The sequence below is a fragment of the Cibotium barometz genome, chromosome 45 (genome assembly GCF_041138505.1).
Source record: "Cibotium barometz isolate CiBa-2024 chromosome 45, ASM4113850v1, whole genome shotgun sequence".
NCBI classification, from domain to species: domain Eukaryota; kingdom Viridiplantae; phylum Streptophyta; class Polypodiopsida; order Cyatheales; family Cibotiaceae; genus Cibotium; species Cibotium barometz.
In genome coordinates this window covers 9698988-9771076 of record NC_141090.1, presented here as the reverse complement: position 1 = coordinate 9771076, position 72089 = coordinate 9698988, and the positions used below count along the sequence as shown (strand labels likewise).

The following is a 72089-nucleotide window of genomic DNA, read 5'->3' as shown; positions in this document are numbered from 1 at the left end:
CCATGTATATAAGTGAATATCTCTCATAAAAGGAGACTCTCCCATTTTGCAATCGAGTCTTTCTCTTGCTAATCTCTCTCTCTCTCTCTCTAATGCATGCTAGTTAGTGTGCATGAGTGATGTGAGGTGAGAGGAGGGACGAGTACACGTAATGCAATGCGGCGGTGTAACAATGCTCGGAGGCGCAGTGGAATTGTTTTCCAAGGAGTTGTAGAGCTTGGAGACCTTGAGGGTTACAAGCTTGGCCATTGGAAAGATCCTCGCGACAGTTGCGGTTCACTAGGTAATCTCTTGTTGGATGTGTTTCAAGGGGGGTTAGGGTGAGCCATAACATTTTTGGCGCCATTACCAGGGAGGCATCCGTTGGCTTTTTTTGGCGCCGTTTCCAGGGAGCCATCTGTTGGCTTTTTCCATCATTTTTCTCTAATCTACGCATTGCCCATTGCCCACTATCTTTATTAACACTAGTTTGGTACCAAAACAGGACACTTGAGTGTCCTTTTTTGGAGGTTGCGAAAAAAAATCAAACTCCTAATGTAGGCTTTAAAAACCAAAATGCTTCATTGGGCATGTAGAACATAACCCTATGCTTATGTAAAAAATGCTAAACATATAAAATGCCTTTTTATTCGGAAGTACATAAGCAACAAAGTAGCATATGTCTTGAAAATAAACATTTTTCAGGATTTTTTCAAATATGCAAGCATCATTCTCTCAAAAAAAAATCCAATGATATCAATAGCATTTTTCCCAAGATATTTTGATAGCATACATCAGTCCAAGGAGGTAGAAGTTCACCAAAAAAATCATTTTCCTTTCCTAGAATTTTTTCTAAAAAAGTTGCATAAAATCAACAAAAGTAACGCGTATTATCAAAACTCAATCACGTCACTAAAAAATAATGTAGCCCTATCAATGAGAATGTTGATTATTGGTTTTCATGCTTGAGATGAGATAAATAAGCCATAATTTGATGTGTATGACACTAACTTAGCCTCCACTTAAGTAGGTTCTTATCGCCTAGTTCTAAAAAAACTGTAAAAAATAAAAATACAAAATTTGATCATCTTTTATCAAAAACTAATCATAACTATGCTTGCACAAGTAGTCTACACCTATAGTTACAACAAATAATGCACTTACACAGCTTTCCCCTTTGATGAAAATCAAAATTAGGCTCATAATTAGACATTTTATGTATTAAAAACAGGTTGCGCAAAAGGCCATGTATGAGAAGAGGCCCAAAAAGTGGCTCTAAAGTTTTGAAAAATTCAAAACAAAGTAGTATTTACCCTAATTAACATGGATGCACCTCAAATTTTACATTATTAGCTTGCATATGGAAGGAGAAAAATTCATGCTCCACCTGTATAAAAAACATCATTTCAATATTAGTGAGTCAAAAATTTATCCAATAATTGTCGTTTGATGATTCTAGGATTTAGTTTACATCATGGGCTTTCCATCAAGCCAAGTTTCATGATCAAACTATGTCCCTTCTAAAAGTTATGTCCAAATTACTACTATTTTGAAAACAGCAAAAATCATGCGTTTTATCAGCATGTGTCTAAGAAAATTAAAATATTGCCTTGCAAAAGCTAAGAAAAGTGCAATTTAAAAAATCTCAAGGATTTTTTGGGTCTTGAGGAACATCTATGGATGTTAAGCATTTCAAAACTCGATTGCCCACAAAAATTCAAGAAAAATACTAACTTTTCAGGACACTTTAGTGTCCAATTTTTACAGAACTAGTGTTAATGGTTTTCCATTAAAAAGATGTGGATTTAATGGAGATTTGTGTGTGATTTTGTGAGAAATAGCTCTCTTTTTTATTTTGTAAAGAATGCTTTTTTACTTAATTTTTAGCTTAATTTGTTGTTTTATTAATGTGATTTTTAATGCTCTTAGGGCTCGCACATAGAGTGTAGTAGGCTTAGTTTGCATCCATTGCATCAAAAAATGCAATAGAATGTAATTTTTAGTGAATGTTAGCTCTCTTTAGAGTTAAACATAAAACTAGAATCATTAATTTTAGCTTAAATTGTGTGTTTTTTAATGGAATTGTATGCATTAGAGTGTTAGCAGCATTAGGAGTAGCTTAATCATTGAAAATTTTTCTCAGAACCATCAAAAAACTCTTGAAATCGACTAATTTCTCTTAATTGACTGGTTTTTATCATTAAGAGTAATTAATCCACTTCAAGGAGCAAAAAGATTAGAAAATGTGTGTTTTGGGGTCTAATTTGGTTATGTAAGTAGTCAAAATTAGTGTTTCTCAGTGTTTTAAGAGCATCTAGATGTAAGTAGTCGAAATTAGTGTTTCCCAGTGTTTTAAGAGCATCTAGATGTAAGTAGTCGAAATTAGTGTTTCTCAGTGTTTTAAGAGCATCTAGATGTAAGTAGTTGAAATTAGTGTTTCTCAGTGTTTTAAGAGCATCTAGATGTAAGTAGTTGAAATTAGTGTTTCTCAGTGTTTTGATGCATCTAGATACATCAAAACACCTAATTACATCAATTAGAGAAATTTGACTCTCTTTTGCTTAATTTTACCTTAAAAGAAGAGACCAAAATTAAGAGTCTAATTAATCTCTAATTATACATTAATTTACACATTAGTTGATGCACATAGCTTAGCAATTCCTTGCTCTATCCAATGATGTGCTTAATTGTGTAAATTAATTAGTGATTATGGGTTAATTAAAGCCTTGATTAGTCAAAAAGAGTGAAATATTAGTGAAAGAATTAATCCTTGATTAATTTTTAATCACTTTTTTTACATAACTCATTAAGGCTAATGATGAGTAAATACCCATGAGTTGTCAAATTATCCATTTTGGGGGTCATTTATGAAGGGTATAAGGAGGTGTCATAAAAAGGTTGACTTTTTTTAATTCCCTCTTGCCTTTTTGGAAAGATTCCAATATCTCCTTAATTTAAAATCCAAAAAATATTTTCCCCACACAAGTAAATTCGAATTTCCCTCAATCAAGACCAAAAGAAAATGGCTCACGCCTTAAGCGTCTCATGTGCGAAAAAAAAATGGATCACGCCTTAAGGTCTCATGCACGTTTTTTTTTGAAAATCGGTTCACGTCTTAAGCGTTTCACACCGTGAACCCCTACTGTTCCACGTCATGAAACAGTCCTCGCACAAGAAATAATAATAATCAAATTTGATAAAATCCGTGAAGTTCGTTTCACGCCATGAACTGCACCCTGCTAGTTCATCGTCGGCCCAAAACAAAAACTCTAGAAAACAATCATGTTTGGAGGCTCGTATCTCCTAAACCATGAATTTGATGAAGGTGCTCTAGTGTTCATCGGAAAGCCGACATTGAGCTCTCTTCGAAATTGGCATTCCGAGGTTAAAATCGATCGTTTTAGCCTCCGACCAATAGTTTCAAAAATTTGACTCGAAAATCAAGACAAAAAATGATCCTTAAAGCACTAAAAATCACCAAAAACAACGCAAAAATGATTGCGAATCATATTCAGGCTACTTTTTTAGGGTAAAAACAACAAAATCATGAAAGACTCAGAGATACAAAGTTGTAGTACTCCAAAAATACTACAACTCTCTCGTACACCTTCAAAAGCGGGCAGCGACAGGAAAAAATTCCTATAAATTTTTTTCATCTTGATGGAAAATAGGTTTTAAGACCTCCTCTTCGATCTGGGAAACTATTAGCATGCACCTTTTCCGAAAAATATCCCTAAGGGTTGTTCATGCGCGTGTAGCGCCTAGCTAATTAGGGCAAATAGACACTTGTTTGACCCAACGAAGAGTATGCTAGGCCTCTTGAGGCTGTAGTATAGCGGCTGTGAGAAAATCCCAACAAAAAAAAACATGTGTGCTTGCTCATTAAGGAGCAATTGACAGTGTCGGACATTGCAACGATAGAGGGACTACGTGGGCCGACACTCTCACTGAACCCACTGGCTGACATCTTCAAGCCATTGAGATCCATGCTGCAAATGCACCTCCCAATACCATTCGCCATGCCAACAACAAGAGTGTCATCGGGTTTTGCATCCTCTGTCACTTCAATCCCATTGGGCTTTTGTTCTTTACCTAACATTTCCACAAATTTTATAGGTACCAACCCTTTCCAACCCCTGGATGCCCACACCTTGGACATATTGACTAGTCTAGGAAGGGGGGTTGCCCAAGGACTAAGTGAGTCCCTACCCACAAGAGTACTCATACGGCCTTGGTGACTCATACAAAAATACGGCCATACAGATATCCACAATCATGGGCAAATACGATGGAATAACTAATCTTGTTCAATTCATTCAAATGTTTGAACAAAGATGTAAAGCCTTTGGAAATCCAAACTGACCCACAAAGATATATGCGTTTAACCTATGCTTAGTGGGAAAGGCTAGATGGTTCATCACATTGATGCCGACAGTCAAAACAAACTTCAAAACCTTGAAGTCAGCCTTTATCCATGGCTTTTCAAGACAAGGTGATCGATGGAGTGCAACAAGCGAACTATATTTGATTAAGCGTAAACCAAACGAAACCATTAAAGACTTTATCCTTCAGATAAAACTCTTGGACTCACGATGTGAGTCATGCAAAAAAATTAAACGATTCTCAATTGAAGACATGTTTCATGATGGACTTAAAGAATAACCATTTACACAACTTGATCATTGTATCCAATCCGGAAACATTCGATCAATGTTGTAAAGAAGTAATACGTTTAGATGACAACATAATGGAAGATGATCATGATACGAGATATTCCTCATCTAAACAAGTGAAGCAATGGCTAAAGAATAATTGATCTCAGAATTGTCATTCCCAAATTCTATGCAGCCTTGCTTAAAAGCTTTCAATTGACATCTCTAAGAGAGAATGAGATCCTTCAAAACCAAACATCCTTAATGACTCTCCAAGTGACGAGCGAAATGCCTTGTGTTAAGTGTAATCACTATGACCATCCCAATCCCCATTGTGCGTACAAGGCACTTGTTTTTCTGTACTACATATATTGCAAAACCTTTGGTCATGATACTACCTAGTGTCCCAATTCATCAACAATTGACTCAAAACCTCCATCTCCCATGCACCAAACAGAAACAATCCAAAGGGTAGAAACTGCTCAAGAAGCAGTTGAGCAAACACTTCAATGTTTGTATTGTCATGGATCGCACAAAGTGGTAGACTGCACAGTTTGGAATACTTCCATGTCCATAGTCACTCATATGTAAACGATGTGGCATCGATCACGTATTCCAACATTGCCCAAGGCGAGTTGCTTCACTGCAACCTATCTCACAGAATACAACTCTAAACATCTTAAGTGTACAAAATGGGTAATTGTCCACGGTACCCTTGAATGTGCTTAGTACACAATTGCAAGCCAAGGCACAAGAAATGATAAAAAATAATGCAAAAGTAAACACTTCGAAATGGGTAGAAGAGCATGCCTTAAAGCAAAAACCAAAAGAGCAAGAAAAACCTTCTGAACCCAAGAAAAACAAGGGGCAACAAACTGTCGAAACCAAAGCTGAAATAAGAGACAAGGAAAAAGAGCCTGTGGAGGACCTAACCCCAAAAGAGCTAAAAACTACACATGATGCAGAAACATCCACCTCAAAGGATACCACACAAACCATAACACCCATATGTGCGACACAGAATACAAAAGCCCGAAGGAAAATTCGTTCTTGTCGCATGGGCAAACATAATGAAAACCTAACGATCCAACGAAAGTCAGAAGATGAAACAAGTTTTAGTACATCGATAAGTGAGGATGAAACAAGTTCTGATTCAGCACTAGGTGCACCTCACAGACCAATCAAGAAACTAGAACCAACCACCCCAAATTGGAAATCATGATCATATGACATATGCGGAACGCAAAAGGCAAGCTCAAAAGAGCATGATTAGCATTGTTGAGTGTTATACAAGATCACCGGGTATGATTGAACCTCATAGTGCCAATCCTAAAAAAGTAACCAAAATACAAGAACGACAGGAGTATCACTTCCCCTTTCAAGAGAAAGACATGCTCTCTATAGAAGAGTCATTAAAGGCAGATTACACGAATTATGCAATTGAAAAAGCAGGTGAGGAATTCAATGAATCCCTTACAAAATTAAAGAAGTCTCTTAAAACCTCATTTGGAGGAGTGCTCTTCTCTTATGGTGAAGCCAACATAGTATCAACACTTTCACCTTTAAAGACTAAACATGAGTTATACCAAAACATAAAGAGCTACATAGGGCAAGACTGTGAGAATCCACAAGTTTCCAAACATACCTCAATCATAATTGTTAGAGGATCTAGTGTACCATTGTACACATTGGGGACTCTTGAAAAAGCTGAGAGACAAAAAGAGGATGAGAGCAAATGTGAATATGAAACCAAACTGGGATCTGAAGCTAAACTACAAACTAAAACATCGATGGTTCCTCTTGAAGATTCTATCATGGTATGGTTAGATTTCCCTATAAGCAATGATGTTAAGCGCAAACGTGCATTGATTAGCCCTCAAGCTAGTCATAACATCATGACAATAGACACTTGGGTGTCGTTAGGACAACCTAAACTCATCCCTGAAGACAATGGTCTTGCAAGAGGAGCCAATGGACAAAACGTTGAAGTTTCAGGTTACTTTAGCTATACTACTCAAACAATCGGTGGAGATATGGAACTTGGATACGTGACTTGTTGTATTCACTTGATGAATCCATGCAAATACTCACATTGAACACTCCTGCAGGCGTTGTGCAATTGCTCTTTATGGGAGGACGAGACCTTAGAAGAGTTGGAACTTCCAACATATCTTACTGAGAATATCCCAAGAATTGTGGTTGGATTGGATATTTCCAATAAAATCACCACAATTCAAGCATAACTTTATCCAACACAAGAGCAGAATCTAATTACCCTCGAGTTATGGGATTTGTTAGGTCAACCAACATTCATGGCTCATCCTGAAATAATTCCATTTACACAAGACTTACACATGCCATGTCTGGGGTACTTTGGACATACAATGTATATTGAAACTAACCCCTTACTTGCAAGTTTTTTTTATGTTGAGTATGTGTTGGAAGTAGATTTGATCTTGGGGCATAAAAGGACTACTGCTGCCCAAGCACCACTGTGCTTTGCCTAGCAATAGGGTCATCTCATGATGGTCAACGACACATAGTTGAGAATACCATACTGCATGGAAGATGATCCAACCCTAATGGATTTCTATGATGCTGAACGTAAAAAGTTGCAAACCTCTTCCATGGAAACCCCTCCACACAATGACCTACCATCTGTCTCAACAACGAGTGACTCCGATAAAGCATCTACTCCTTCAACTCCATCCTTACCAACAAAGTCCAATGCCACAACCTCGCAATCCACTTCTAGTCCTGAGGAAGTTCCCCACGTGCAACCATCTAACAAGGAACTCAAGGGAAAAGCCCCACAGTGAATGCCTCTCATTAACCAATCTCGCCACCCAAAAGAGGGGGTGCATGCTCAAAAGCCTCCACATCAATAACCACCACTCTGCAAGAGACTCGAACCTCATCGTCAACAATGCCCATGAGTCTCAAACTTAAAGCCTCAGCGCCAACCAATGTGAAGGAGGGCCCAAAACCTTCCACTTCCACCAAAAAGAAAAATCCACCAAGACAACACAAATCAAGGTATCTTAATGATATCAAAAGGTGGGTGGAGAAGAAACTACTTGTAGCCCAAGGCTACTATGAAGGAACCAATCCAATTTGGGTGCCTCGATCATCAAAGCCTCTTCTTCAATGCAACACTCAGAGGCGAAGGAAAAATAAAAGTACTCCACAACACCGTCTACAAAAGCCTATGCGAGTTCCTTAAAGAACTCCACCAAGTCAACAAGTGTGGGTACCAAAAAAATTACTGCAAGCACAAGGGTACTACCAAAGTAATACCAAAGCTTGGATTCCCATGTACATTAAAAAGTCACCTAGTCCTGCACAAATAAAGAAACCTCAGCACCAAAAGCATCAACCACCACATTATAATGTTTATCAAAGATGGGTGTCTTTGAACGTACTTCAACAACAAGGATACTATGATGGTAATCCCAAAGCTTGTCAATTCTCCTCACACAAAGGTCTTCAACGCAATCACGAGGACATGATCGGCATCAGGAAAGGGAGAATGTTAACCCAGTACTAGGGTTAACAAGAGCTACTACTGTTATCTTACATTAAGGAGGCAAGGTAGATACACCAAAAGGTCATACACTTAAGATATGAAGCAATGGTGTCCAAAGCTACAACTTGGATAGGCACCTGTAATGGTGTGACGAAATACTTATGGCGATTCTTGCTTTAAGAGCATGTGATAGTAAGTTAGGATGAAGTCCTAAGTGATGTACTTCATGGATATATTATGAGAGTAGTCATTGTAATAGCATTAGGCCTCCTATGAGCCTAAAGTGCCCGGTTGGCCATAGTTTAAGTGAGTGTGAACACTTATGGCCATAATACAAGGAGACTCTCCCATTGTGCAATAGAGTCTTGCTCTTGCTAATCTCTCTCTCTCTAATGCATGCTAGTGAGTGTGTGAGTGATGTGAGGTGAAAGGAGAGATGAGTACACGTAGTGCAATGCGACAGTGTGAGTGATGTGAGGTGAAAGGAGAGATGAGTACACGTAGTGCAATGCGACAATGTGACAACGCTCACAAGAGGTGCGGTGGAATTGCTTCTAAGGAGTTGTAGAGCTTGTAGACCTCGAGGGTTACGAGCTTGGCCATTGAAAGATCCTAAATGATAGTTCAGATCACCATGTAATCTCTTGTTGGATGTGTTTCAAGGGGGGTTAGGGTGAGCCATAACAAACACACACCTATGGCTCCCAATGCCACAATCAAAGCTTGTCCTCAACATCGACAACCTACATGTAGCTCAAAGCCTTGTTGACAAAAAACCAAGAAGCCTCGTCAACCACAGGCGCTCATCACTCGGCAATGATGGGTGCCCAAAAAAGCCCAAGGCATCAATGATGGCAACTCCATCATTTAGATCCCATGGAATAACAATCACAAGTTGGCCCAAACCACACAAACCAAGCCAGTATCTGTCCAATCGACATAGATGATTTGGTGACCAAAAAGCAAGCAAGTCCCTTCTTCATCAACTAAATCCTACGGACTTGCCCACACACCAAACCCGGGGACTCAAAAGCTTAATTTGCCTAGTCCTTTCAACCAAAAGAACCTTTTCCATGAAGATACCCCCCGCCTCTCGACTTGGTTACCAAACTAATGGGCGGTACCACAAATGTCAGAGCTTATCCAACCACTCAAAGATACCTCAAGGGTAAGTTCACAAATCTACCCAAATGGGCTAATTATTACAAAACCCTCTTTTGTGTTGCTAACCAATAAACACATGTAAGTCCTCACCCACACGAGGACCCAAAAAAAGAGAGAGTCTCTACATGATTAGGAATATCTAGGTGAGACCACAGGCACATGGCATATGCAATTCTCACTAAGCTATGTCATGTGTGCACACACCGCACAAAGCTTTATCCATCAATGGGGGGACCCACAAGCCTGGTCAATGGTATGACCCATCACCTAGATCTTCTTAATCACCCCCGCTTCGCCCGAATAACTATGCTTCATACTTAATCAATCCTACCCACCATAACTTCTTTATCTGCTACCTTAGCTTGAGATGCCAAATAATCCAAAGTAGCTTCTACTTCCATACTCAAAAGCTACTACTCCTATGGATCCTTGACGTCAACTACCACTCTCATCAACATAGGATCCCAATCACATGAGCTACAATGACAGAAGAAGACAAACCACTAAAAGAAAAAGAGAGATAACGGAACCCCAATAAATCAACACCCCCACGGGAGCCAAGATACCCATTAAGGTGTCTTGATGAAGATGCTATAGCTACATGTATATCGCCATCGAAATACAGCACCTCGGAGCACAAGTAGTATCCATTCGAGTTACCTCCTTGTCCCTCCAGAATTCCCCCCTCGCCACTTGCTTTTACTAACACCATATTTTTATTAACCCCATTAACACCACCACCAACCACTTGGATACTAGTCATTGAGTACTACGCGCTTGTCTACTAATTCAAGTACTTCAACTCCTCTCAAGAGGATGTCCAGCCGCGCAAAGGTGACAAAAAAAGAAAAAAACACCAAAAACAAAATAAAGAGTACTACTGGGCACATACAAGAAAGCAAATTCATAAGAGCCCATACTACTAGATGGATACTTAATTGTCAATACTCCACTAACTTCTTTTCATTTTACTAACCCCCCCACCCCTCTCATTTCCGAAGAGACAAGAGAACTTATCACGTGCGACATTTCCTAGCATGCCTCGACAACCTCTTACCGATCGAGGACATGATCGAGTTTAGGAAGGGGAGTATGCTAACCACATACGGATAACACATTCTTATAACAATTACGTCCACACACGCATGTAATGGGCACCCACACTATATTGTAAATCTTGTCATTTGATGAGGGAAACGCCCTAAAGACGCTCCCAAGTCTTGAGCTTCGAAGGACAGACAAGAGGATCTCGATCAGTTGGCCAAACCATAGAGAAAAGCCTTGTAACTAGGTTTTGGGCACTCGAGTCACTTACTCCCGGGCGGTCTAATGAGAAAAGGCTTGGAACTATAAAAGCCAATTTCTCTTATTTGTAACTCATCCTCCCATTTGTGTAATAGAAATGTTCTCTCTCTCTCTCTCTCTCTCTCTCTCTCTCTCTCTCTCTCTCTCTCTCTCTCTCAACTCTAAATCTAGCATCTGTGGTGTGCTTAGGGTTAGGATTTGGGAATGATTAGTGCTAATTGTTTGTTCTCTCTTGCTTGCCTCTTACTTCTTCTCTCCCTCTTACTTGAGTGATTAGGCTATCACCATGATCGTCTTCCATATAGAGATCCCAAATAGGTTGCACCGCCCGTTGGATTAGCAACCGCCTTGGTGTGACAACGAATGCGGGTGGATAGCGAGCGGGTGGATAGCGAGCGGCTATAGTGGAGCTCTTAAGCATAGCTCGAGCTTGACGGATCGGTACCTTCTCATCAACGACATGTTAGAGTGAGCTTAACACACATGAGCTCAGAGAGAAACAGAGACGATATGAAAGTTGGAAGTACTCAATAGGATTATGAGCGAGTGAAGCACAACTTACTAGTATCCCTAACACTAGGGATGATGTGGCTAACACACTAAGGGTGTGTTTTCACGGGGAAAAATCCTGTGCCAGCAGAGGGTAAAAAGTGCCCGTGATCAGTGCTATTCACACCTAAACTTCCTGGAGGCAAAAGGCTAACAATGAGGACACCATCAATCGGGTGTGATATCTGTACTTTGTGAAATTTATTGATGACTATTCTAAGCACACGTGGGTGTACCAATGTCTACATGTAAAGTTAGCACCCTTCATACAGATTGAGAGGGGGAGTATATGTCAAAGGAGTTTCATGTTTATATGGTTGAAAGAGGCATAAAATAACAATGCACAATATCTTATACACCTCAACAAAATGGTGTGGATGAGAGCAAAAATAGATCTCTCATGGAGATGGCACATTGCATGGTTAAAGGCCAGGATTTGTGTCATGTTTTTTGGTTAGAGTGTATGCCACTTATGTGCTAAACAAATGCCCCACCAAGGCCTTGTAGACAATTCCCCTTATGAAGCTTGGAATGCACGAAGTCCTCTATGGTTCATTTGTATGTTTTAGGTTGTCTTCCTTATGCTCTTGTTCCTGACCAACAATGTAATAAGGTAGATGATAAGCCCTCTATGGCTTATTTGTGTGTTTTAAGTTGTCTTCCTTGTGCTCTTGTGCCTAAGCAACAATGTAATAAGCTAGATGATAAGGCAGTAAAATGTATTTTTATTGGATAAAACTCATAAAGCAAAGGGTACATACTCTACCATCCGGCCCCACAAAGCAAGTTTTGGTGAGTAGAGATGTTTTCTTTATATTTGCGAATTCAATTCATTACATGATTTTTTGCAAAAAACAACAAAATGTATGCTCATAGGATATCTTTGATACACTCCTATCTTTGTACGATGCTGGGAAACCATATGTGGAGCAAATGAATTCTCAAAAAGATCTTGCAAATCTTGAGTGTTGTCCTTAAATCTCTCTCTCCTTACTTGCTTTATCTATGTGTGTCTTGCTACATTGATCTCCACTCCAACACAAATCAATAAGCTTAGGTCATGTTTGCTTCTTTTCTTTTCATTCCTGTGTTACTTGTTTGCTTCTTTGTGTTATTTATGTTCTCTTGAAAGTAGTAGCCACAAACTTGCCCATGTCTTTTATGTGAAGATGCACATTCATCGATATAACAAATAACTTGTGTATGCCCTTGCATGAAGATGCACGATCGTGATGTTGCATGGTTGTGTCATACGTGCTTTATCTCATGTCTTGCACCCATCCCCTACATACTTGACAAGTGGCCAAGTGGCAATATACTAATCGAGCAAGGTTTCATGTTTTTTTTTAAAAAAAACTCTCTGAAACCTTTGCATTTGTAAATATGTAAATATGATAGGCTCAATTATACTTTCTTCAAGACCCAAGTAATTAACGATGCTCTTTCAAATTAAACCATTTCAACCTTAACACATTTGTTGAGATGCTCTTTCAAACTAAACCATTTTCAACCTTAACATGTAGGTTGAGACACCAAACTATAAGAGTTGACACCAAAACTTGCATGCATAATTTTAGATGTATGTACAAGGTGTACATGGTATTTGGAATAAGCACTCTACATAAGCATCTTCAATGATAAATAATTTCCTCAATGACAAGTAGTCGACCGAAGGTTTTTTTGATATGCCGACTTTTCCTTGGAAGGCTTGATTTTATAAATATTTTTCTTGAGCATCCATACCCATGGCCTCCTTTACTTCAGTTACCAACTCTCCCTATGATTTCTCTAAAAGAAAACCATCCTTACTCTCTCTCTCTCTCTCTCTCTCTCTCTCTCTCTCTCTCTCAGCCTTGGGGTTGACATCGAGCAGGATGGTTATTCTGCATGAATGAGAGGCTCCATCCCCTTTAGCATTGGGGGTGACATTGAGCGTGATGATTCTTTTACATGAGAGAGAGAGAGAGAGAGAGAGAGAGAGAGAGAGAGAGAGAGAGAGAGAGAGAGATGTTGAGAATCATGGATCAAGCTCTCCTCCTCACAAAATATCTACCTAATTATGCACTAATCCTACACTAATCATAACACTGATCTAAGGTGCTAGAAATGAAAGAAACTCATAATGATTGTGTCCTGCAAGTGATATGATTTCATTGCTTGAAATGCCTCCTTTTATATGAGGAGGTACACCCTTGGGCTTGTACATCAATGTGGGATAAGTCCCTTTGCTCATGTGGCTGCATGCATGCTTTGCACTTTCTTGGCTACTCAACTCACTCCCTACCTCTCTAGGCTATAATTGTGATGGCTCCCTATATTGCTAAGCATTTTTGTACTATGTAAGATACTTTAAGAAATAAGTTGACTTATCTTTCTTGTGCTTTTTGGCACCAAATTTCTCAACGAGAGAGAGAGAGAGAGAGAGAGAGAGAGAGAGAGAGAGAGAGAGAGAGAGGTGGAAGGGACATATAGAGTCAACCATCTTGTTCAACATCACCCATGGTAAAGGAGGGGACATACATAGTTAAGCAACCTGTGCCACGGGCAAAGGAGTGAGGAACTCGGTGCATAGTTCTTATAGAAAGATTTTCACTGGCTTGAGTTAAGGACACATGTACCTCTCAGCCTGATGAGGAACTCGGTGCATTTGGTGTAGCAACAAGGGCTATAGAGTTAATTGTGATCTCTTAATACAACCTAACAACATGAATAACCTAAGTTATATAGTTCTTATAGATAGATTTTCACTGGCTTGAGTTAAGGACACATGTACCTCTCAGCTTGATGAACTTCTCGTTGTGTATTACTGTGTAGGCACATTTGAGTCATCATGTGCCCCTTGTCATAAAAAGGGAGGTTGCGAAGAAATCAAGCATGGGTAAAGAAGGTTGTGAGGCATTCTCCTCTCCTCTTGCATTTCTAGTGAAAATTACCAAGGTGTTAGAAGTTTTAATAACTATAGGGGTTGTAGGTAATTGAAATTAAAATGGTTTTTTGGAAACCCCTTTCTAATTTTGTGATAATAAAAGCCTTTACACTAGAGAAGGGTGAGACACTACACCACCTTCATTTCTAGATGGCTAAATTATTGTCCACATCTTTCAATGCCATGGGGAATCTTCTCGAGTAGCATCTTGCTTGGCAAATGTGCATATCTTTTGGGGCATTGTCATTGTGCGCTTTGTTAAGTAAAGATGCACATGTTTGAAGGATGCTAGGTTACTCTATGAAGGAATTGCACAAGTGCACTTTAAGTTTTATGCACATAATGTTTCTTTGGAGGAGATATTGAGGAAGAGGACTCTCTATGCCAAACATAATGCACATAATGTTTCTTTGGAGATATTGAGGAAGAGGACTCTCTATGCCAAACATGGGCATGGAGATCTCAAGAACAAAATATGCTTAACTTTGGTTTAAGAGTTTGAGAGGGCATACATATACATGGATAGCTACATCTAAAATAGACTCACCATCACACTTGGTGCAACTTTGTTAAAGATGATGAAGATCGACAACAAATTTATCCAAGTCTAGCTTGGATAATTTTGAAACATATGTAACTTTGGGAGAAGGGGTCCTATCGAAGGATTGGGAAAGGGGCATGCACTAAATACACAGGACTTTGCTAAGTGGTAACACAATGTATAGAGTCTGTGGTGCTGGAATGGGATGGACTTAGCTAGAAGCAGAGCCGTGTATGAAGTAGCTTGACTATGCCAAAATCTGAACATTCATAAGATCTTCTTTCTGGGAGACCACTACATAGAAGATGAATTTGGAAGGTACTTTTGTAGCAATATGTGGAAAGCATGTGGAACATGAAGCACACATCCATTGAGGTCAACAAGGACAACGCAAAACGAAGGCGATGTATGGCTTAGCCAAATATATATCAAGCAAGGAGAAAATGATTGAGTTCTATAGAGCAGTCATAGATGAAAACATGTTCATACCATTTCCTCCTCATATAAAAACCTCAAATCTTGCTATTATATAGTGTGTTTGTTTGTACGCACTGGGGCTCTTGAAAGTTTTATAAGGCATATACTACTATGTGTTTGTAACACCTTTGATGGCACTCATATGATCACTTGTGGACATTTTACATGTTCAATTCTCCGTTTAGGGAGGCGATGTATGGCTTAGCCAAATATATATCAAGCAAGGAGAAAGTGATTGAGTTCTATAGAGCAGTCATAGATGGAGACATGTTCATAACATTTCCTCCTCATATAAAAACCTCAAATCTTGCTATTATATAGTGTGTTTGTTTGTACGCACTGGGGCTCTTAAAAGTTTTATAAGGCATATGCTACTATGTGTTTGTAACACCTTTGATGGCACTCGTATGATCACTTGTGGACATTTTACATGTTCAATTCTCCGTTTTATTCAACAGTTACAAGCTTTTTATATATTCAACGAACAATTTGTCATGTTATTAAAATTTGTTTTATATGTTGTGCTTTCAAGTGGTCTTTTGATTCCTTTTGTAAATGTGTTGTTGACCACACATTTATTTAATTTTGGCATGTCATACCATTTCCTCCTCATATGAAAACCTCAAATGTTGCTATTATAGTGTGTTGGTTTGTACACACTAGATCTTATGAAAGTTTTATAAGGCATATGCTACTTTGTAATGTATATGCCCATCACACTTTGATGGTACTCATATGAACACTTGTGGACATTTTACAGGTTCGGCTGTCGCTTGTTATCAAAAGTTGCAAGTTTTTTGTATATTCAACTAATAATTTCTTGTGTAATTTAAAGTTATCTTATACTTTGTGTTTTTAGGTGGTCTTTTGATTTATTTTGTAAATGTATTGTTGATCATACATTATTTTGATTTTGGCTCGTTTTCATGCATATGTTGATACATGTTCTCTGCTATTCTGTCTACGCTTCCATAATTTTTTATGTCTCTTAGTCTGTGTATGGTTGTATGTGATTTTATAAGCTTCTTAGGACATTTTTGAAAACAAGGGACAACTACTATGAGTCGTTCCTATCCAATGGTCACACAAAAACTGGGGTTCGAATTGCCCACTAGCCAGAACTGAAGGTGTAACCGTCTACACTTCTGCTGCCCCATGTGCCATCTCGGCTACTATGAGTAGTTCCTACACGAAAACACACAATAGGGAATATGCTCATCTCACAACAATAGGAAAATATGCTCCATGGAATATGCTCATCTCACAACAATAGGAAAATATGCTCCATGGAATATCACTCGAATATTGTTCCATCAAAATTAATTAAAATCGACCTGAAAAGGTCGTGGGTTCTATAGTCTATAGATAGACAGATAACAAGCAAAAAGAAGTCCAGGGCGAAGCTTCGTGCTGCCTGCATGCGTCCAAGCTTGGGTTATGCGAAACTCAATACAATTAAAAACAGTGATTAATTTCATATGCATTCGTCTCGCACAGAATGCTCGCCTTCTATGGAGATGGAGACCTATTAAAAGGCTTACAATATAGAGCTCCTAGTTTATATCTCCAAGGACTATACATTAAAAAATTGTGGGTTGACCTCGATGGCTCAATCACTCTGCAACAAGACAATCAGGAGTCGGAACGCATGCATTAACATCTCATCTTCAGGTAATCCTGAAAACCCCAATCTCATCTTAGCTGTTAATTACTTCTCTTAAACTAAGAAATCCTCCCCCTATTCTTCCCTACCCCCTTGTCATGATCTAAGTCCTTTTTAATCTTGGCATAACTGTTCTCTTAATCTCTGTTCGTAATCTTACAGACATCAAAAGAAAGCCCATAATCTGATACAATCCAACAGGCTAGTGGGTTTTTCCTTCAAAACCCATATTTACTATTTTGATACCCATGACAATAAGATCAAAGAGCTCTCTAGGTTAAAACAAAGCACAAGCCATCCCTAGTACAAAGCCCTTCGGCAGGTGTTTCGGCCGCGGACAGGGATTTGTGGAATATCGGCATTGTGCCCATTAATATAAAACCAAGCTGTTGGAGCTTTACCAGGACTGGTTGGCTCCTAAACGTCAGGTAACATGGGCTCTAAAGACCATGAAAAGGAGAGGAAGAGGAGGAAGATCAGGCTTAGTAAGCTCTATTCGTACTCTTGTGTCCGGCCTACAGTAGATGAGGGTAACATTCTGGTTCCTTTGGGAGGACCCGGGTTCTCTCGTGTTGTCTTCTGCAATCAATCAGAGAGACATAGAGAGAAGCCTTTCAAGTATCGCTCCAACTATGTCTCTACAACAAAGTATAATATCATCACATTTATACCCAAAGCCCTCTTTGAACAGTTCCGCAGAGTGGCAAATTTGTATTTCCTGTTTGCAGCCGGGCTGTCTCTTACACCCCTGACACCCTTTACACCTGGCTCTTTGATTGCACCATTGGTGTTTGTGGTGGGAGTTAGTACGTTGAAGGAGGCAATTGAAGATTGGCGCCGCTTCTTGCAGGTGCACATTTAAAACTCACGCCGGAATCATTTCTTATTTCATGTAGAAAGAGTGCGTATTTTTTACATCTCTGACAGTTAAGCGCATCCAGGATAGAGAAGTCAACTCGCGCAAGGTGAAAGTGCACGTTGGAAATGGGAAATTTGCTGATACAGAATGGAAAAATTTGCGGGTAGGAGATGTAGTGCGGGTACAGAAGGACGAATTCTTTCCTGCAGACCTCCTCCTCCTTTCGTCTAGCTATCCGGATGGTGTCTGCTATGTAGAGACAATGAACTTGGATGGTGAGACGAACTTGAAGCTTCGAAAAACGGACGAAGCCACCTTGGGATTGGATGGAGATGAAGAATTCAGCGGGTTTTCAGGGCTAGTTCGATGTGAGGATCCAAATGCCAATCTCTACAAATTTGTAGGAAATCTGGAGTATCAGGGTTCAGTGTTTTCTTTGGGGCCTCAACAGATATTGCTCAGGGATTCTAAACTACGGAATACTCAGTATGCCTATGGAGTGGTGATTTTCAGTGGTCATGATACAAAGGTGATGCAGAATGCAACAGACCCTCCTTCAAAACGGAGTCGTATTGAACGAAAAATGGATTCAATCATCTACTTTCTGTTCGGTGTCCTGGTTATTATTTCCATCGTAGGATCAATCGTCTTTGGCATTCGGACCAGTGTCGACATGCAGAGTTGGTGGTACTTGCGCCCTGATGATCCCACGAGCTTTTTTGATCCAGAGAAATCTTTCCTTGCCACCTTTTTGCAGTTTATGACAGCTCTTGTCTTGTATGGTTACCTTATACCCATCTCTCTCTATGTCTCAATAGAGATAGTGAAAGTTTTGCAAGCTATGTTCATCAATCAGGACATTCACATGTACCATGAAGAACTCGACAAACCGGCCCATGCCCGCACTTCAAATCTCAATGAGGAGCTTGGTCAGGTGGATACAATCCTTTCAGACAAGACTGGCACTCTCACTTGTAATCAGATGGATTTTTTGAAGTGCTCTATAGCAGGAGTCACTTATGGGGTTGGGATAACTGAAGTTGAGAAAGCTACTGCTAAGAGGATGCAAAAGAATATTGCAGAGTTTCAGGATATGTCTCCTCATTCTGTTGATATGTATATGCAGGTTGATGAGAATGCAGGCATTGAAATGGTGGAAAAACCCCATGTTAAGGGATTCAGTTTCAAAGATGCACGCCTCATGAATGGAAATTGGGTTTTAGAACCGCAAGCAGATGTGATTCAGATGTTCTTCCGCATTCTAGCAGTTTGTCAGACAGCCATACCCGAGGAAGATGATGTTGGTGGTGTCCAATATGAAGCCGAGTCACCAGATGAGGGAGCTTTTGTTGTTGCTGCTAGAGAATTTGGTTTCGAATTTTTTAAACGGACCCAAACTAGTGTACACCTGAGGGAGGCGGACCCATCTGGCAGGATTATTGAACGGTAAGGATCAGTTTTGGTGATCATAAACAACTTTCCCACATCATGGCACAGCAGATTTACATGTATAATTGGTGTCCCACTTAACTACAGAGAGTACAAGTTTCTCAACTTGCTGGAGTTCAATAGCACCCGGAAACGGATGTCTGTTGTTATCCGAGATGAGGATGACCAAATTTTTGTCTTCTGTAAGGGAGCAGACAGGTAAAAAATGGTATCTCCTTTGGGCTCTAGTGCGCTGAACTCTTGTTTTTGGTCTGTAAATGATCCTTAAATGAAATTTGGATTCTGTGCAGTGTGATCTTTGAACGGTTAAGTAAAAATGGCAGAGAGTTTGAGGAGACCACAAAGATCCATCTAGCTAAGTATGGGGATGCAGGGCTTAGAACACTTGCTTTGGCCTATCGGAAGTTGGATGAAGCAGCTTACGAAGAGTGGAACAGAGTGTTTGTGAATGCTAAAACCACTATTGGTGCAGATAGAGACTCTAGGCTGGATGAGGCATCAGAGATGATTGAAAAAGACTTCTCTCTTGTAGGAGCAACTGCTGTTGAGGACAAACTACAAAAGGGGGTCAGTGCATTAAGCAACAGCTTGGTTGATCAGAAACTTTATTCGGGCATGTGTAACAACACTTCGCATTGCACAATTTTTTCTTGACAGGTCCCAGAGTGTATAGACAAGCTTGCTTTGGCCGGCCTGAAGATCTGGGTTCTAACTGGTGACAAGCTGGAGACTGCCATCAACATTGGGTATGATAGTTTTTAGTCTAAATGAAATGTTGACAGGTGCCAATCTCTTCTTCTACTCAAATTTACCAGATCCTCCTGCATCTACATGTTGCAGATTTGCTTGCAGTTTACTGAGGCAAGACATGAAACAGATCACAATCACCTTGGACACACCAAATGTCAAGGCAGCTGAAGAGTTGAATGACAAGGAAGCAGTGCTTAAGGTGAATTTTTCAAATAAATAAGCAATTCATAAAATTTACCAAACTGTTTTTTTACTACTATAAAAATGCTAGAGCCATAAGCTTACTGTTCCAAATATGTGACTAAGTCATGTGTAAGACAATGGAAAGATGCAATGCTTGTGAAGTTTACAAGGACCTACTGCTCTTCCTTCAGGTTTGCAAGGCGAGCATTTCAAACCAGCTTGCCCTTGGGCAACAGCAAGTAAGTCTGGATACAGGGTTTGACACTGCGTTTGCACTTATAATTGATGGCAAAGCCTTGGAACATGCCTTGGAGAACGACATGAAAGAAAAGTTTCTGCAGCTAGCCGTTAGGTGTGCGGCAGTGATATGCTGTCGTGTTTCACCCAAGCAAAAGGCTTTGGTACAGTCTTATTTACGGTTTTTATGGCCAAGCTTACGTTATCTTTTGTGATTTTAAACCTATCTGTGGTTCCAGTGGGACAAGCGAGGCAGCAGGGGTTAATATAAGTTGGCGAGATGCTTGTGAGCAAAGGAGATTTGTTACAAAACTTATTCATATTTTTTCTGCTCTTGGTTTCTCTCTAGGTTACCAGATTGGTGAAAGAAGGGAAGGGTAAGACTACGTTGGCTGTAGGTGATGGGGCAAACGATGTTGGCATGATCCAGGAGGCAGACATTGGTGTTGGCATCAGTGGAGTTGAAGGTATGCAGGTATGTACGACTAACTATAGATGCTGCTGTGTGAAAATTTTATGACTAACTTTAGATGCTGCTGTGTGAAAATTTAAGTTAATAAGATCATTGTCGAGTTTTGCATGCTTGTGCGTATACGGAGAAAAGAGAGAGGAGGAGGGGGGGGGGTGAGAGAGAGAGAGATATTAACATCTACAAAAGACCGGAAGGGCCTATTATGAGACCATGAATAGTACAATGATACCATGGGTATATAGTACCATGGAAAAACTAAAAAAGAACATGAAAACTGAAAACTGAAACATGACTATATAAGCTTCCTGATGGCAGGTGTGGCTATGGTGAGGGCATGTCATGTTGTGGTATTTGTGTCTGTGTGGTGGAGATCCTCGGTGCTCTGGGTTGGGGCGCCTGGCACGTAAGATGGAGTAGGCCCTAACTCAATACTCCTTTTTGGGATGCGAATATATGTTTCCAGGAGTGTTTAGGGCTGAAAGAAGACTCTCAGAGCTTCCGCATGTTACACTCCACCTCTTCTTCCACTTCCACTCCCTCCTAGACCTGGCCATGTTTCCAACATAACACTCATAGGTAGTGTTCACACTTAGACAAGACCTTGATCCCAACACTGCTGACGTTGATGGCCTATGTCACAAATACGAAAGCGTGTACACAGAAAATCTTATCCCATACATAACATCATGGCATAATACATAGGCATCTGACAATACATAATCATGCTTTGAAACCACTGAAACAACAATATGAGAAACTTGAACAAGACAACATCAGGGGCTGAAGTTGCCCCCCCCCCCCCCCCCCCCCCCCCCCCCCCCGGGCGCCCCGCCCGCGAGTTATCTTTATTACCAACAGAGTGTTCCAGTACAAGAGAACGGACACCATATAGTATACACTCTACATACTGGCACCAGATACATCCAGAATATGATGAAAACAAATAAAATAGTTGCATGAGACCTCAATCTCAGCCTTCCAAGAGTTCCTTGGGCACAGCCATACTTTAATACGTGATCACACCCTCTAGCAGCAGTGTTGTCCCGAATAACCAGCCATGAAAACCCTATCTCTGGCCACCCGAAGGTTCCACCCTTAGAGCCATAGGCTTCATGAAGGTTTAGATAATGTCTGCCTTCGAATTGTCGCGAATAACCTTGCTGAATTTGACTGAACAGCACTGTTTTCAGCCCTCAAACACGCTGTACAGGTCACGCCAAGAGATGAGATGGTTGCCTTGTTGTTTGCCTTGAACCTAGAGTCTTTGGAGCATCAAATATAGCCTTGAAATCTGCTGTACAGCAGTTGACCAGCCCTTTAAGGGAGCCCGAAGTAGTCGCTTGCTGAGAGAGAGAGAGAGAGAGAGAGAGAGAGAGAGAGAAGAATTGCTTCTATTTGTAGCAGCTATGGAGGCAAGCGATCAGCTATATATCAGCCTTGGAAGGAATTGATAAGCCCTGGAGAACTGTTGTGCATGCCAAACTGACACCTGTCCTCAAACCCTAGAGTGTTCCACTCCAAAAAAACAATTGGAAAGGGGGCGCCTAGCTGCTTTTGGCTTCTCCACCTTCCAAAATAGCAACTCGTGGAGCTATTATTGCATGATGGGCTGCCCACTGAGTAACGGCTAAGTTTCATTAAAACTGGTCCACTTGATAATATACTGTCCGCCCAAACTTAAGTGTATGTGAACACTTTATAAGGTGTCCGCCTAAATTTAAGTGTATGTGAACACTTGCACTCATAAACCTTAGTATAATAAAATATAAGCTGTAAATTGAGTTTGGGGTCACTTACCACTCGCAAAACACATGAGACCACCGCCTCAGTCCCAAATAGGTGTGTACACACGTGTCGACGGGGTTTCCAGGCGTCCCCGGAGCCCATGGACAATCACAAGCAGAAATACCAGGCATTGTTCAAGCAGCTAAGACAAGTCATTCATGCATGTCAAAACACACAAATGCTTTATGCATAATATTATGGATTCCATCTCCCAACTTATTCATCTTGTACAGAACCGGTCTCAGGCACCGCCCATACAGGTATAAAGAATGCTCACCAGGGTGTCCACCCTTCCAAGGGACTTCATCAGCATGCGAGGGACTCTCACCAGGGTATATACTCTTCCATGAAGCCCTTCCACATGTACTGAACCATGCTAGGAACTCACACCTTGTCACGTGCACACCCATCAGGTGTACAAGTGGCATGGCATCATCAGGCATATAATCAGGATATTCATTCAGGCATAGCATCATATGGGGGTGTTTTATCACCAACATCAGCACTCTAGTCATCATGAGCATTGTAAGGCATTCATGTGCATCAGCCGACAATATTTATTACCAACCGACTGGCATTTTATGGCATTTATAGCCAGTCGTGAGCATTCAGGGCTGGCCGACTGCAGCAAGGCTGGCCGACCAGCACCAGGCACACATATAAATAGAAGCGCATCATCTTAGTTCTGATCATCAGCGTTTTCAGTCCATCATCGCATCCGAGGATCAACGCATAGATCATCCAGTTCAGTTCAGCAGCATTCAATCCAGTTTAGTCCATCAGATTCAGCCAACGCATCCATCTCCTCAGCGTTTCCTTCCCTGGACTGCTGTGTTGGGACTGCTGAACTGCTGCACTTCAGACTATGGATGACTGAAGCAAAAACGCAGATGCTCAGAGGGTTGGAGAAGCAAAACTCAAGTACTCCAAGGGTTGGATGAGACTAGTCTAGTGCTGAAGGCAAGGGTACTCCTAGGGCTGAGGAGGAAAGCTCTTAGCACACTGAAGACTGAATGGGAAACTAAGCCCTATGCAAGCCTATTTATACTAGATAGGGGTTGGTCAAGTTGGCTGGTCATAATTTAATAAACTTTATGTTTATAAATGACAATAAATGCCAAATAAATACCATAAAATATGGAAAAAATACCAGATAAATCCTAGTAAATTCCCTAAGGCTTCTGGGATGTTCTAAATGATGCACAGGCATAAGAATGCATATTATGCAGGATGCAGAGTGCTTTTTGATGCAAACCCTAAGGCTTCTACTGACTCTATATGCATGAATGATTCTCTCCAAGTGGGTTAAGGGGCTTGACTGACTGACTGACCCGCTAAGGCTGAGGAATGTCCTATGTAGCTCGTGCCTGACTTATCCTGGACTGAGGATGTACAATGAGGTCACGGCGTTTGACAATTATCATCCTACTGGGTTCTAATAATGTACAAATGTTGCACTGCTGATGATGAGCCAGTTTGTCACCATGCACTGAGTGCAGAGTGCATGTGACATTCCCTCCTGCTTAGCTTGGCGGCAGGTTCATGGCTTCCAAGTAGTCCGCCAACAACTGGGGGTACTCTTGGAAGAACTCCTCGTCTAGCCATACGGCTTCGTGGGTACCTCGATCTCGGAATTTCGTATAGAACTGACGTATCCGTTGATCGGAACCATGCTTCCAACGATGAAGAAGGATCTGCTCGGGCTCAATAACTTTTGCTTCGTCTACCACGCCTGGCTGCTGTTCATCTGAAACATCAAACACTTTTGGACCAACATAGGGTTTTAGCCAAGAAAAATGGAAAACATCATGCATTGTCCAACTGGTAGGCAACTTTAACTTCATGGAGACATCACTTAACTTTTTGACTATAGGAAAAGGGCCAAAACTACGGAATGAAAGCTTGGGACAACGTTTGCTTACTTGTTTCAATCTCTGTTTCATGATACGCAAATAGACCCAATCCCCTTTCTTGAAGTGGACATCTCATTAAGACGTATTTGCTGTCTGCTATATGCTTCCTGAGCTTTGGTCAAGCGGTCCTTGACTGACTCAATGATCTTGGAAAATGCTTTCGTGGTTTTATTAGCCTCTAAAGATGGAGACACCATTCTCGTCAAAAGAGAAGAAAAACGGCGACCAAAGGCTGCTTCATATGGAGTCCGTCCGACACTGGGTGAATGAGTGTCGTTCAAGATAGCTTGGACCAATGGAAGATAATGTTCCCATTTGGACTGCTGGTCATGACAGTGTGACTTGAGATCATCAAAGGCCAACTGGTTATAAATTTCTGTTTGGCCATCTATCTGCGGATGGAATGCACTAGACAACTGCAACTTAGTTCCGAAGTTTTTAAATAATGCCCTCCAGAAATGCGAGGTAAACTTGGAATCTCTATCTGATGTTATGGTGCTAGGCAAACCACAAACTGGATACCAATGCTTGAGAAACAGACGGGCTACGTCCTCGGCTGTGGCCGTATGCTTGCATGGGATGAGCATGGAGAATTTACTAAAGCGATCCACAATGGTAAAACACCGAGTGTTACTGGATCCGGTGGATGCTGGTAGAGGCCCTACAAAGTCCATAGATATGTCGATGAAAGGTCCGTCGGGGATAGGCAAAGGTTGAAGTAAACTGCCTTCTTTGTATGGGGAACCTTGACTTTTTGACAAATCTTACAGGCTTGTACATGTGCATAGACATCACGCCTCATCTTTGGCCAATAAAAGGACCGTTCTAATTTCTCAAGGGTACTGTTGATACCCCTATGTCCTCCAACTAAGGAGTCATGGGCATCGTGGAGAAGAGCGGAATGCTTTTTCCCAGTAACACAGAGACGGTTCTTGTAGAACAACCAACCGTTCTGTACTGAATAGTGGCCAGGCTCATAATTGAGGGCCAAACTGTACTGAGTATCAAACTCAGGGGAGTCGACATATTGGTCTTTCATACTATCTAAGTCCTTGATTTCGAGAATGGTAGATTCTTGGACTGCCTGGATGCTAGACTTTCGACTAAGAGCATCTGCTACTGGGTTATGCTTACCAGGGATGTATTCAATCATACCTCCAAACTGTTGGAATATTTGACTCCACCTGGCTTGTCGATCACTCCACTGGGCACTTGGCATAGTCTGAAGCCACTTAAGTGCTTGGTGGTCTGTTTTCACTGTGAAAGCCTGTCCATAAAGAAAAGGCTTCCAATGTTTGAGCGCTGTGATCACACCCAAAAGCTCTTTGTCATATACTGAATAATTCTTTTTGGCGACATCCAACTTTCTACTGTAATATGCCATGGTTCTATTGTCCTGATGGAGGACTACATTGCTGGCATCGGTGATGACCTCGAAAGGTTCATCCCATGATGCTAACTTTAATACAGGTGCTTCTGAGGCAGCTTTCTGGAGTGCACGGAATGCATCAAGCGCCTTGCTTGTAACTGAGACTTTCTGCTTGCGAGTCTTCACCCCCTTGAGCAAGTCGGTAAGAGGTGCTGCAAGGTTGGAAAACTGATGGACATGGGTACTATAGGCCTGACAAAGACCTACGAATGAGCGGATTTCTTGGGCGGTCTTAGGAATGTCCCAATCTAAGATCTCCTGAACCTTTGATGGATCCAGTCTAATCCCATCGGAACCGATGATGTAGCCCAAATACTGAACTTCCTTAACACCAAAGATAGACTTTTTGGCGTTTATGTAGAGCTGATTATCTCACAAAAGTTGCAAGACTTTCTCCACATCTTTCTCATGCTACTCCATAGTGGCTGAGAAGACTAGTATGTAATATGAAAACACACTTCCCAATGGAATGTCAGCTTCAAAAATGCGGACCTGATGGTAACCACTCTTGAGGTCGATCTTAGTGAAAAACTTAGCACTGTCTAAACGCTCCAAAATGTACTGTATTCTTGGCATAGGAAACTTATTCTTGATAGTGAGTTTGTTTAATGCCCTGTAGGCTGTAGTCTACACAAAGATGTGTAGACTTGTCCTTCTTTCGGACAAATAGGATAGGTGCAGCAAATGGGGAGGAAGAAGGCTGAATGAATCCGGCTCAGAGAAGCTCAGATAACTGCTTTTCTAACTCGCCCTCTAAAGTCTTGGAAAGACGATAGGGAAACCTGCTAGGAGGATCTGATCCAGGGACCAAATCAATGTGATGGTCCTCAGGGTGAGAGGGTGGGAGATCATCCTTAAAAATGTCTGAATGAGAAAGGAGATCTGAGGGACTGAAGAAGATGAGATAGCGGTTATCGATGAGATAGAAGCTGTCTAAGCATAAATCAATGCTCCTTCTGCTGCTCCCTTGCACAGCTCGTCGGGCCTGGAGATGAGAAATCATAGGAACGCCAAGAATGCTCCAGGGCACTAAGGTACAGCTCATGTTGGTAGCCAACTGGGGAGAGATGGCGTCCTCAGAACTGCCCATGTCAAAAAGGATTATGAACTGTCGGCCCTTGGCAGAGCCATAAGCTCGGATTAGGCTTTTCTGTGTGGTTGTTGCCTCACCCTCCTGCTTAGCATCAAGTACCACGGATGTCACGTGCATCCCGCACTTGGATGCCACGTAGACATTTCTGTACAGAAGGTGCAGGACCTGGGATGGTGAAGTGGTCCCATGTGAGCCCAGTCCGGGACGAGTCAGCCAGGGATCCATCTCAGTCGTCCGAGGTCAGGTGTGCATTGTCCTGCACATGAGTCCGAGGTCAGGTGTGCATTGTCCTGCACATGAGTCCAAGGTCAGGTGTGCACTGTCCTGCACATGAAGCAGTGCCAGTCCGCGCTGTGAGTCTCCCTCTGGAATGATGTCAGATGTTCTGTGTATCTAGTTTGCAACTGGATGCCAGACCTCTGTGGGCGTATAGGTTTGCATGTAGAGATGGGGCCAGCCCATAGGGCTACCCCAGTGCGAAGAGTTGCACCCTTAGTGTGGGCATGGGGGAGGTGTAGAACCACCCCCAAGGGGCCAGGAGGGCCCAAGCTGTGCCCACCAGCCATGGCATGGGCTGGAAGGGCTGTCGGCCAGCTTTGATGCTGCTGGACAGGCAGCCGACAGGGTTAGAAACCCTACCCAGCAGGTCGGCCAGGTGTAGGGGGCAGTCCCACACCTATGCGCAGAGTGCCCAGCAGCCTGGTGCTGTCCCAGAAGGCATGCGCAGAATGGCCAGCATATAATATAGTGTGAAAACATTCTAATTCTAAAGACCTAGTCGTGGGGCTTTAATAAAGCTGGCCGACTGGATGAAAGGAGGAGTATAAATACTCCAGCCAAGAATCATTGAAGCCATCTCATAATTCACCAAGTGCTCCAAGCAAACAAGGGCCAGGACAGCCAAGAAGTTGCTAACGCAAAGGGGTGAAGGACTGAAGGTCAAGGGCAAGATTTTCCAGCCAAGAAAAGGTCAAGTTTCTGTATTTGTTTTTAGATTTACATCATTCTAATAAAGCAAATACACCATCCGTGGTGGGGGCCCTACAGAGGGTAATTGGGACCCAATACTGTGTCCTCTCCATCTCCCCCTTCTCTCTCTATTTTCTGCACATCTCCCTTCAGTTTGTGCGTTAATTCCGTTGCGAAAAGAGTGCTGATTTCTGAGTTTTGAAGTACCGATCCTTCTCCGAAGCTTCCGCATATTACAGTGGTATCAGAGCTCACTTCAAGGACAAAGATTCAGCAAAGAAAACCAGAAAATTTTTTCGCTCGTGTGGTTGGTTTTTAGACGCCGGTGGAATACCCTTTCGGAGTGACTCCTGTCCCTCGAAGGACGGTTGGTTTTTAGCCTCCGGAAGCCTCCGGAAGTCTCCCACACAGATAGTGGATGGTCAGATTGCGTTCCGGAAAGGAATTGCATTTTCCCGCTATGGCGAGTTTTGGCGACGAGAGAGAACCAGAACCATGGGACCAGAGTGCACCAGGCAGCCCAGCTAGGGCACCCGGCTTGAGTGTCACAGACATGTTCCAGCAGATGATGCGAGCAATCGCAGATCAGACAACCAAGTTGGATGAGCAAAAGGCGCGGATTTTGGCTCTGGAGGAGCGTTCTCGCTCTCCAGCGTCGCGTTTTCCATCTCCTCCTCCCTCTCCTTCCGTATCCCAGATACCAGATCCTCGTCACAGGGACCCTCTCGCGGGGTCACAGCCGCAACCAAGCTCCTTGCTTGAGATGCAGATGCGTGCATTGGAGATTCGACAACGAGAAGACGACGCCATGTGACGAGTGGAACACGAGCGTTACCTCAGAGCTTTGGACGCCAGATTGACACCGGCGGCGCCCTCGAATCATTTTCCCGAGAAAATGAATTTCAGTAAGTATAATGGTAAACTCGATCCCACTACTCTGTATTCATGGTTACATCAATTTGAAGCTTACTTTGCCGCAATTAGGAAAACAGATACTGAAACCGGCCTCTGATAGAAAACCAGAGTGCGGTAAGAGCTAACACCCGTCCACTTGTAGTCTAGATGATAAACAAAACACAGATTGAGGCTAGAGTGCCCAAATCTGAAAACACAGCGACACCTGTTGGCCCCAAAGCTTGGCGCCCCTTGCGGTATTTCTTTATTCAATTAAAATAATATGTATGGCTGAGTACAACACAAAGACCAGCCAAGAGTTTACACTTGTAAGTCCAATCTGACTGCCCACAAATCCTTCTCAGCACAGAGGATCTATGCACACAGATCTGTGTTCTAAAGCAACACACTGTGCCTCCCTCTGATCAGCCAAGTTCACAAAGCAGGCCAGCCATGGGCATACATCTGGCATAACTCAAGAGCCTGATACATCTTCTCAGCTCAAACATACATATGCTGTTCAATCCCTGTCTTAATCCCTTGTCAATCTGCCATACTCCTCCTCTCACAAGGAGCCAGATAGCACATACCTGTAGCAGACATCAAGCAATAGAAAGAGAGATAGATGAACAGAGTCAAGGCTTACCAAGTTCAGCTCGTGAAACAACTCTGGAGGAAGCAACAGCACTAATCTGTGCCTGCAGGCACTTGAATCCACAATCCTGCTTCACACATGTGCTTGCACTTGCCTGTATCTTCCTCCTGATGCTCACTCCTATGCTGTCCTTGTAAATACAGATCTGAAAATCAGCACAGTACCCGTCTGTACCGCCTCGGGATACGTGCCAGGCGTTGTACTTGCATAAACAACCTGCTGTCCACTTCTGTACCTGCCTGAATCAGAGTACACAGGCCTGCACAAGTCTGTCCAGCACCCAGAAAAGCGCCGCCTGCACCTGTACTTGCTGTACCTGACTGCCCGTACACTGTACGGCAGTCGTACAGTAGGGTTTGGGCTGGAAAACAGGCTGTACAGCCTGTACAGAGCTTCTGCGCAGAGTTTCCAGCAGCAGCTCTGTGCGCCGCCAGCAGCAGAGGAGAAAGAGAGAGAGAGAGAGAGTGTCCAGTACTGGCCGTACAGTGCTGTACGGCTGATTCTGCTCAGAAAAACAGCTACAGCACTTCAGCAAATCAGTCGCCTCTTCTCTTCAGCTTCTCCACGCATGAATACAAGCGCATGAGGGCTTTCTCCACTTTTGCTACACGACTCCCCAAAAAGGGAAGAGAGAGAGTGAAGAGAGAGAAAACTCCTTTTCCAATTTAATCCCTAGGGCCCCAACTTAATAAGTTCCTAGGGCCACTAAGGCCTAGGGGCAAACTTCAATAAACATTCAAACTTAATGTTTTAATGTTCCCCCTTCACACCTAGGGATGTCCACACATCTTAAACACTGTCCGGGCACCCCCCATGTGAATCATAAAATATTCTGACTCTGCAACCACCATGCCCACACTTGTCCTGCTCCATTTTCACAGGGCCATGACATACCCCCCTCTTGAAAGATGGCAAGCGTCCTCGATTGCATTCTGGTGATGCATCAAAATATCCAAAGTGAAATATACAATATGGCAAGATCAGCGTCCCAATCTCTCTAAGCCATACACATGTATCATCATTCACTGCAAACCAATGGCATAGTAATAGTCCAAGTTGTATACCACTGTGAACCATACATATCCACAAAAATTTCCATGTGACTAGTACACATATATCATAGAAGTCCCATAAACAGATGTATTGTCAGCCTCAGTACCTTCGGATGAGATAAAATCTGCACCAAGCGACCTCTAGATGTCATCTGAGCCTGTCTGTATCAAGGGAGTGGAGGTGCTACCCCCCTCTTGAGCATCAGGTAATGCTCCAGACCCATGCTCTGCTGAACCTGAATGAGCCACAATAAGAGTCGGCTCTAACTCAAAGGCATCGAGATAAAGCTGCAAAACCTGAGGTGAATCTGTTAAGTCACCTTCCTCCATCCACTTCGCATCCATCGGTGAATAGTTCTTGAACTTCACAAGATAGCGACGGGAAACTTTGCCTCGTACCTTCCTTTCTTTATGTGCCAGTATCTGCTCTGGAATCAGAACCTCATCAAGTTCCTCAACTTCCGGCTGAGCCTCATCTGATACATCCTCAGGCACATCCCCACGGAAAGGTCTAAGAAGACTCACGTGAAAAGCATTGTGAATCCTCCAGTGATCTGGTAACTTCAAACGATAGGTTACCTCACCAATCTTTTCCAAAACCTGAAAAGGCCCATAATATCGCATACTCAACTTAGGGAATAAGCGCTCTTTACCCTTCATCTTCTTGAGTCTAGCCTTTTCAAAGCGCAAAAGAACCCAATCACCCAATGCAAACTGTAAATCACGTCTGTGACGGTCTGCGGCTTTCTTTTGCTTCTGTTGAGTTTTCTGGAGGGCCAACTTAACTCTCCGATAAGCTTCATCCAAGCTCTCCACATACTGATCAGCCTCAAAGATCTTATCCTTTGTATGCAAAATGGGTGGTACCTTCTTCCCTCCTTCTACAATCTCAAAAGGCGCCTTGCCTGTCGAGCTATGTACAGTGTTGTTATATGCAAACTCCACCAAAGGAAGATACTTTTCCCATTGTTGCTTGTGCTCTGACACATAACACTTGAGAAGATCTAACACTGTAGAGTTAGCCTCTTCTGACTGACCATCTGTCTGTGGATGAAACGACGATGAAAACTTGAGAGTTGTACCCATGTTGTCAAACAACCCTCTCCAAAACAAACTCGTCATCCGTGGATCACGGTCACTAATGATAGACGTAGGCAAGCCATGATATTTGAAGATGTTCGCCATGAACAACTTCACCATATGATCCACTTTAATTGTCTTCCTCACGGGAATGAAATGAGCCTGCTTACTAAACCTGCATATGATAGTCCAGATGCCATCATTTCCCGTTTGTGTCCGTGGAAGATCAAATACAAAATCCATGGCAATGCTCTCCCAAGGTCTATCCGGAATAGGTAAAGGCTGTAATAACCCTGGTGTCTTCTGACGGTCAAACTTTACCTTCTGACATACGATGCATTGCCTCACAAAGGCATCAACATCTCTTCTCAAGGTTGGCCAATAAAAGAAAGTCTCCACTGCTTTGACCGTGGCGTCAATACCTCTATGACCTGCATACGGTGGAGCATGACTTTCAATCATAACCTTGAGTCGCAATGGCATGGTAACACACAGTCTGCCATGCATCAATAAAAACCCATCTCTGAGAGTGTAATGCTCATGCCGCTGACCCTCCAACATCTGATCATACAACCTTTCAAAATCCTCATCATGGGCATACTGCTCTTTCATTTCATCAAGCTCATGATGATAAGCAAGTGAAACTGCAGAGACCTGTGGCTTGCGTGACAAAGCATCTGCCACTACATTCTTCTTGCCTTCCACATGCACAATCTGAAAGTGAAACATTGACAAAAAGTTTGCCCAACGCATATGCTTCTCTGAAAGCTTAGTCTGCGTGAGGAAATATCGCAAGGTCTGATGATCTGTCTGCACAGTGAAATCAGCCCCAAGCAAGTAGTGTTTCCATGTAGAAAGAGCGTGAATTACAGCCAACATCTCTTTCTCATACACCTGTAAATGCTTCTCAGCATCTTGCAAAACTCTACTCTCATAGGCTATAACATGTCCCTCTTGCATGAGAACTGCACCAATGCTACTTCCACATGCATCATACTGGACAACAAAAGCCTTTCGGAGGTCCGGTAACACCAATACTGGGTCCGAAGTAAGCTTTTCTTTGAGCTTTTTGAATGCTGTAATTTCCCGATCAGCCCATCTAAACGGAGTTGCTTTCTTCGTCAAAGCATGAAGAGGTGAAGCAATTTCAGCAAAGTGCCGTATGTAACGCCTGTAATAGGAACACAATCCTAAAAAACTGCGTACATCATGCACAGTCCTCAAAGCTGGCCAATTAAGTATTGCTTCCACCTTTGCTGGATCCATACGGACTCCATGACCAGACACAATATGCCCCAAGAAATGTATATCCTGCAAAAAGAACTCACTCTTCTTGCCATTAACCACCAATCTATGGTTTCTGAGTTCTGCAAACACAATGGCCAAATGCCTTCTATGCTCTTCCTCAGTTCGTGAATGCACAATCATATCATCAAAGAATGTGCCCACAAACTCTCTATGAGGCCTGAAAATCCTGTCCATCATTCTGTTAAATGTGGCAGGCGCATTTGTCAAACCAAAGGGCATAACCAAGAACTCATACAACCCAAACGTGGTTCGGAATGCTGTCTTATGCACATCCTCGGGTCTAATGCGTATCTGATGATACCCGCTTTTCAAGTCAATACGACTAAAAACTGTGGAGCCCTGTAAGCGGTCCAATATGTCATCGATCCTCGGTATGGGGAATCGATTCATGTAACGGCCCCATCTCCTCTACGCGAATCCCCAATCGGCCAGCCAAATCTGGTGAAATGAAGTTGGCTCTAGCACCTGTGTCAAAGAAGATCAAAGCATTCTGATCTCTCACTTTGCCCCATGCCCTGCACAACTCTGATGCTTCACCACTTAGCTGCTCCCCCACAAGATCAGGAACTAAGCCTGCAGAAGGCTTTGGTTTCTTTGGCTTGGGCTCTCCTTTATTGTCAGGATCCTTCTTGGACGTTCTCTTGGGACAATTGAATGACATATGCCCCTCTTCAGTACAGTAAAAACACTTTTGAGCATCTCTCAAAGCCTGTCTTTCCTCAGAAGTCCTCTTTGGCATTGGCAACTTCTTATACTTTGTCTCTGAAGACCCTTTAGCATCACGAGAAGCATGCCCAAATTTTTCAGCTTTCTTGCCCAATTTCTTACTGCCCTTAAACCCAGATGAACCACCTGTGAGTAACGCATTAGCTGTCATAGCATTTTCAATCATCTGTGACATGTTCGTTACTCTTGTCTTTATACAGTAATCTCGTACCTCCTTGGGCAGCCCACAACAATACTTCTCTACCTGCTCAGATAATGGCACGGCACGATAAGAAGTCACTGGGAGTAGAGCTTCCCAAAACTTCTTGTTATAATCCTCCAAACTATCACACTTTGAAGCATCCAACTTGTGCCATGCTGTCATAACATCCACCTCAAATGTAGATGTGAGCCATACAGAAGAGAAAACCTGTTTGAATTGGACCCATGTGGTGGGTGCTATGCCCTGCAAAAGAAGAGTAGACCACCACTGCAAAGCATTGCCCTTGAGAAAAGTGGCAGCTTTCCTCACCTTCGAGGACTCTGTGTAATTCCCACCAGAAAAAGCAGCATCAAACTGCTGTAAAAAGGTAAGTGCCTTCAATTTATCCTTGGCCCCACTGAAAGTGTCGAACTTCACTGCAGCTCCCCCTTCCTTGTAATCCTTCGCCTTTCCCATAGGCGTTAGATTATCATATGGAAGTGGTTTTGTAAGATTGCTGCCCCCAACATTCATACCCATCATTGGGTCAACATTTCCCATTCCAACACCAGGCATACCATACATCCCAGCCATGTTTCCATACATTCCACTATGCATACCTGGCTGCATGCCACCAAACATATTGCCTTGCATCCCAGGTTGCATGCTTCCAAACACATTTCCTTGCATACCGGACTGCATACCACCATACATATTCCCTTGCATGCCAGGCTGAAAATTGGCTCCAAAAGGCCCATACATACCCATGCCTCCCTGAGGATAACCCCCAGTCATGGATTGGAACACCGAGCCACCACCAAAGTAACCTGGATGCATGTTCTGCTGAGGAATAGGTGGCTGTCCATAGAAGGAACTCTGTGGGTTAGCACCAAAAGCATGCTGCATGTTCGGAAACTGGGCAGGAGATGGATCCTGTGGAGTGGTACCACTATGACCCTGAGAAAGATTCTTTGAACGAACCTTCTTCTTCTTTTTCTGGGGCTCTGTGCGGGGCTCTGAGCGAGATCTCAAAAATTCAGCAAATCTCTCACTCTGAGTGAGCTGCATAAAAGTATCCATAACACTAGCCAAGCGATCTTTGAACCGAGCATCATCATCCTCTTTACCATGCACATCTTCTGGCTGTGTTACATCCTCATAAGGCTCAACATCTGCAGCCTGTTCTCCTGCAAAAATATCCTCAGATACATCTCTTTCAGGAGAAGTCTCTTGCTCTTCTTCTTCATGATAGAAGTACTCTTCCTCTGTATCAGACATGATTGCTGAATTTTCAGCGATGGCTTTCTTCAAAGCAACCACGAGCTCACCCCCTTCAGAAAGTTGATGATTGGTCCCGGCAACGGAACCTTGAAACCGGCCTCTGATAGAAAACCAGAGTGCGGTAAGAGCTAACACCCGTCCACTTGTAGTCTAGATGATAAACAAAACACAGATTGAGGCTAGAGTGCCCAAATCTGAAAACACAGCGACACCTGTTGGCCCCAAAGCTTGGCGCCCCTTGCGGTATTTCTTTATTCAATTAAAATAATATGTATGGCTGAGTACAACACAAAGACCAGCCAAGAGTTTACACCTGTAAGTCCAATCTGACTGCCCACAAATCCTTCTCAGCACAGAGGATCTATGCACACAGATCTGTGTTCTAAAGCAACACACTGTGCCTCCCTCTGATCAGCCAAGTTCACAAAGCAGGCCAGCCATGGGCATACATCTGGCATAACTCAAGAGCCTGATACATCTTCTCAGCTCAAACATACATATGCTGTTCAATCCCTGTCTTAATCCCTTGTCAATCTGCCATACTCCTCCTCTCACAAGGAGCCAGATAGCACATACCTGTAGCAGACATCAAGCAATAGAAAGAGAGATAGATGAACAGAGTCAAGGCTTACCAAGTTCAGCTCGTGAAACAACTCTGGAGGAAGCAACAGCACTAATCTGTGCCTGCAGGCACTTGAATCCACAATCCTGCTTCACACATGTGCTTGCACTTGCCTGTATCTTCCTCCTGATGCTCACTCCTATGCTGTCCTTGTAAATACAGATCTGAAAATCAGCACAGTACCCGTCTGTACCGCCTCGGGATACGTGCCAGGCGTTGTACTTGCATAAACAACCTGCTGTCCACTTCTGTACCTGCCTGAATCAGAGTACACAGGCCTGCACAAGTCTGTCCAGCACCCAGAAAAGCGCCGCCTGCACCTGTACTTGCTGTACCTGACTGCCCGTACACTGTACGGCAGTCGTACAGTAGGGTTTGGGCTGGAAAACAGGCTGTACAGCCTGTACAGAGCTTCTGCGCAGAGTTTCCAGCAGCAGCTCTGTGCGCCGCCAGCAGCAGAGGAGAAAGAGAGAGAGAGAGAGAGTGTCCAGTACTGGCCGTACAGTGCTGTACGGCTGATTCTGCTCAGAAAAACAGCTACAGCACTTCAGCAAATCAGTCGCCTCTTCTCTTCAGCTTCTCCACGCATGAATACAAGCGCATGAGGGCTTTCTCCACTTTTGCTACACGACTCCCCAAAAAGGGAAGAGAGAGAGTGAAGAGAGAGAAAACTCCTTTTCCAATTTAATCCCTAGGGCCCCAACTTAATAAGTTCCTAGGGCCACTAAGGCCTAGGGGCAAACTTCAATAAACATTCAAACTTAATGTTTTAATGTTCCCCCTTCACACCTAAGGATGTCCACACATCTTGAACACTGTCCGGGCACCCCCCATGTGAATCATAAAATATTCTGACTCTGCAACCACCATGCCCACACTTGTCCTGCTCCATTTTCACAGGGCCATGACAGATACTGACAAAGTGATCTTAGCTAGTTGGTACTTGGAAGGTGAGGCCATTCCTTGGTGGACTCAGTGGGCTCATGCCCACACCAGAGCAGGTATGGCAGCTTATGTGTGGGACGAGTTCGTCCGCGACCTTAAGCAGCGGTTTCTACCGCCCCACTACCTTGAGCGACTTGAAGATGAGTTCAGGGGAGCGCGTCAGAACGCGCAACCAGTCCTTCAGTTTGCCAATAAAATTTCGACCTTGTGTCTGCAATTAGGCTTATCTGATACGGACAAGAAAGGGCAGTTTTTGTATGGCCTGGACACGCAAATCCAATGGGAGGTGCGTATGTTTAGGCCAGCCACCTTTGAGGACGCACTCTCGCTTGCGCAGAGTGTAGAAATGAAACACAATGGTGGCAAGCCCAAGACTTCACAGCCGGCTTCTCCCAAGGCTAACGCCTCGGGGGGCAAAAGCCAGAACCAGACGGGGTCTTCCCCAGGACAGAGCCCGGGAGCCTCTGGCTCTAAGAACTCGAACAATGCGTCTAAGCTTACTCCAGACCAGAAAGCGGAGGCAGGCAAGACAGGAGGCAAGTTGAGTGCTGAGGAGCTTTCTCTGTACAGGAAGGAGGGTAGATGTTTCTTTTGTCACACAAAAGGACATACTTCTCGGGATTGTCCGAAGAAGCCTCCAAAGGCCGCCGCCGTCTCCACAGCTTCCATGGTGAGCACAGCTCCCACACAGACCCCAGCGGCGGCTACCCCTAGTTCTTCAACCCCCGGTGCTTCAGTTGGAGCAATTATTAGCCGGGAGCTCGAAGATAAGGAGAAGGGCGCCCATGACCAGGAGTATGAGCGCAACGAATTGCTCAAGTCCTTTGGCTACATAGGTGGCCAGAGAGTCGTTGTCTTGTTTGACAGCGGCAGCACGGAGGATGTGATCACGGAACAGGCCGCTAGGCGTGCCCGTTTCGAGCTGACTCCGGTGGACAAACAAGTTGAGGGTTTTAGCACAGGTATGACAACGAGCGTCAAGTATGAAGCTCTAGGTGCTAAGTTAGTGATTCAGGGCATAGAGTTTGTGCGTGACTTTATGGTTGCCCCTCTTGTAGGAGCAGACATAATTTTGGGTATCCAGTGGTTTCACAAGTTTCTCCCAGATGTCAAGTGGGACAAGCACACGTTCCAGATCGATCGGAATGTGTCAAACACCCTGGTGACCATTAAGTGTGAGCCAGGTATTCCAAAATTTCTGCTCATAAGCCACTTGCAGGCTAAGCGAGCAGTCAGGAAAGGCGCACAGTGTGTGATGATTTACATCCAGACAGCCCAGACAGTGGCCAGTGCTTCCGAGAAGTACTCGGTTCTCCATGAAAAGTTCCAGAAGATTTTTCTTCGGGACAGTCTCCCTCCCCAGCTCCCCCCGTCCAGACCGGAGGATCACAAGATTGACCTCCTCCCAGGCTCGGAACCCCCGAGCAAGTTTTCGTATCGCCTTTCTAAGGCAATGGAATCGGAGTTGGACCGCCAACTCCAAGAATTGTTGCAAGCTGGCTTCATCCGCCCCAGCGTGTCGCCATTTGCAGCACCGATCTTGTTTCTCAAGAAGAAAGATGGGTCTTCTCGGTTGTGTGTTGATTATCGTGCACTCAACAAGCTGACTATCAAGAGCAGATTCCCGATGCCTCGAATTGATTATATTCTCGAGAGGCTGAATGGAGCTAAGGTGTTCTCCAAACTGGATCTAAAGAGTGGGTACCACCAGGTACGGATTGTAGAGGGGGACATCCCCAAGACAACCTTCCGTACAGAACGGGCCCACTATGAATTTGTGGTTATGCCATTTGGATTGACGAACGCCCCAGCTACATTTAACCGCATGATGATGCGTATTTTTCGGGAGTTGATTGGAGTGTGTGTGTTCATATTTCTGGACGACATACTCATATTTTCAGCTACAGTTGAGCAGCATGACATTGATGTGGAGAAAGTCCTTAAGTTGCTGGAAAGCAACGAGCTCTATGTCAATGAAAAGAAGTCAGAATTTTATCTGTTCCAGGTACATTACTTGGGATATATAATTAGTGCCGAAGGCATTCGACTTGATCCGGCTAAAGTGGCCGAGATTGTTAACTGGGAAGTACCCCAGACCGCTTATGACATTAGATCATTTGTGGGTATATGCCAGGCATATTCCACCCACATTGACAAGTTTTCTGATCTCTCGGCAGACCTCACCGATCTGCTAAAGGGAGTGAAAACAAGGAGGCAAAAGATTCGAATGACTCCACGAGCATTGGAGGCATTCCAGAACCTCAAGGTGGCTTTGTCAGAAGTGCCTTGTTTAGCCCTTGCCTCGTGGGATGAACCATTTCAAGTGATCACCGATGCGAGTAACATCGCAATTGGAGATGTATTACAACAGAATGGTCATCCGGTAGCTTACATGTCTCGTAAGTTACTGCCCGCCGAAAAGAACTACTCAGTCTATGATCGTGAACTCCTAGCAGTTATACAGACGTACTAGCTATCACTAGATACCTATTCATGAAAGGCATGTCGAAAGAACCGCCTTTCGGACTAGGTATGGCCATTACGAGTTTCTCGTATTACCTTTTGGGTTAACCAATGCTCCAGCCACTTTCCAACAAATGATGAACGATTTTTTTCGTGAACATTTGGAAAAATTTGTGGTAGTGTTCCTGGATGATATTTTGATTTACAGTCGTACTCTTGAGGATCATGTTAGACACCTCACGATTGTCTTATCTATTTTAAGACAGAATCGACTATATGCTAAGTTAAGTAAATGTGAGTTCTTTATGACCGACATCATTTACTTGGGACACAAGATCACTAGAGATGGATTGAGCATTGACTATGACCGAGTTCAGAAGGTTCTGGACTGGCCTATACCGCGAATAGTGAAACAACTTCGTTCTTTTCTCGGTTTTGTTGTTTTTCTTCGGAAATCTGTACGGGAGTACTCTCAGCTCACACTACTGATGACCGACTTATTGAAAGGTCGTGGACGTAAGTCAAATCAACCTATCACTTGGAATAACGATTTGGATATGGCCTTCAGACTTTTGAAAGATAAAGTCAAGGAAGCACCTATCTTAGCATTACCTGATCCTAGTCGGCCTTATGTTCTTGAAACTGATGCCAGTGACTATGCTATTGGGGCTGCTTTATTTCAAGATGGTAGACCGGTTGCTTTTGAAAGTAAAAAGCTAGACGACACTCAATCTCGTTGGCCAACCCTTGAGAAGGAGCTTTATGCTGTGATTCATGCTCTCAAGGTTTGGAGACATTATTTATATGTCTCCAAGTTTGTGGTATTGACTGATCATAAGTCAATCAAGTATGTGTGTGATGCGAATGATTTGAGAGGAAGGAAAGCTCATTGGACGGAGTTAATGCAAGATTTTGATTTTGAGATCCGTTATCGGAAAGGGTCCATGAATAGTATAGCAAATGCGCTTAGTCGAATTTGAGAGGTGAATACTTTGTCATTCACCGAGATTTCTATTGACTTATTTCAGTCATTGAGAGGGCTATGCAGGACTGATCGTTATTTTGGTCCATTTTGGCAGAAGATCCAGGACGGGAGCTCATTGATTGACCGAGACTCGATGACTGAGCAGTCTACCATTCATGCTGCAGGAGACCAGTGGATAATTCGGAATGGTTTACTATTCCATAATGACAAAATTTGTGTACCACAGATCCCGGACATTAGGTCCAAGATTCTTAAGGAGTGTCACGACGCCCCTTCTGCTGGATACCCTGGGGTACACAGGACACTATCGTTAGTGAAACACACTTTTTATTGGCCAAAGATGAAAGGGTATGTAGAAGATTATGTTCTCAAGTGTCAAATTTGTCACGCAAATAAAGTTGAACGCTTTAGACAGGCTGGGTTGTTGCATCCTTTGCAAATCCCAGGTAATAAATGGAAAAGTATTTCCATGGATTTTATTACCGGATTGCCAAGAACACATCAAGGCCATGATCCTATTTGGGTTGTGGTAGATCGCTTGACAAAAATGGCTAGATTTTTACCGACCCGGAAGACTATTACAGCTACGCAATTAGCACGGCAGTTTATCGAGCAATTGTTTAGACTGTACGGGTTACCGACCTAGATCACCTGTTACAGTAGGATTCTCAGGACTTCAGCATGATGCAGCACATAATTTTTTGCAAGACATGCAGGAAAATGTTACAAGTTGCGAAGGAATCTATTAGAAGTACTCAAGATCGAGACAGGTTTTATTCTAATAGACATCGTTTACCCAGAGAGTTCTCTGAAGGAACGATGGTGTATTTGCGAGTTCCGAAAGATTCCGAGACTTTACGGACAGGTAGATCTCCGAAATTATCCCCTAGATACTGTGGACCATTTCGTGTTACACGACGGATTGGTTCAGTTGCATATGAATTGGATTTGCCTTCTCATGTGAAAGTTTATCCTGTATTTCATGTCCATAGACTTAAGGAAGTACTGGGTGGAACAAATCAATTAGTTACTCCTCAAGAAATTATAGATGTCGAGGGGATATACTAACGGGCGGGCACCCAAGTATGGACGGGCGGACGCCCAAGTGTGGGCGCCCGATGACCGGCCAAGAGCCTATAAAAGGGTGGCCAAGGTTAGTTATTTAGATATAGAGAGTCTCGCGAGTTTGTGAGAGCTCTATGGTCTTGGAGCCTGGATCTCGTGCAGACGTGCTCTGTTATGCTTTCTGAGATGGATCCAAGAGAGAGAATTATGATTGGACATCCCCCGATGTAGGTCGTGTTGCTATGCACGGGAGGCATTTCTGGGGCATGGGATCCATGCTACATGAGCTCATTATATATTAGGGGATGTCTCGTTGGCCTACATCTAATAGAAGCCACACATGCTTTCCATATGTAGGTGGCTTTGGTACAGTGGATTATTTGATAGGCTCTCCATATCTTATGTCACATATCCAAGATTTCACTATCCCACCGCCACCCATAGGAACCAACCATACTTATCTCGCTTTCACTCTCCTGTCCCCCACTACCACCCATGTAATAATGTGCTTGGATGGTGCCCACAGGGGTTTGACTAAACACTCATGACTATTAATATAATTAAACACTTTAAATATGATGGCCACAACCTTAAAACGCATCCACAATGTTGAAAATATAAACTCTGCACTTGTTTATTGGGGCCAAAATGGGCCGAGCTCCCCCACCCCCCCTCCCCCCAATCTGGATAATTTAATTACCAAGGAGTATTTCATTGGTACAAGCTTAGGAGGCTCACCCTATAATTGGGGGTCTTACCACATTATCCACATATATGCCAATAAACATAGGGCAAGATACAGCTATCTTTATGAATAACCAAAATACCACATGCTCTGATTATTTACAGGTATCACCAGTACAACATAACATAGGCACTGGTGTGCCTTCAACAGGTATATGAGCTCCACAATTGGTACAATAAGTATAACAATACATTCAGTGGCGGCAAGTAGGCTATCATATTTCTGACTATACACATGTGGAGGAACACCATGGAAGGGTAGGTATAGACCCTGGTGTGTGTTCTAGGCATGGTTTAGTACATGTGGAAGGACTCCATGGAAGGATTGAGACCCTAGTGTTTCGCTCCTGCTAACCAGTCAATCAGGTCATCTGATTTAGGGAGAGGATAATGGTTCTTAATGGTCAGCTTGTTCAATCTCTTGCAATCTATACACATTCTCCAAGTGTTGTCCTTCTTTCTCCTAAGCAACACAGGTGCACCCCAAGGTGATTTACTTGGACGGATCTGGCCCATCCTCAAATAATCTTGGAGTTGTGTAGCCAACTCATCTTCCTCAGCTTGGCTCATCCTGTAAGGTGGAATACTGACAGGATGAGCACCAGGGATCAAGTCAATACGATGATCTACTGCCCGTTCAGGTAGTAAACCCGATGGCAGTTCCTTAGGAAATACATCTTGAAACGAATCAAGTATCTTCTGTAATTCTTTGCTTTCAAACACACTCAATTCATTTACATCCATGGAAGGGATGAGAAAAGAAGAAAGTGGAATCAATACACAATGGAAAGCGGTATACAAAGAAGAATCCATTATATTTCCAAAATCAATTGTATTTACAAGAGGTCCCTAAGAGGGATGAATACAATCACCTAAAATACTATACTGGGTGTTCCTATGTTGAAAAGAAAAAATATGACTAGACCAATCTATCTGGACTTGAAGAGTCTTAAACCACTCAATCCCTAATAACAAGTCTACATTTTCTAGATGCATTACATAGCATTCCAGAGTGTCTTTGTAGTCCTGAATCTTTATTGGAAGCATCTTCACCTTTCGATCCCATACTTGCCTTCCCGCAGGTAGGCGTACCTCATAGATATGATCGCTAGGTGTCGTATCAAGACTCAATTTCTGCACAAGTTTGTAGTTAACAAAGTTGTGTGAGCTGCCAGGGTCTAGAAGAATGTGAATCTTATGGCCATTCACTTCTCCATAAACTCGGAGATCATGCAAGCCAAATACTTCAGAATTGAACAGACAATTAGAACAAGTACTAGGGCGAGAAAGTACAGTAATTGACGTACCTGTCAAAGACAACTGGTTAGCTGCCTTTGGCTTGGGTCCTGCGTTTGTCTTGGTACCCTTTTGCTTTGGGCACTCGTTACGCATGTGTCCTTTTTCTTCGCAGATAAAACAACGTCCTTCCTTCTTGTGCTTTAAAGCCCTAAGGGTCCATTTCTTCTTCGCTGGTGTCGAACTGGAATTCTTCGAAGGTTGGTCCGAAGACTTTCCTTCTGTCGTGTTAGCCATAGGTGCAGACAGCTTTCTTTTATGCTTGTTTCCCTGCTCAGTAACGGGTTTCGACTTGGAAGAGACCATTGTATCATCATAGATACGAGCTGAATGAATGGCCTCGTCCAATGTTTTACATTTGTTATTTTTAACCTGTAAACGGTATGAGTCTGGTAAACCAGCTACGAAGAATCCCAAAAGAGTAGTGGGATCCATCTTTGTAGCTTTCATCTGCAAGTCCCGAAACTTCTGGAGGTAGACCTCATAAGTGAGGTGCTGCGAGGTCATGGTCAAAGCTGAAAACCGGGCAACAACATCATAATCATCCTCTTTCTTGAGGAATTCTTTCTTGAAGACGTCTTCGACTAAAGCAAAGCTTTGCCGGACAGGAAACCTGCTGCTAACTGTATCTTCTTTCCATCATCATATGGATGAAACTGAAAGTGAACTTCCACTTATGTAGCCACGTGTCCACGATCTCCTTGGTGCGCTGCTTTTGCTCGCCCCCAAAGGGTTCCGGAGTAATGTTGGGGCCTAAAGCAGAGGCCAAGGTATCCATACCCGAGAAAGTAGAGAGGGTAGCGGTCAATAGAGCGATGGAGTTCTGCAAAGCTTGCATCTGGGCTGCGATTTGTGCTTGACGTTCCGTCAAAGAAGCTTTGAGAGCTACTTTGAACTCTTGGAAATCTGATTTTGACACAAAATCGTCAAAAAGATCAGCATCGGTACCTTCCGTAGCCGGCAAGCCTTCGCGTTCCACAAGGGGCTCCAACTCCGATTCTTGGGTCGACATCGTGAAGAGGGTAAGTGGAGAGAAAATTTGATCTTGGCACAACAAGAGTGCGAGTGAACTTGAGAGCTTGAGAGCTTGAAAACTTGAGAGATGTGTGGCAAGAAGCCCACTTGAAGGGGTTTATAAAGGTTTCCAAAAAAACTAAAAGCCCCCAAAAGCTATCTTTAGCTTTTGCTTTTGTGTTTTTTTTTTCTTTTAAAAAAATATATATATATATATATATGAATATATATATATATATATATATATATATATATGGATATATATATATTCTAGCTTCTTAAAAAAAATAAAACACCTTGAAACCTTAGAGGAGGGGTTTTTTTAAAAATTAAACTAAAAAAAAAAAAACGAAAGCTCTAAAAAAAACGTGGGCTTTCCTTGTTTTTTTCCCCTCCTGGATTAGACCCGCCGGCGTGCTACTATCGTCGCCAACTGTTGCCGGCGCTTGAAGTGCTGTTGGCGCCTGTGTGCAGCTTGCACCTGCGCCTGCGTGGGTCTGGGCATCACGGCAGCGTGGCCCTGGGCACCTGCCGGCCTGGCCTGGGCGCCTGCTCGCCTGGCCTAGGCGCTGCGTGGGCTGGCTACGCAAGCCTGGCCGCCTGGCATAGGCGCTGCCTGGGCTGGCTATGCAAGCCTGGCCGCCTGGCTTGGCAGGCCCATGCACCCGCCTGCTAGCCTCCGATAGCCAACCAACATCACCCGCCAGCGCACAAACCTGCAAGCGTATCCACCTTGTCACACATGCTCTCTCTCTCATTCGAACCAAAAGCAACGAAGATGCTTTTTCTGTTTTCTCTCCTTGCAGTTCATGCGACTGCACAAACAAGTCTCTTCTCTTCTTTGCAACGCAAACGACCCTACCATCTGCCATCTCCCGTCAACAGGGGTTTCTTTGATGAAGAAAAAACACATACTAAATCTGAAAACAGCAGTATGCACAGAAAAACAGCAAGCTTTTTTAACACATACCTTTCTTCGACCTCATCTTCTCTACCTACCGACTTGCTCGTTCACGAGGTATGCTGTGATACCACTGTCAAATCCCCACGGATCTCCTCGTGATCGTTCTTGGTACGAGACTCAAAACCTGCAAACAAACGGACAAACAAACAAGGGAGTGCAGGCTTGACTCACCTCCCAACCATGACAGCCGTGGGCAAGCCCACAGTCTTGGCTGTCCCCACCGAGCCACGAGCTGAGCTAACTAGGATGACGTACCGACCAATCTCCTCCTCGTGACGTCCCATACCGCCACGAAGCTGCCCTCGCGGGCCTCGAGATTGCTGCCGGCCTCGGCTGCGTAAAGCAGGTGCACGTCTGCACTAGAGCCAGGCTCCAAGACCATAGAGCTCTCACAAACTCGCGAGACTCTCTATATCTAAATAACTAACCTTCGCCACCCTTTTATAGGCTCTTGGCCGGTCATCGGGGGTCCACACTTGGGCGCCCGTCCATCCATACTTGGGTGCCCGCCCGTTAGTATATCCCTAACTCAGCTCGTCAATCAGCCTTGCTGTCTAGCTCCAAGCTTCCCCAAGCCTCGAAACTAGTCTTGCGTGCGTGTAGCACACGGTAGATACACACTGTGCACATGACAGTGCCGGTGTGACTAATGTGTCAAATAGCCACCCCTTCGTCTGGGCCCCGGGGCTCCTGAAAATGCGCCTGGTGGCACTGTCTCTCTAGCATAGCCAATGCTGCATATCCCCGTGTCAATCTAGCTCTGGCTGTTGAACCCATGGTGAAGCGTGTGGCTGCTGCAGAGAAGGTAACCCCTTGATGTCACCACCTCCACCTGGCGTCCTGCGAGAGTGAATGTCAGCTGACTCTTGCCCTGTCTCGATGTATGAAAGACCATAACCTTGGTTTTCCCAAGGTTCATAGTAAGACCCCTCTGTGTGCAGAAATCATCGAGTGCGTGTAGATGCTGTTGTAGACCTCCTGGAGACTCAGACACCAATACAATATCATCAGCATAAAGCATAATATGTACTGAGGTACCTGCTAAATCAACTCCATCTCTGCCTCCCTGTGTAATGAAGTCAGCCACCTCATCAATGTATAACCCAAATAGCGTGGGGGAAAGTGGGCATCCTTGCTTCACACCAATGGTGCTAGCAATAGTCTCGGACATACCTCCTGGGCATCTGACTCGCCCAAAAACCTGCACATATAATGCATAGATGCCCCATGTCATATCTGCTGGTATGCCAAGAGACTGCAGGCGCTGAAAGAGCCTCTCTCGTGGTACTGTGTCAAATGCCTTGCGGACATCCATAAAGCAGCAATAGAGCTTTCTCTTCCTCACTCTGGCCTGATCAATCATACATCTCAAAGTGAATACATGGTCAAGCTCTCCTGAAGCCTGCCTGCCTGATGAGTGTGAACCTGCTCGCTCAGCATATAAGCTAAGCTCTTGCTCCAACACTGCACCATAGAGTTTGGCCAGCACGTGGCCAACCATAACCATCCTGTAGTTGCTCGGATCGAGCATATCCCCTGTTTTGTGAATCGGCACAATGGTGTGCATCGTCCACTCCGCAGGCAAACCCTCTGCTAGTGCCCTGTTAAACAGGTGTGCAAGAAAAGGAGCCAAAGAATCTACTGCATATATGAGATGCTCACCCTGCAGGCCCATATGGTCGGCGGCCTGTCCATGCTGTGGGCGGCGGATAGCTTCCTTTACCATCGAGTGGGTAAAGAAGCTAGCTGTGGTAGGTCGAGGCTCTTGTGGCTGAGGTATAGGTGGCTGCTGTGGGGCGTGGTATAGGCCCTCTGCATATGTGTGCCATGTCTGTGGGTCTGCAATGGGTGTCAGTGTCTGGGGCTCTCTAAAGTGCCACCATGAGATAGGACTACTCTACTTATGAAGAAATGGAAGATCTCTAGCTCCTGTATCTCTGCGAAGGCCCGCCTTTTGCGGCGAGTAAGTCTCCTCATCTCTCTCCTCGACTCCTGCTCTGTGATGGCTCCCAAGGCTCTCTGTATGCGGAGCCATGAGTATAGGGCTCTGCACTCGTCATCATACCATCTGTTATGGGGCATAGTCCCAGATCTTGCAGGCTCTCCTGAGTGGACACGATGTGGGAAGCTCTGTAATGCAGCCGTGTGTAGGAGTGATGCCAGCTGGGCTGTAATGGTATCCATAGGTGCCAGGGGATCCATGAGTAGGAGCCCATCCTCTACTCTGCCAGTGTATATGTCTGCCATGTCATGTGTGAAGTAGATGGTAGTGTGTGGCGTCGCTATGTGGGGGGCTGATGATACTGGTGATCTGGCTAGTGAAAATGCCAAGTATGTATAATCTGCCCCAATAGGACGAGGTGGAATGGAGAATGAGGTGACATGCTGTGATGCCTCCAAAGACCCCATAATGTAGTCTACCACTGTGCCTCCGGCCCGTGTATGACCCACATGTGGGAAGCATGTGAGCCCTCCTGATCCCGGCCACTGTAGCATCCCATTATAAATAACGAGACGATGCCTGGCTCCCAACTCTAGTAAGTTAATGTCCTCTGTCTGGTCCAGTGTCCTCTGATGCCCGACTAGCTCCTATCTCCTTTGGATCCACAGGGTGGAGGATCTCCATGTCATCATAGTCATACACCTCACACTGTCTGCTCTGTGTGTGGGCATTGAAGTCGCCCGTAAGAAATACTTCCCCAGTGTAGAATAATGCATAATCTCCTCTGACAGACAAGTGTATGGTGAGGCTCTTGTCTCCTCCTCCTGTGGCATGTCCTCTGTAATGACATAGGAGGATCCTGATGGAGGAAAGTAACATAGGGCTATGTATATAACCGTGTCCTGTGAGAGCTGTAAGCTGATCCACATGTATCTGGCCTCTGGATCCTGTGCTACCACTCTCAGTCTCCCTTGTAGCTCCCGTCTGAATAGAATTGCTACTCCCCCCGACCCTCTCGAGGTACCCTGGCGTGTGGTCCTCCTATATGTTGACTCCCACTGGAATCGCTCTACTCGAGGTAGCCCTCTCTCTGGGCTCTGATGTGTCTCTGTTAGAAGTATGATGTCTCTCTCCCCACCATAACATGCTCCAGTCGTCCAGGCTGCACCCATAGTGAACCATTACAGTTCCATATTGCCATGTGTATCTCTGTTAGTGGCCTGGTCTGTGTCCCGTAGGCCCCAAACCGCTAATCCATGGGCCGGCCATCAATGATGACCCGATCCACAGGGAGCCGTGTAGTCCCCATATAGGGTTTTAGCCATTCTCTATCTGTCACCGAAGCATCAAAATAGAGGTTGTTGATATGCGAAAATGCAACGCATGCCAAAAAAAAAAAGAGTTTGGATTTTTTTTTTTGAAAAAAGAAGTTTTGGAAAAAAAGTGGCATGGCGATGGTGATGTGGCATTGACACGTGGTAGGAAAGCAGCACAAGGTCACCTTATTGGCTTGGAATGATGCGACTAGCTTTTGGAAGGCAAAAGATAAAAAGCTTTTTAAAAACTAAAAAGAGAAGAGCTTTTATTACTAAAAAGATGCTTTTTGGACTATAAATGAGTTTTAAAGCACTTTTCTTAAGTGCTTTTGGATCTCTCTCTCTCTCTCTCTCTCTCTCTCTCTATATATATATATATATATATATATATATATATATATATATATATATATATATATAAATAATATAACAGATGCCTCTAACACGCCTCTAATGTCTCTAAAAAATAAGAGTCTTTCGAGGCGTGTACCATACCCACCTCGTACCAAACTCCTATGACGCCTCTAACAACCCTGATGTCAGAGTAGAGGCACTTTGTATGGGTGGTGGACATTGTGGATGCCTGTACCGTGAAGAAACCTGTGATGGCTCTCTGAGAGGTGTCCTGTCAAGGTTGGGCCTGTCTCTCAGCCTGCTGCCTCAGCACTACATCCCACTCCATCAAGTACATGCCGAGGCATCTGTGATCGTGTGGTACTGATGACTTACTTCTGATCAGGTGTGAGATCATCACTTGTAACCTCTCTATGTTCCTTTACTCATCCTTTCCTAGGAAAAGGCTGCACCATACATAAGCTGCTGGTCATACTAAAGTGTCAAAGAGCTAACACTTAGTTTGGGGCTCTTGGAAGTGTGCCTGAAAACAATCTCTCCAGATGGGCCTAGAGAGGCAGCTAGTCAGTCAATGGTAGTTGTGGTCATGCAAAACTTGGGACCCATGAAAGTGACTCCAAGGTATAGGTACTTCTGCACGATCTCCACTGGGACCTCTCTATATCAGAAAAATAAGCATGAGGTGAGACCACATAAGATGTGCTGAAGACCATAAACTTAGTTTTGCCCAAACTGACCATAAGGTCTCTCTCTTTGCAAAACTGTCCAATGCATCCAAGTGCTTCTGCAAACCCTTGGCTGAATATGATATCAAGACAATGTCATCAACATATAGCAATATGGGCACAAGTGTCTGGGCCAATGGTGAGCCTCTGCCTCCAAAACTGTCTACAAATACAGCCATCTGATCAATATATAGACCGATGAGTGTAGGTGAAAGTGGGCAGCCCTGCTTAACCCCAATAGTGCTATATATGTCTCCCAAGAGTCCACCAGGTGCATGTGCTGCCTCATTTGTGCCATCACACCCCAGGTCATCTCATGTGAGAACTGGATCAAACGAGATCGGGGGACGGAGTCAAAAGGCTTTGCAGGAGTCCACAAAGCAGCAATACACGTCTCTTCCAAGTTCCGTGACCTTGCCTCCTCTATGATAGTCTGTACAGTAAAGATACGGTCTAACAACTGTTGTGCATAGGCTTCCGAGAGGCTAGGATCTGTGATAGGAATGTGTCAAGCCCCCCCCCCCCCCCCCCCCCCCCCCCCCCCTTCCCCAAGTTATCCCCGCTCAAAAAGAGTTGGTGTAACTGCTGTTCTCATGTTCTCATCTGGCGAGAAACGTGTGCTGCTTTTGACGCAAGAGAGAGAGAAAGAAAGAAAGAAAGTCATATTAACGTCTGCGGAATGCCTTGAAGGCATATGGGACCAAAAGACATGACATCACAATCATATTAACGTCTGCGGAATGCCTTGAAAACATATGGGACCAAAAGACCGAGAGAGAGAGAGAGAGAGAGAGAGAGAGAGAGAGAGAGAGAGAGAGAGTTATGGCATCGCATGGTGAAGTGGTTGGTTTGCATCTCCCTCATGGCAAGCAATTGGTTGCTCAAGCCCTTGCGGATGACACTTTTATGTTTCTCAGGGCCGAAAAAGCCAATATAGATCGAGCAATGGAAGCTTGGAATAATTTTGCATTGGCTTCTGGGCTGAAAATAAATTCAACAAAATCAGCCCTCATTGTATGTACGGAATTTGATCTTGAGGCATTAGGGTGGCAAGGCCGTGTGGTGCATACAGGAGACATTGTTCGTCATCTTGGGTATCCGGTGGGTGTGGATGTGGACCCCCAAGCGCTTCTTGCTTGGATTTCTGCTCGGATCTCGGATAAATTTGTGTATTGGAAAGCTCAAGGGTGGCCTATGCACGTGAGGGTTAAGGTAGCTCAGGTTATTATGCTTAGCATGATTTCCTATTTTTTGCCTTTGCTACCTTGGACGCACAAATCTCTTCTCCGTTTGGTTGCTCCCATTCGGTTTATGCTGTGGAAGAGGCAAGGAAATATTATGGGTCAAACATGGATAGCTTGGAATCACATTACAACGCCCAAAAGAATGGGTGGGGCTGCTTTATTGGATGTCCGCTTGCATATGGTGGCGTGTAGATGGGCTCTTTTTCAAGATATGTGTTTGCAGGAGCAGCCTTGGGTATTCATGGCTCGTGTTGGAGGGATTGTCACATGGACGGACACGTGTGCAAGCTTCATGGTGGGACATTGTGAATGCGGCTCATCCTGTCCATATTCGCTCATCTCACATTTTATCGCATATTCTCCTTTCTTGGCATGAAGTTCTACTATTGGCTCGATGGGATCCTGGTCATGAAAGACTACTTTTGAACTCTTTGCAGTTCGAAACATTTGTGGAGTCGCGTGTCATTGTTTGGTCAGACAAAGATGCTTCACACATACGACTCAACCGCATGGTCAGGTTAGGCTTGGTTAGAATCCGAGATGCTGTGATACCTGGTCGTGACAGGCCATATTCGTTGTATTTGGCAGCACTTTAGGGTTCCTCAGACATTTCAGCCACTATGGGTTGACATCATGCATGCAGTTGAGCCTTTTACTCCATTGCCTCGGCCATCTACAGATCAGCCTTGGCTTGATTGGGCACTATGTAAATCTGGTGACTTGATATCACTTTCAGCTAACCAGGTCTATCATAAGCTCGTATCAGAGAAAGATTGGGTTTCAGCCAAGGCCAATAAGGTGTGGGGATTGCACAAGTCTAAATCATGGTGGCAGAAAACTCTTATGCGTGGTTGGCAATCTAAACTCCCTTACCAAGGTAAGGTTTTCATTTGGAGGATGTTGGTGGGAGGGTTACCTACACGGGATCAGCTCAGCCGTCGTAAAATTACATTGGCCTCTTGCTTCTTGTGCACGACATGCACTGAAACAGTTATGCATCTGTTCATGAGTTGTCCAGTGGCCCATCAGATTTGGTCTTTTGTCTCTCGCGTTTGGGAGGCAGTAGAGAGGTCTACTGTTTCGGCTCATCAGTGGATATTTGGGATTTGTCCTCAAGTCATTACTTCGGACAGTCACCTTGTGATATTCCATTTCCTTAGATGGACAGGACTTTGGCATATTTGGACTACACGGAATGGGTTCATCTTTGATTCCTTGTCTGGAATACATGGGCACATTCTACGTATCCGCGGTTTGCTGCTTTGGTAGTTTTCTTCTCTTCTCTCAGCTCAGCTACTGGATGCAGATGTTATTTCGTTATGGTCTACGGAGGCTCGGCTGGCTCATCTTTGATGCTTTTATCTGGGATGCTTATTTGGCTAGGAGGCTTTCTTATTAGTGTACAGGTTTGCATGGTCATGATCCTTTAGAGGATCTTTTGTGGGGGTTTTTTTGGGGCCATAGGTTCTGTGTGAGCCATGTGGCTGATGTACATTTTTACATATAATATAAAACACCATTTCACGAAAAAAAAAAGAGAGGAGAGAGAGAGAGAGAGAGTTTAGGGTTTAGGGTTTAGGATTTGTCAATCTGAGCATTCAGAAAAGAGCTGTCTGTCTTTTTTGCAGGCTGTGATGGCAAGTGATTTTTCGATTGCACAGTTTCGCTTTCTTGAACGCCTACTGATTGTTCACGGCCATTGGTGTTACAAGAGGATTGCAACCATGGTACTGTGTTTCTCTGAGTAGACTGAGAAGCCTTTGCTCTAGGCATGCTAAGTGTGATCTATAGAGTATGGTGTTTCTGTTGGTTTAGGTAGATTTTGAACTATGTTGAGGCTAAACATGTTGCAGGTATGTTACTTTTTCTACAAGAATATAGTGTTTGGATTGACCCTTTTTTACTTTCAAGCCTACACCAATTTCTCGGGTCAGACCCTCTACAATGACTGGTATATGGCGCTTTTCAATGTCTTCTTTACATCACTGCCAGTTCTTGCCTTGGGTGTGTTCGAACAAGATGTTGCAGCAAGCATATGCCTTGAGGTGTGTGATTTTAGTTCTTACTTTTCTGCACTGTAAGATTTCAAATTCAACGGTGCCCTGAGTATTCTGACCTTCTGTGTTTTTCAGTTCCCAAGCATATATCAACAAGGCCCCAAGAACATGTTTTTTAGCTGGGCCCGCATTCAGAGCTGGATGGCGAATGGTGTATACAGCTCCCTGGCATCCTTCTTTTTGACCATTGGCATACTCCAGCACCAGGCATTCCGACAGGGTGGCCAAATGGCCGGGTTTGAAGCACTTGGGGCCACTATGTACACTGCAATTGTCTGGGTGGTCAATTGTCAGATTGCCCTTGCCACCAGCCACTTTACATGGATTCAACACCTTTCCATTTGGGGTAGCATTGCTCTTTGGTACATTTTTCTTGTTGTGTATGGTCTGATCACTCCAGTTATCTCATCCACTGCATCCTATGTCCTTGTGGAGGCATTAGCTCCAGCTCCGCTCTACTGGTTTACCATCTTCGTGGTGGCATCTGCTTGTATTTTTCCATACTTTGTCTTTTCGGTCTTTCAAAGACGGTTTTTGCCGATGGACCATCACCTCATCCAAGAAATAAAGTACCTGAAGAGAGATAAAGAGGATCCCGAGATGTGGTCCAAGGAGAGAGAGAAAGCCGTTGAGAAAGCAGAAGTTGGCTTTACTGCAAGAGTTGAGGCAAAGATTCGGCAGGTCAGGCGAAAGCTACATAGGCGGCCGTCTTCTCGAAGACATGGTCAGGGATCTCATGAGATATGAGTTGCTGGCATTGCTCATTTGGTGAGAGTCGTTAGCAATGCTATGCAGAATCTGGCAATGAAGGCAAGAGCATATTGCCTGTGGTAAACCTCATCATGGAGATGTTCTTCTTAAATCCGCATCAATGAACTGCTTGCAGAGCCATGCAAGATGAAGGGTAGTGCCATCTGATGTATGTTGGAGTATCGCAAGATCCAGAACTTCAGCAGCATTCCACTTTCTGGAGCTCTGGGCCTTTTGTGGTCCATGGTGCTGTGTAAAGAGTGATGACATTCTTTTGTACACTAGAGCGAGACACACTTCTTGATCCATTCATTTATGGTGTGAACAAAATACATTATTTGAGACTTGAACATTCAAGTTCTCAGCTAGAGTAAAAAGAGTACGGAGATAAATGAGAGGATTATACATGAGGATTGAGAAGGTTTGTAGATGGAAAATTCGATTGTTTAAGTGTATTGGACTGTTTTTTCTGACATCAGCTTCAACAGCCTAATGCCTGCAGCCTCATAACATCCTATTACAAGAAAACCAAGAAACTCCTTAGCAATCTTTACAGTTGCACCCTTAGTGCTATCCTCTCCTTGCCATAAAATTGGGTTATGCTTACTTGATCGACACATTAATAGCAAGATGTGATTTACCATGTGATTGCCTAGAGATCTGCTTGCAAGAGAGAAAGGTAGTGCCCCAGGGAAGAAGTAAAAGCTTATACCAACAACATCAGTGGCATATATTAGAAATAGTGGAGGCATGCAAATACACATGATAATGGAACATTTTTATGTACCAACGATAATGGAACAATGGCAGGAATCAAAGTGACTAAAGCAACTTGATAGCAATGTTGATAAAGGCTGGGCAAACTATGGGGTCTGAGTGGATTCCTCTCACTGTGTTCAAAAGCCTACTCATCACATAAATGGCTAGCCCAGGCTGATCATTTTACTGGTTGCAGTCCAACCATGCATCAGAAGAGACGAACCTACAACAAAATCACCTTGTGCACTAGATACCCCCCCCCAGCGTCTTGCCATTTAGAACAAGCTGAAAATTGTGTATTTGCAAATCCATAATCTAACCCTCAGAAATTCTCTAATTTCAAGGATGTTTATCAGAAATTCTCTAATGTCAAGGATGTCTATCTTTCCATAGCAGCTGCAGTATATACCAAAGCGGGTGCCTTTTGGATAACATCTTGATGCATAGCCTTGCCTTTTGAGACATGGAAAAGCGTATTTAGTGCATATCCTCCATGTGTGGCTGATTATCCCTCCACTTTGGATTCCAAATGTTATTATCATGTGCCTCCTATAGAATTCATGCATATGAAGTGCTTCAACACAACTAATGGTATAATAGTCGGCTGTAGACGACAACGGTCGGGTAGCATTCCACAACTTGCACCGATGCAACATATCATCTGTGGCGCATGATCAACGGTCCGGGTTGCTAGTTAGCTTCATACATTTGGCCAATTTTTGTTGACAACTAGCAGTTGCATTCAAGAATATAAAGGCATATTCACCCAAGCCATCGGAGCTCACTTTAGTGAGTGATTGATGTCGGAGCATTTTATCACCCCAACCCCAAGGAAAGTGGGCTCGTGGAATGCTCCACAATGAGTTATCATTAATTGAATCTTGTATAACGAGAAGATTACCTCCACCATCAATCTTGAATATTTCCACCTTAAAAGACGACCTCGATCTACCTCGTCCAATGGTAGCACCCTCACTAGGTTCTACCCACTCCCATAGTGGAAAGTAATGGCATGTAATTTCAATCGCCTTTCTCTAGATGTAGTTGGGTTGAGGGGGACCAAGGTAACACGTGTGCCCACAGCTTGAGACATAAGAGAGTTGGAATAGTTCTTTTGAATAAGAAAATGTGAGAAGTGAGAGTACAATATGCTCTAGGGTACTCAAGTACCACCCCCTAAGAGGATGGTCACATGAGAAAAAAAGCTTCCCAGCAAGAAGGTAAAAGGTACTGTGTATAAGAGCTCGTTCACACTAGAAGGATCATGAGGTATACACAACATGTGTAACAAACCCCCTGAAGTGAATAATGTGAACGTATACAGGGAATACCAAATCGATAACCAAACCCCCTAGTGTGAATGATATAACAAACCCCCTAGAGTGAATGATGTGAACATATACATGGAATAAGAGATTAATCCCCAAACTGTAGTAAGCTTAAAGCCTTGCAAAAGGCTTCAAACTTTTCTCTCAGAAGAGATTTTATAAATAGATCTGCCACATTGTACTGTGTAGATACATACAACATGTTGATCTCTCCATCATGGAGCCTTTCCTTGCACCTCAATGTGCTTTGTGCGAGCATGAAAAACTAGATTCCTCATGATTGAACTCTCACTATTAGTGTAGATAGAAGTGGAGGATTGTTGTCCCACATGTAGATAAGTCAATAGGCATCTGATCCATATACATTCAACTATAGTTGTAAATGATGCCATGTATTCCACTTCACAGCTAGAGGTGGCCAATAGGATGTTTCTTGTTGAGCCCATGATATGCACCAAGGATGAAACAATTGCCACTAGTGGTCACTCGTGTCGTAACAACCAGCCCAATCGTTGTCTGTAAAAGCATGATTGGACTCTGACTATCAATGTAGATAGGAGTGGAGGACCGTTGTCCCACACGTAGATCAGCCAATAGGCATCTAAGCCATACACATTCAGCTCTAGTTGTCGATGTTGCCCTGTACTAAGCTTTAGAGCTAGAGGTGGCCAGTAGGTTGTTTCTTGCTGAGCCATGATATGCATGATCCACCAAGGATGAAATAGTTGCCACTAGTGGACACTCTTGTGTCGTAACAACTAGCCCAATCACTCTTTGTAAAAGTGTGCAAGGAAGATGACGAGCCTCTATCAATGTCTGAGTGTCTTTGAGATAACAAAAGGCACATTTCACCGCTCGCCAATGCCTTGTGTGTCGGGGTTGTGCATAAATATGCTCAATTGGGAAACCGCAAACTGAATATCCCGTCGAGTACTGCACAAGTAAATTAAGCATTCCACATCCTATTGATAAACATGCAGAGCGTCATTTGTGGATCTAGCATCCCCATTCAGAAAAGTTGTTTTGACATTCAATTGATGCACTTGCAATCAAAGCGTGCTGGTAATGTAATGACATAGCGCATGGTAGTCATACGTGAAGTGGGCACAAAGGTTTCTTTATAGTCAATCCCTTGCTTTTAGGCATACCCCTTTGTAACTAGCCTTTCTTTGTAATCAATGCTACCATCTGATTTGCATTTAAGCTTGTAAACCCACTTAGTGCCTATGGCACACTTGCCTACAAGCAAGTCACACAACTTCCAAGTGCCATTTTTATGAATGGCACTTGGAATTGATTTTTATGAATGGAATTGATTTTTATGAATGGAATTGATTTTTGATTACATGGTAGCCATCCAATGCTCACCACTTTCTGAAGCATCTTCAAGAGAAACAGGCTCGTCATTGCAAGATGCAGCTATGAGTGCCTGTTCAACAAAATAGCCCTATGCATGGCGGATCTTGTTCTACCAAGTAGAGAAGCGAATAATTTGTTGTCCCGAAAAGTGCCATTCTAGGGTTGCTTTGGTCTCCTTGATAGCTGCTTGTTCTTTGGCCATTGCATCACCAACATTTGCCTAATCAATGGGATGAAACTCATGTTGACAATTTTGGGGTGTTTGAGCCTCAATAGGCTAATTCACATGGTCAGAATCTAGTGCACCACTTTGCATTCCAACAAGGGTTGTACAGACGAATACCATATCCTGATTGACTATTATCTTGCCCATCAGAGGCTGATACATATGGCACCCTTCACTTTCAGAACTATATCCCACAAATATGCATTTCATGGTCTTGTCCTGAAGTTTGTGTTGATGTTACGATGGCACAAGAGCATAGGTAAACAACCAAACACACACATATGATTCACCATTGGTTTCCTTCCATTTTAAGCCTTATATGGTGTCACGGTGTTTAAAGCTTTGGTGGGGCATTTGTTCAAAACATAAGATAGATACACACATAATTGTCTCCATCCAAAATTTATGAGGTAGGCTCTTGCCTTTAGCCATATAATGTGCATTTCCATATGAGACTTATTCTTGCATCTGGCCACACCGTTTTGTTGAGGTGTTTATGGCATAGTACATCGGTATATAATACCCCCTCTTTCAAGAATGCATTGAACTCATGTGACATGTACTCCCCCCCTCCCCTCGATTTGTGCAAAGCGTCAGAATCTTATAATCGCTGAAATTTTTAGCTATGGCCAAGAAAACTTCAAAGCATGCTAAAACCTCTAATTTGTTCTTAAATAGATACACCCAAGTGTGGTGTGTAACATCATCAATTAAGGTAACAAAAAATATATATAGGAGCTATATAGGACTGCATTCATCACTATGGACAAGCTACAATTTGTGGGAAGCTTCCACCGATCCATCCTTGGGAAATGAGGCGCATTGCATTTTGCTATGTAGGCATCCTTCACACACATGTTTTACAGGCACTTTAAGTGATGGAAAATCACGCACCAGGCAAAGTAATCTATTGAAGCTTAGATGACCAAACTGAGCATGCTAAAAGTGTGTTGGTCATAACTACAGTGTCAACTACCAAAGCATCTTCTAATGCACTCCTCTCATAGACATCCATCTTATATAAGCCATGGCATGATGTACTATGATAATAGTGACAATGATATCCCCTTAGCGATCATGCATTGTGCATCTATCATCCACAAACTGAACAACAAGCCTTGCTTGTGCAATAATCCCCAAAACCAAAATGAGGTTTTTCTCAATGCTAGGTATATACAAAGCATCCTTGAGAGTATCGACATCTCCATTCATTGTAACAAGCAAAATTTGACCAATGTGTTTGATGGAATATGAAGCATTTTTGTTGGCATACATGACAATGCCTCCCTTAGGTGCATCCCGTGAAGAGACAAACAACCCTCTATAAGTGAGGTAATGTGCTTAGAAGCACCATTGTCAAAGTACTAAGCATGTTTGGATTCTGCCACCCTGATATGCATTCTGTGTGCTTTGAAGGATCATAAGCACATGTGACCACAAGGCCCAATCATAAGCACGTGTGCTTATGATTGGGCATTCTGCCACCTAATATGCATTTTGTGTGCTTTGAAGGATCATAAGCACATAAGCACACATGTGACCACAATGCCCAATCAAATTGAGCTATTTTCGTTGACTCTTCCTTCATATCACCTGCTAACATGCTATCTGCTATTTTTCTTCTTTTTCTTTTCGCTTTCAATGCATTTCCAGAATTCTTTGATGAGGTGTTCGGGCTTGCAACAATAGTTACAATGCTTCTTCCACCCGCAAGCATGCTAAACAAATCACTCCTTCTTGTGCCATTACACTGCCCAAACAACAACACACTACTATAAATGCACATAGAAAATTATGAACAAGAGCAAGGGAAAAAGAGGGAGTACCAGCTGAAAAGTTTATGCGGATTTTGATGGATGGCAGCATTCACAAATGAACGAACAGCACAAACACTGACAAAAACAATCAAACTATGAGCAAGAATCGAACGATCAAAGTCCAAACATTGGACGATCTGAGTCTAGGAATTATATCCTTATAAGTTCTTCCTTGGAGGACTAGGGTATGAACATATTATTATGGGAATCCAAGCTGAAGATTTTAAGGTACATGAAGTACAGGTGCTTGCATGCTATGAATACACATCTCCTAGATGCCCTAATCTGAAAGTCTTGGCAAGTGCAACTGGGGTGTTTTGCAATAGTGATATCATATTTTTTTACCTAACATGTCTCCATTATAAAGATCTCATGCTCCAATTTCTTAATCACCCTTTCAGCCCCCACAATGGTGCACGACAATGATAAGGCACGGTCAATCCTACACCCCGCTCCTGTGTACCTTGCTGTTTGCGCCCGTCTAGCATCTTGCTCCCCTAGACTGTCTTTTATCTCCAACATGAATTCTTCCCTCTCTAGTGATGCTACCTCTATCTCTGTGTTAGATTAGTTTCCTTTAGTACTAGCCACACAGACACGGATGATGGCCTCACTAAAGCATTTGTTATTGTTGTGTAGATTCTCTATGTGTGGTCTATGATAGTGTTGCAGAACCACATGACATGCCTCCATTGTGTCCACCAATCCATCCTCACAAGCCATAGAAGCTCAGTGAAAAAACTCCTTTGCTTAACTGCTAGATGGGGGTTGCACTTACCCATTTGCCCCTCTAACCATCATTGGCATGCAACCCTCTTGCTAGTACATGTGTGCCAGATAATCCACATGGTAACATGAACCTTGACCTCTCTGACCCTTTGGATGCCTTGGTACAAGTCAATAGGTTCATTTGCCTCCTCATTATCTTGATTAGTTAAAGTGAACACGTCGACCATGAACATTTCAAGGCTGATTCTTTGTCACATACTCTGGCTGATGGGAGCTATTATCACATTCTATTGTGATGGTTATTGTGCCAACGTGTTTGTTGTGTTGCCTTGTTATTGCCATTACATTGGAAACATGATGCATTGGTGTTCCTACAACTGCTTCTTTGACCAATTTGCTTGTTGCTCTTGGACTGGGAAACGCAATAGCAGTGATGTCACATTTCTCTCAAATGAGCTTTGCAATGCTAAGACCTGAGTTGAGGTTCCTTCCCTCTTGAAATGCATGCTTCTCCATTCTTTGCAAGAGTGTATTTGTGAGATTGATCATTAATGCATCATACAAGGTTAATGTTGTTGAGAAATGTGGTGCCAAAGAGCACAAGGAAGAGATAGGAAGTGAGTTGAGTAAGCCAAGTAAGCGCAAAACATAGCATGCAACCACATTAGCAAAGGGAATTATCCTATGTACAAGTCCAAGGGTGTACCTGCTCATAAAAGGAGGCCATTTTAAGCAATGAATGCACAAAATCTCAAGTCTCTCTACTACAAGTACAAGTTTTAATCTTGTAACCTAATGTACTTGAGTTCATTAGCACTACTCACTCATGATGAGTTCACTTAGTATTATCCACCTTAGATTAGTCATATTAATTGTTGTCATTAGAGTAAGATTAGCATCTCATTTGTCATTAGAAGAGCTTGATCCATGATTCTCAACATGGTATCAGAGCTAGGGTGGTGAGGCAACCACATGAGTATGTGAGGGCATGTGTGCAAAACCATAAAAGGAAACCACATGAGTATGTGAGGGCATGTGTGCAAACCATAAAAGGAAAAGTGCATCTAGTCTGCAGCATCAAAGGAGCAAAGACCAAATAATCGATAAGAAGAAGCAGACATCATCAAGAAGAAGAAAAAGAAGTGGAGTCAAGATCATGGGCAACCAAGAGGATACCACAACATCGACATCAACATGAGCAACAAAGAAGCTACTAGCCTACCCTAACCAAAATGCCACCAAATGAGTAGGCAAGTTGATGTAAAACACTCGACCACTAGAGATTAGCACATTGGGGAGTGAAAATCAACAAGACCGTCTCTAAAAGTAACCTTTGAGCTAGACAGTAGTCAACCCAAAGAGCCTTTGAGTTACCCAACCAAGTTAGAAATAAGGGGGTGTAAAAATATGTCATAAAACTCGCATCTGACCACCTTGCAATAGCCTTTAAAAATGGCACCCAAGGGGGGGGGAGGGGTGTTAAGAAATGTGGTGCCAAAGAGCACAAGGAAGAGATAAGGAGTGAGTTGAGTAAGCTAAGCAAGGGAAAAGCATAGCATGCAGCCACATGAGCAAAGGGAATTATCCCACATTGATATACAAGTCCAAGGGTGTACCTCCTCATATAAAAGGGAGCCATTTCAAGCAATGAATATATATCACTTGCATAAATCTCAAGTCTCTCTATGAGTACAAGTTTCAATCTTGTAACCTAATTGTATACTTGAGTTCATTAGCACTACTCACTCATGATGAGTTCACTTAGGTATCACCCACCTTAGATTAGTCATGTTAATTGTGTTGTCATTAGAGTAGGATTAGCATATGATTTGTCATTTTAGGAGAGCTTGATCCATGATTCTCAACAAATGTGCCCTTGAATCCTTCACTTGCTAGACAACTAGCATGCTTTGACTCCGCTAGATTGATTCGCAGCAGCAAGACATCTGGATTTCTCGTCTCAATAGGTGGAAAAAAATTCAAGTGCTTTAGTGCATTGGTCATTGAATCTTGTTGAATGGTTTAAAAATTAAAAGTTGCTCCAATGTGCCTTCCCTCTTGAAATGCATGCTTCTTCGTGCTTTGCAAGATTGATCAGTGATGCATCATACAAGGTTAATGTGCCCTTGAATCCTTCACTCGCTATCCAACTAGCATGCTTTGACTCTGCTAGGTTGATTCACAACAGCAAGATATATTGATTTCTTGTCAACTAGCATGCTTTGCTAGGTTGATTCGCAATAATAGCAAGACATCTGGATTTCTTGTAGTAGCATGCTTTGACTTTGCTAGGTCGATTTGCAACAGCAGCAAGACAACAAGACATCCAAATTTCTTGTCAACTAGCATGCTTTGACTCCGCTAGGTTGATTCACCACCAACAAGTAAGACATCTAGATTTATCGTCAACTGGTGAAAAATAAATTCAAGTGTTAATGCATTGATCATTGAAAGTCGTTGAATGGTTTAAAAATTAAAAGTTACTCAACCCAACTAAGTGATGCCTTCAATGAGGAAATCTCACATTACACCAACTCAACCAGTAATCCATGGCACCAATATTTCCATCGGTAACCTTGCCATTATTACACCATGCTCTGTGTTTCTGCATCATCCTCAGTATGTTGCATGATGTCATCTTCTACATAGAATCTTGTGCTAATCTTAAAAAGCCTTGACAACATAATCCGTTATATGTGTAGGCTCTACTCCCAATGAAAGAGCCATGTCATCCCCGTTCCCTACCTCCCATCTTGTTGTCTCAGGACCATTGTTGTACACATTTTGGACTACCGTCCAATTAGCACTCGCCTCACCAACCATGAAGGAATCTGGCACTAGAAATCCCTTCCTCTCCACCACTTCATTTAGCATTCTCTAGAATAGTACTTGTGTAGCTATATCCTCCTCCATCTTGTATGTTGCTAATGCCATGAGCTCCTGCACACACTGCATCTCCAAATAGTAATAGTTTTTTCTTAAATAAAAACATTCACACCACTTATAGTAATCTCATGTCCGTCACTTGGGATCGTATGCGTAAGCGGCCATAGTGGTCCAGCCTTGAATTTTCAGCACATTCTCAAAGAAAACCCATGCTCTCTTCAAATCTCCATTGCCAATTTGATGCATCCAATTGTCCAAATCCACTCCACAAGTAGGTCCATCCACTCCATCCGGCCCATTTGTCGAGATCTTAAAAACATAGCATCGTTTGTTCTCCTCACCTTGGAAAATGACTACGATGAAAGAACTCATAAGTGTGTTGCTAACTTTAACTCTAGGATATTTGACTTTGCTCCTTGTGCTTGCCCACCTTGCTTCAACATCTTTGACCATTGTCTTGAACTATCAAGAAAACTTTAGATGCTAAATTGTAACACTAAAGAAAAGATAGTTTATTGCTTGAGCACTGGACTTGCTTCAGTAGTTAGATCTATCATTTTAGTTGTAGGAGTTTTTTCAATATCGGTGGCAATCTTACTATGTGTCACAATCTACCTATCTGAGACATCCATATCGAACGCATATAATTTAGCTTGAGAAGATGTGTTCCTAGGCGCTAAAGGCAACGAATTATCCTTTCCTAACCCATTGACTACAAACACTAAGAGATTGGATTGGATGTCGTCAAAAAGTTTACATTACAAATTCATTTCTTTGACTGCCCATGGGATTTGGAAAGAGTATCCTTATTTTCTAAACTTGATACAAACACACAAAAGATAGAGAGGTTTCTCCTTTAGGATAGGAGTGAAAGTGAAGAGGAAAGAGTGGAGCAAAGCGTGGTGGAGTGGAGTAACCAAGGAGCAAGGAGGATTAAAGATAGTTAGCAACAAAGAGAATGAGAGAGAGAGAGAGAGAGAGAGAGAGAGAGAGAGAGAGAGAGGAGCGGGGTAAGCTTAAAAAAACCCTCACCTCCCCCATCCCGAGTGGTGATGGGATGGGGCAGGTGAGGGTTTAGCTCACCACTTGGGATGGGGGAGATGAGGGTTTTTTTCCTAGCCCACAACTCTCTCTCTCTCTCTCTCAAAGTAAGTTGAAAATTTTAAAAAAAACCCCATCTCTTCCCATCCCAAGTGGCGAGCTTACTTGGGATGGGGGAGGTGGGTTTTTTTTTTTAATGGTTTTTTTAGTTCACCTCTCTCTCTCTCTCTCTCTCTCTCTCTCTCTCTCTCTCTCTCTCTCTCTCTCTCTCTCTCTCTCTCTCTCTCTCTCTCTATATATATATATATATATATATATATCCCTCTCCCTCCCTCCCAAAAAAACCCCGGCTTCCCTATCCCCAAGTGAGGAGCTTGGGATGGGGGAGGTGGGGGTTTTTTAACACACACACACACACACGTTTTTTTCAGCTCATATAGATATATATATCTCTCTCTTTCTCTCTCAAAGTAAGCAAATAATTTAGAATAAAATAAAATAAAAAAAACCCCACCTCGCCCATCACATTGTTGAGAAATGTGGTGCCATAGTGTAACAAGTGTAGAGAAAGTGGGAGAGCATGCACATTAAAAAGGAAGAAAAAAGACTAAGGGTCCTAGATCAAAGGTTGATTTGTATGGTCACTTGTAAAAGGTGAAGTGAATGGTCAGAAAAAGGTAGCACATGGAAAGCACAAGGTGGCACATGTAGTGTGAGCATTTATGAACACATGGATGGCACAAGGGTGCATGTATCTTGTGGATAAAGGCTTCTTGGGAGCTATAAAATCATGTAATCCTTGACTCATTTTAAGAGATTGATTAATGCAATTATCTTGTGATTAGTGTCTTGATTATGATTTAGTTAATCCTTATTTAAGTAGTTTACTTAGTATTTAATCATGATGATTATTTCTTGTTATGAGCTTGCCTAGCAACGCAGAATTTTAGTTGGTATCAGAGCCCCCTAGGGTTGGTTCTTAGCAAGAGATTAAGATTAGAGTTTAATATTTTTGGGTTTGTAATTATGCCATTAAGGTTTGATTAGTTTAGTCTTATTTTCTCTTTTCATTAGAGCTTTCTTGAAGTTAGAATAGGGAGAGTCTCTTCTGAGCAGCTTCAAGGAAATTTTAAAGCACAAAGGTGATCTCAACAACACAAAGCTAGTGGCACGGTCAACATCTCCGTGGCCCCATAGTTCAGTCAATGTGATCACTTAGGAGAGAATAACTATAACACTCTAAGAAAGAGAAAGCAAAGTGGATATTGCCATCACTATCTATTACATATTAACCATGGACAACCAAGGTACAAGGAGAGGAGAGAGAAAAGAAATCTTGGATTTCTAAAAAATAAGAGGAAGAAATCCCTTCGATTTGACCCTTTGTATTCTGGCTTCCATTCTTCTTAATGTGTTGACCATTTTGTATTCCGGCTTCCATTCATCTTAATGTCTTTTACATACGACAGCAACGCGCGGGTTGAGTACTAGTCATTCGCTAAGCTCTTAGAGGGTAATAATAAGGCAGGCTTAGCTTTAGCATCATAAAAGTAGCTAGCCCCATCTTGCCTATTACAGCAGCATCCTCATAGTAGCTCATTAACAAAGAGTAGTAGGCAAAGAAAAGATTCATAAGAAATCAACACATTTAGCACTGAAATGAATTGAGCTACTCTGATCAGCTCCTTTGCATTAGACATTTGCAAGCATGCAGGATCTCTACACAGTTCATAGTCATCATCACAACCACAAGCCTGTAACACCACCCAGAGAGAATGTAGCAAGGCGACTGACATGGGATCTCCAACAACCACAAGCAGTAGACACAATAAGCATATTTAGAACCTCAAGGACTGGAAGCAAGACATCTCCACTAGCGCTTCCTTGCACACATGTACAGTAGTGCAAAGATTTGAGCATGTGAAAGGGGGAATAGAGCTTGTGTAGCTCGTCTTCAAGAGTCACGGATATCATAGAAGCACCTACAAGCTTGAGTGAGCTTCAACATCACGCATCAGAAATAAACAAAGACACAATCATCAAAGCATTCAATCAAAACTAGAAGATTCATGTCCACCATCACATTGGCTTCTTCAATGCCATGAGCAGACCATGACTTAGAGAAGAAAAGATAAGAAAGATCATTTTTTGTGTGGCTAAGGTTAAGATCCTAAGTCTTTAAAATTTTGGTGCGAAGGCTCTTCCATAAGAGGTGATTCACATGGGAAATAAAATCCTAACTTACATGAGTTGTCATGGGGGTCCATTTACATGTCTTTAGGAAGGAAATCATCAGCATATTCTTCATCTTTTTCATCATCATCAAAATCGGCTAAAGCTTCGGCATCTACTACATCACCAATAGAATTTGTTCAACAAAAAATGTGTAACCTTTGTAAATGCAGCCAATATAAGCAGGAAAAGTCTCGAGACCATGAGTCAACATGAAATAAGTGTGTGTATGTAAGAGTAAAGAAAGAGCTTTGCTGGGAACATAGGTCATTTGCAAACAAGAAGACCAAGCTCAAAGCCTCCTCTGAGGCTAAAGCAAAGAATAAGCTTAACAAAGGACAAAAAACCAATAATTGAAAGCTGATAAAGGTAGTAAAGAGCATGAGTAGCATGTATTCTTCACCCCTCTTATCTCTACAAAAAGTGTTGTAATTAGTCTCTGAGGCTATATGATGCACTCAAGCTGAAATTTATAGCCAAAGTAGCTATAGTGTCAATATGTTACCTTGTAATGGTTTCTGAGGGTGGTAATGACTTGTACATGGATGATGGCTCCCCTAACTTTGTAGATAAAATCTATGTCAAGAGACAGGGAGCATGAGTCTTCTTTTAGTGGTGACTTCAATTTCGACAAATAAATCAAGAAGACCACTTCTTGGGTAAGAGATTGAGGTCACAGCTCCGCCGTGCCATGGTTAGAGACCCTAATTTTCCTTGTCCAATGGCTAAGTTTTAAATCTTGGTAAGTGCTCTGATGGTTTTCATGGAGTACAATGTGGAAACGAGGGCTGCGTTTGATCATAAACATGAATTTATGATGGGGACTCTATGAAACAATTTATGATGGGGGCTCTATGAAACAATTCTGGGTGGGAGGAGGGGGTTTATGCATGTCAAGTTTATGAAGAGGGAACCATGGTGCTTTGAGACCCGAGGGTAAGTGGGATTAGGAGTGGTATTTGGCTCACTAGGTTTGTAAAGTACCTGCAAGCAAACCCCAATTATACCATGTACCATGTTGCTGTTTGTAAAAACCCACCATGCCCATACCCACTAAATGGGGATTAGGAGGTATTGGTATTTGGCTCACTAGGTTTGTAAAGTACCTGCAAGCAAACCCCAATTATACCATGTACCATGTTGCTGTTTGTAAAAACCCACCATGCTCATACCCACTAAATGGGGAGCTCTTTCTGGGTTTGTAAGTTACTTGCAAGCAAAACCCAACTCTACCATGCTTATACCCACTGTGGTGGGGAGCTCTTTGCAAAATTTAAAAGAGAAAGTGGTTGGGGGGGTGGGGTGTGTTAAGGGGACAAGTGGTAAAAATGGAATGGGATGGTGGAATTTAAAGAGGGGTGGGGCATGTGCATAAAATAAAAAGGGCAAGCTAGTAGGGGGCAGGGAGCATTGTTTTTTAAAATAAGTGGATTGGGGGGGTTGTATTTGACATAAAAAGAGGGGAAGGACGGGCTAGCGAACCTAGATGGGAAGTTGCATTTCATGGCTATACTCCCAATGATAAATATTTCAGCAAAAAGGCAAGGTAAGATCTAGTCTTGGAAATTGACCAATATTAGTATTTCTCTTATTTTTTTACACAATTCATGCCCCTTTACTTAGGGTGGTTTGTTTGGTATAATCCATTCTACGAAGAAAGTGCAATAATCAATATATAGTCATCATACCACTCTAGTAGAGAGAACTCTAGAGTAGAGACTTTATTCTTTGGTAGGTATCCAAAGGAGTACCTAGAGCCTTTGTTATCATCAAGAGCCTAGTAGTAGTGGGGATGCATCATTAATAATGAGGAGTCAAAGAAGAGTGCAAATCTAGTAAGTGGGCTTGAAGCTCCACCCAAAGGAGCTAGTCAATTCACACCATTTGCTACTACATGGACACAATTCATTGACTTGTAGAATCATAGCATAACCAAATCTAAATTATGGAGACACTAATGCACCCGACTTGACTAGGTCAATTCACACCATTTGCTACTACATCATGGACATAGTTCATTGCTACTACATTGACATGGTTCATATTCACTTGATAGAACCATAACATAACCAAATATGGATCATGAAGCACCTGGTTTGACCAGGTCTACTTAATGGGAAGAGCCAATTAAGGGAGTGTAGATTACCAATACAAATTCTTGAGAAAACTCAAGTCGTGTATTTTAGGACACAAGAAGGAACTATGTTCTCAGTCACAATTTCAATTATGAATGGGGCCACTACAACCACCACCAACTCGGTAGATCCAATGCACGACCATAGTGGGAGGGAGACATGGGAGATGGAACTTCTACCTACTATGCATTATGAACTTCTACCTACTATGAATTATGAACTTCTAGCCAAATAGGGATACCTTGTGAACTTGGTATACACTCAAACTGACTACTATGCATTATGAAAGAACTAAATCCATTACTGAACTCGGTAGATCCAATGCATGACCATAGTGGGAGGGAGACATGGGAGATGGAACTTCTACCTACTATGCATTATGAACTTCTAGCCAAATAGGGATACCTTGTGAACTTGGTATACACTCAAACTGACTACTATGCATTATGAAAGAACTAAATCCATTACTGAACTAAGGGCAAGTAGTTGGGGGAGTTGGAGCTTAGCATAGTGGCCATTAGGGAACAATCTAGCTAGACCCTAAAAGTACCACAGGCCATCTTGCAATCCCCATTGCCCACACAATAAAATCATGGCCCAAGATCATGAACAAAGGCTCTATTACCGTCTTGGGAAACCAAGACTTATCAAGCTGCCTACTATGATATGATCTTGGGCCTATTTTCATGGCCCAAGATCATGAACAAAGGCTCTATTACCGTCTTGGGAAACTAAGACTTATCAAGCTGCCTATGATGTGTCCAATATACTACACCACAAAGGAGGAACATAAATGTGCCCTATGCGCTACCATCTTCCCCCATATAGGGCCGCTAGCACCCACAAGATGCACAAGCCTACATGGCCTTTCACCATCTTACATCCCCATTAACCATGTAAGATTTGGACCTCCAACATTTTGACAACCTATCCACCACTATCACAAAGATTGGTGCACAAGAGTGCATGGCTCTTACATCCCCATTACATGTAAGATTTTCACCTCCAACATTTTGACAACCTATCCCCACCACTATCACAAAGATAGTTCTATGACCTTCCAGTTCCAGTAATCCCAAGGCAAAATCTATGGAAATGTTTTGTCGTTTCATTTTTAGAATTACAGGCAAGTTTGAATTTTGACACTTGACACTTAAAACATGTTTCTTTAGTTGTGGCCACCAATAAAACATTTAATGAGCTCAATGACCTCAAGGTGTCCATTTTTATGCATTATTATGGCAATCATGCATCACTACTTTCCTCAAATCTTCTAAATCTTAAACATAAACTTGGATGTTCCTCTTAAGTATTCCTTTCTAAATGGTAAATATATGTTTGTCAAATTATAATCCTTTAGGAGATATTGCTTGTGTGAGGGAGCTTAAATGGTGATCTAGGAAGAATGAAAGAGTGAAAGGAGGACCATGAAAGGAGGATGCGCATAATATTGAATTTAAATCTCAAAATTGATAATTTGAGTATGATAGAAGCTACTGTCAAATCCATATGTATATATAATGTATGCCGGCCACCCCCACCTTATGTTCCTACCCAACCACCCATATCGATTGGATTAACAATAAACTATACATAAGACCTATGGAATTGGTGCACTTTCTAAACCCATTGGAGGTCATATGTGTGGCTATTTGGGCCCAACACCATGGGAATGGTGTGTCCTAGGAAGATCTCCCTCTACCTTTAATGTGGTATGATATGGGTATACCATTCCAGTCTGATATGAGTATACCATCTCGTATGATATGAGTATACCATCCCCATATGATATGGGTATACCATTTTAGTTTGTATGAGTATACCATCCCGATCTCTGATAGGTAACCATCCCAGTCTAATATGAGTATACCGTCTCGTAAATTCATGTAGCCTACTTGGCATGATGTGATTCCTACCTTAGATGTCTCTTAACCATTTTGCCACATATGGTCTCGCCCTAATATCCATATCTTGCTCTACAAGAGGGCAGAGCATGTGAGCTACAATATACTATCTTTGGCTTATAAAAAGTGGGACCTTGTATAAATAGCCATCTCTTAATCATTCTTCCACATATGGTCTCATCTTGGTATCCAAATCAGGCTACGATAAACCATACCCATGTAGTCAACACATGACGAGGGTGGAACATTGATTTCCACGATACACACCCCCCCTTCAATGTTTACTTGTAGGTAAACTACCTCTTTGCCAAGTCGATGAAGATATTGCTCTAGAAGATCTCTCCTAAGAGCCTTGGTGAAGATATCCAAAAAATTATCTCTTGTTGGGGCCAATCTTAATCTCTCCATCCATGATAAGCTCATGCATAAAATGATATTAAATCTCAATATGCCATATTAAATCTCAATATGCCAATTCCACCAAATGATAGGTTCTTTACAATCATCATGCATTGGGCTACTCGTGAAATACACCCATGTCTCCTAAAATTTTCATAATCTAGACTACTTCACATAAAGTAAAGCTTGGTGTTTTTGTACTTGGCCTTTGTAGTAGAAGAAAAAGAATGCTTTTTGCTAACCCATGAGATAACTCTAGATCCAAGGGAGAAGTAGTAACATGTCACTCATCTTTTTCTATCATAATCTCTTGCTAATCATTGGTCTAATTTGAGTCACAAAATCTAGCTAAATTATTGTCTAAACTGTAAATAATGTGGTACTCTTGTGTACCTTGGAGATACTTTAACACCCGCATCCATGCCTTCCAATGGTTCTGTGGGGGGGGCTTGTTTGAGAGCTTGCTCAACACACACAAACTACATAGTTATATGGCTCATTGGGTGTTGTGCACAAAAAATGAGACTCCCTACACGATTGCATACTACTACATATCCACCAATGGAGAAGTGTCTTCTACAAATAGCTTCGCATCAACCTCCACAAGGGTGGCCACTAACTTGCACTTATCCACTTAGAATTTCCCCATCATACTTCTATTGAGAGATGAAAATGTAACCTAGCTCTTGCTAGACTTCAATCCCCACAAATAAAAATGCACAAGCCCAAGGTCTATCATTTCAAAGTCTTGGCAGAACATTCCATTCACGTATGCAAGATCTTCTTTTTATGAGAAGAGATTGTCTACATAAAGCACAATGATCATCTACTTGCCTAGAACATATAAATTTTCACCTAACGTCATTTTCAAAGACTAATACTTTATAAAGTAACTATCAACATGTTGCTACCATGCTTAAGGAGCCTATTTCATCCCGTATGGTGCTTTTTTCGAGTTTGCAAACTTTATATTTTGAATTGGGAATCACAAATCCTAGTGCCTGCACCATATCTCCTCCTTGAGATGTTCATTCAAATTAGTTAACTTCATATCCATTTGCATGACTAGCAATCCCTCTTATGCTGCTAAGTCCTAAGTCCATTAAGCGGTGAATTATGGTCAATTTGGTTGTCAGAGTGAATGTCTCCAAGAAGTTGAATCCCTCAACCTATGCAAAACTCTTTACACTAATCTGAGCCTTGTTCTTCTCCAATGAGTCATCATGTCTAAGCTTAGCTTTATGCACCCTCTTCATGCCAATGACACTATTGCATTTCTATGGACAAGCCTCAAGCACAACTCTTCTTCATGATGTAGTCATACTCTATTTGCATGGCTCCCATCTCATGCATCCGCTTGCTTCTCTTCTAAACTTGTAGAATTGTACACCTTCAATAATTATGCCACCATAAGTTTATAGTTGAAAATTTTAGATTGAGTCCTCATTCGCTCCTCTATCCTCTTTGATGAGTGTACATTGTTTGACACATCTATGATGGATGACGGTGTGTAAGTTGTCTAAGGGATGGTTAACCCTTTTTGGCAATGTGTGTACCTTATGTGTTTCAACATATGTCTGTCTTCTTCATCTTAAGATTCCACCTCCTATGGAAGCAACCCTTTTACCTTTAGAGAGGGAGCCTAGGAGATTCCACCTCCTACGGAAGCAACCCTTTTACCTTCGGAGAG

The 72089-nt window shown here is 42.9% G+C and overlaps 2 protein-coding genes across 2 annotated transcripts; both read left to right on the top strand.

The window, feature by feature from the left end:
- Positions 1–16480: 16480 nt before the first annotated feature.
- LOC147612402 (putative phospholipid-transporting ATPase 4) lies at positions 16481–54057 on the top strand. Its single transcript, XM_086783013.1, has 12 exons — positions 16481–16790; positions 16945–17632; positions 17724–19087; positions 19178–19288; positions 19381–19657; positions 19748–19836; positions 19931–20039; positions 20215–20424; positions 20610–20735; positions 52406–52504; positions 52631–52822; positions 52910–54057. Exons 2-12 carry the CDS (start codon positions 17216–17218, stop codon positions 53579–53581), a joined length of 3666 nt encoding a protein of 1221 aa, XP_086639139.1. The 5' UTR covers positions 16481–16790; positions 16945–17215; the 3' UTR covers positions 53582–54057.
- On the top strand, positions 26522–28892 carry LOC147612403 (uncharacterized). The gene is made up of 2 exons (XM_086783597.1): positions 26522–27196; positions 27231–28892. Exon 2 carries the CDS (start codon positions 28340–28342, stop codon positions 28733–28735), a length of 396 nt encoding a protein of 131 aa, XP_086639723.1. The 5' UTR covers positions 26522–27196; positions 27231–28339; the 3' UTR covers positions 28736–28892.
- Positions 54058–72089: the final 18032 nt, after the last annotated feature.

Excerpts from the sequence above, each read along its gene's own strand:
- LOC147612402 (XM_086783013.1), top strand. The coding sequence starts at position 17,216 with ATGGGCTCTAAAGACCATGAAAAGGAGAGGAAGAGGAGGAAGATCAGG. Across the intron at positions 52,505-52,630 it reads ACAAGAGGATTGCAACCATG|GTATGTTACTTTTTCTACAA; the intron begins GTACTGTGTTTC and ends AACATGTTGCAG. Across the intron at positions 52,823-52,909 it reads CAGCAAGCATATGCCTTGAG|TTCCCAAGCATATATCAACA; the intron begins GTGTGTGATTTT and ends TGTGTTTTTCAG.
- LOC147612403 (XM_086783597.1), top strand. The coding sequence starts at position 28,340 with ATGGTCAGATTGCGTTCCGGAAAGGAATTGCATTTTCCCGCTATGGCG.